At 37.0% G+C, this 72,089-nt stretch overlaps 3 protein-coding genes across 4 annotated transcripts; 1 reads left to right on the forward strand and 2 right to left on the reverse strand.

Annotated features, from left to right (window-relative positions):
* Positions 1–18,091: 18,091 nt before the first annotated feature.
* LOC104613342 (Thiamine pyrophosphate dependent pyruvate decarboxylase family protein) lies at positions 18,092–25,421 on the reverse strand. Of its 2 annotated transcripts, none has more exons than XM_010281122.3 (3): positions 23,782–25,421; positions 19,930–20,245; positions 18,092–18,372 (listed from the first exon to the last, which is right to left on the reverse strand). In XM_010281122.3, the coding sequence occupies exons 1-2, from the start codon at positions 25,219–25,221 to the stop codon at positions 19,931–19,933; spliced, it is 1,755 nt and encodes a 584-aa protein (XP_010279424.1). In that variant the 5' UTR covers positions 25,222–25,421; the 3' UTR covers positions 18,092–18,372; position 19,930. The 2 variants fall into 2 exon arrangements, with proteins under 2 accessions (XP_010279424.1, XP_019056022.1); XM_019200477.2 differs by having other exon boundaries at positions 18,092–18,375; positions 23,782–25,373.
* A 22,210-nt stretch (positions 25,422–47,631) lies between these two features.
* On the forward strand, positions 47,632–56,812 carry LOC104613343 (uncharacterized). The gene is made up of 6 exons (XM_010281123.3): positions 47,632–47,963; positions 48,621–48,677; positions 53,678–53,895; positions 56,084–56,212; positions 56,303–56,368; positions 56,475–56,812. Exons 1-6 carry the CDS (start codon positions 47,783–47,785, stop codon positions 56,556–56,558), a joined length of 735 nt encoding a protein of 244 aa, XP_010279425.1. The 5' UTR covers positions 47,632–47,782; the 3' UTR covers positions 56,559–56,812.
* Positions 56,813–60,806: 3,994 nt separating this feature from the next.
* Positions 60,807–67,545, reverse strand: LOC104613365 (histone chaperone ASF1B-like). The gene is made up of 3 exons (XM_088902823.1): positions 67,100–67,545; positions 61,595–61,710; positions 60,807–61,500 (listed from the first exon to the last, which is right to left on the reverse strand). The coding sequence occupies exons 1-3, from the start codon at positions 67,206–67,208 to the stop codon at positions 61,150–61,152; spliced, it is 576 nt and encodes a 191-aa protein (XP_088758949.1). The 5' UTR covers positions 67,209–67,545; the 3' UTR covers positions 60,807–61,149.
* Between the last annotated feature and the right edge of the window lie 4,544 nt (positions 67,546–72,089).

The raw sequence follows: 72,089 nt of genomic DNA on the forward strand, positions 1-72,089 counted from the left end.
CACTGTAGGTGTGGACTGGTCCAGTCCACACAATTTGTCCACAGTTCAGAATAGCTGTGGACTATGATGTGGTGTGGATTGGTCCCTACCACAGGGTGTGGTGTGGACCAGTCCACACCCACCAATTTTTCATCCACACTACAGAACACCCTCTCTCTCTCTCTCTCTCTCTCTCTCTCTCGTGTTCTCAATCACTTAGCCAACCCCCTCCTAAAATTTCTCCTAAATTATCTCTCCCAACTAAAATTCTTCCTAAAACACCTCTTAATCTATATTGCCATGTGGCAGCCATCTTTTCTTCACTAGAGTTCCACTCCAACGCTCTCTCTCTCTCATGTTACTAATTGGCTCAACTCCCTCCTAAAATTTCTCCTAAACAATCTCTCCAATCTAAAATTCCTCCTAAAACACCTCTTATCTATATTATAAACCATCTAAAAACAAAAAATGTGGGTAAATTAATTTGGGTTGTTAAATTAATCTATGAAATATTTTTTATATTTACAATAGTTACTGATATTATTGAATATTAGTTAGTAAATATCAACACCTAAACTATAATTTTCCGTAATTTTGGTAATATGAAAATTTTAATTACCAAGAATTACTCGCTGAAAATTACTGATTTTGGTCATTTAATTTCGGAATTTTTTTGAAAAATAATTATTGAAATCAATAATTACTAAAAATTAATAATTAATTAAAATATTAATAAATAAAAATTTAATAATTAAAAATTATCAGCAATTTTTAGCAATAAGTAGTTACTAATATTTTCAGTAATTTTGGTCAATTTTATTAATATTTAATGATATTATCAAACAATAATTAAAAATTTTCAGCAATTTTTTAGTGAAAATTTAATTTCAATAAATATAAATTTATTTTTTATATTTTCAGTAATTTTGATATTTACTATAATTTTTAGCAATAATTAGTAATTTTTTTAATTTATTAAACTTAAACTATAAAACTTCCCATTTCCAAATAAATAATTAGAAATTTTTAATAATTTCGTTAAGTATTGGATACTACATTTATAATTACCATAATTAATGGAACTATATTTATGGGTTTTGGGGTGTTATAGGTTTAGGGGATGACCCCTAGGGTAGGAATGGTAATGGGCAGGTTCGGGGTGGGGATCATACTCCCCATCCCAACCTCGAGTTTCAAATTAGTCCCTGTCAAAAATTTTAGCCTGCATCTCCGGTCCTCGTTAGAGAGGGCTTCCCTATCGGGACTTGAATCCCTAAATTTTTTAATTAAAAGTTTGTTTTTAGAAAGGTATTTATTTAAAATAAAGGAAAATTAAAATATAAATAATATTTTAAATATATTTTAATATATATAAATAATATTATAAATAACATAAATAATATTATATATTTAATATAATATATATACACATATATTTAATATATATAATCGAGGTTGGGGTGGGGTGTGGACTTCACTCTCCATCCCCAATCAGGTATTCCTGTTAATTCCATCCTCACCCTATCCCTACCAAGGCAATCTCCATCCCATCTCCATCTGATTAGGGAGGTTGGATACTTGGTGGGGATGGAGAAAATTGCCATCCCTACCCTCGGGTTGTGTAGCTCCATAGAAGAATAAGTTTTAAGCCCAATTCCATACATCATACAAGGGTCCACTAGTAAAAACATTAGACAATTATGTGAGGACCAAATCCGAACTTGCTCATGAGATTGTGTTACGAGATTTTCACAGCAAAGGGCATGTGGTAGGGCATGTGGCAGGATATCTGATGAACAATGCCGCATTCACTTTGATAATACACCCCAAAGGATCAGTCCATGTAAGGTTGTTACAAAACCGTTGAAGATCTGTCAGCACACCTATTCTCATCCTAGCAATCATTTACAATCATATCTTTTTTTTTTTTCTTGATTCCCATTGTAATGGTCCAGGGATGACCCTCTATATATTTTGAATCATCTATCTATATCTATAATATCTATAAAAGAGTGAATGTCCCTTCTTTCTGGAATTTTCATTGAATGTTTTCTATCCCCCTTATCTAAACATACAATGGGTATAAATAGGGCATATATGTCCTTTACTCTCATTTTAGAAATTATCTACTTATAACTGTTCAGAAACTGTCCATGAATTATAAATAATTTTATCTTAGAGATATTATCTAATAAGAATATCGATCAATTATTATATCTTTATCTTTACTCTATGTGCTTTCTGTGAATTGGTCTCGGATCAATTTTTAGCAAAGCTCCTTCACTGAGGTCGGAAGTCAGAACCCACTTTTGTTACAACCAATCAACCACTGTACGTCATACATAATAGATTCTTCAGTGATTGAGAAATAAATGAAGGACAGGATCCGTTTGGTTTGGAGAAACAGGGTTTGGAATCGAAATCAGAATCAAATTGTTTGAGTGAGTGGAATCAAAATCTGATTCCTATTTCTGGTGGAGTAATATTCCCTCCTTTGAGTGTATAGTCATTCTTTCCCTCTCCATTTCAACTAATTCTGATTCTGATTTTAATTTTCATTTGAACAAAATAGATGGATTGTGATTTCAACCGAATCCAATTCAAACCTAACATATCCTTAGTTATAATTAAAATAAATACCATGTAATCTGCTTTTTGGTTTTTTTGGTAAACAATCAGGCAGTTCCAAGATTTTGTTTGTACTGTTTCATATAGTCTCTCTCTCTCTTTCTCTCTCTATTAACGTGTCATTGCATGGACTCCACATGGACTTATTTGGCACATAGACAGAAAAAAGTTTTGAATGTGGACAGTTAAAGTTTTCCCCCCTTCTAAAATGGACACCACTTTCGGCACGTTAAAAGAGCACTTGACAAGTATTTAGACAACTGTCAAAAGTAGGTTTTGATGTTTTTCAAGAGTGAATGAGGGTATTTTAAGGGACAGGTGTAAAAAAAAAAAAAGATATTTAAAGTGCTCATTAGACTACTTACAACATTGTACCTACCTGATCCTATGCGTCACACAGGGAGAGCCTTGTAGACAACGAAACGAAGGCTTCAACTGTGGACAGCTAAAATTTTCTCCCCTTGTAAAATGGACACCTATAATTTTGGCAGATGATTTGGAACTAGTGAATTCCATATATGCACCTACAGAGCCCCGTAGACAGCAAAGGCTATAGCTAAAATTTTCTCCCCTTGTAAAATGGGCACCTGCTCTTTTGGCAGAGATGATTTGTAACTAGTGAATTCCAGGATATGCACCTGCTTTTGCAATGGTAGAGCAGAAAAATGTTGCTCTAGTCCATGTTTCAAAGGATTATCACCATTTCATAACGGCTGAAAATGTTGAGTTGAATGACTCATTGCTTTATCTTTTTTAAGAGTATAATAATCAATCCAACTTTAGCTTCAACCGACCTTTACAGCAATTCATTTATGTTATGCTTGGTTTGAAGGAAAAGATAGAGAAAGGAAGGAAAACGTAAGAAAATCTTTACAAGGTTTGTAACAATTTTTCCTGTCTTTTCCTTCCTTTCCCTGCATTTTCCTTTAAACCAAACATAACCTTACTAAAAGGCAATGCAACAAATCATTCAATTCAACCTTTTACTCGAAAAAAGGTCATTCAGTTCAACCACTTCTGCCGTTAACAAACAGCCCATGGTATGGTAGGTCTATTCTACCATCCACATGGCTTGTGAATATAGTTCCTTTGAGGCTCTATTTGTTTTGACATCAAAGGAACTAAAAATTATCTACCCTCATACTGAAACACATCTTAGGCTCAGTTCGGAAGGAGTATAAATACCATTTTGCATTCTACATATTTGTATTTATACTCCTTCCAAACTGAGCCTAGTACAAATGCAAATATGTAGAACGCAAAACCTTCTATTTTATATTATTTTGTATATATTTGCATTGTACATATTTGTATTTGTACTCCTTCTAAGTTGGACCTTAATTGCATATTTACTCCTTTTAGCTACAAATATTTCTAAGTGGATGGAAGGCTTTTACAGTGAAATATTTCAGCTATTATTTCCAGTCATTTCTTATTTGTAGTGAAAACTTTGCTCTCCACCCCTTTTGATTTGCTTTGCTAAAATGTTTCTCCATACCTTTCAATTTGTTTTGAGTAAATTGGTAAAAGGAGCAAAAATTAGTCCAAATATTTCAGCCTGATGAAAATTGTTCAGTCCATTTTATGTCGACAGAAACAGGCCTTTTGTTTGGTGAAATTTAGGATTGCAAATAAGTCATTAAGTCAAGCTATTGGAATGGGGTTTAGGGCCTGCTTGATATGGACCAGGCCCAGGTGTCCATCTCAGCCTATTTATATAAATAAGCCTGCTTATAATTGGATGGACTAGCAGGACATATCAGGGCATATTGGATTGAACCAATTCAGTCCAAAATATTTATTAAATTGGATTGGACCTGGTCCATTTATTATAAATTTATATTGAATTAAGTTGGATTAAGTCAATATTTAGTCCATTGATGGTCTATATATTGAATTGAATCAGTCCAAAATAACCCAAAATATTCATTGAATTGGATTGGAACTGATCCATTTATAATGGACTTGCATTGGATTGGATTGGATTGGACCAAATCCAGTTCAATTAACACCCTTACTGTCCGGTGGGCCAGCCCTTAACTATTAAAACTTCAAAAGTATTTGGTGCATGGATCTAATGTGAATCACAACCATGATGCCCTTCATGCCACCGGAGACTAAGGCATTAACCAACCGGTAATAAAGTCTTGCCCGAATAATAAAAGACGGGTTCGATTATGATGCCGGAAAGATATAATACAGAAAAGATTTATAACCAATCAACTAATAGTATCATAAAAGTGATAATCGATCAATTCGGTTTTAATTAAAATTCATAGGCGTTTTGATTAATCAAAGCCTTTCCGATATCATGTGTTTTTAGTATCATAGATTTTTTTTTATATACATTTTCATTCTTTATTTTTTATTTTGAATTCATTTTTTATAAAAACTAGTAATTTAGAAAAATGATCTTCCCAGTTGAGGGTAATCCAGTTTTGACGTGGCAATAATTTTGTGGATTCAAAGGAAGGATTCCCTCAACTCTAAAGGCAAATGATCTGAAGTACGGGAATGTGGGATTATGTTAGAAAAATAAAATAAAATTTGTTTTGACACACGTGAGATCTCTTTTGTATGTCTAAAAGGAGAACAAATCAGCCCCCAACAAGATTGTCCCCCACAGCACATCCCTGCTGTGTATTGAAAACATCTCCCGATGATAATCTCAAAAATGATGATGTCATCATCCGTAGATGCTCTCAATACATGGTAGAGATGTATTGTGGAACATTGTGGGAGACTGATTTGAACTCGCCTAGCCTAAAAGAAAGAAATTGTAATGTGACAGGTCGCAAGGTCTTGTTGGGAGCAGACCACATCTCCCTCAAGAAGATCTCCCCATCTAAGCATTATCTCAACAAATGGCTTATGTGAAACAACTATATCTTATTGATTGGTACACAAAGATCTCTTGTATGTAACTATAAATACTTCAATATATCGACGCAAATTATTTGTGTTAATCCTTTTTTTTTTCTTTTTTGAAAAGTAAATAAAACTGGCACTAACATAAAGAAGAAACACAATCGTTCTATACAAACAAGACTGCCCCATCATTCATCAAATGAATTAAGATTTGTTCCTCACAGAGTGCCGCCCCTCACACCAACCTTATAGTGCTTTCGAGTTTCAACCGTGTATTAAAAATATCTCTCAACTGGATTGTCATTCATGAGAAATGTTCCCAACAGAGGGCTGTGATGTAATGTGCGGTTGGTGTGAGATGCACTTTGTGAGGAGCAGATCCAATTTTCCACTACTCAAAAGATTTAGCCTTCTGAGCCAAAACATTGGGCAGTCCTATTGTCATCTCTAGGAATATAACTAAGAGACATAGAAACCAAACTACTTTTGACAGTATAGATTCTACCTATCCAGACTTATATTTCCAGGGAATTGAAAAACCATCTTGCAGTGCTTTAATCGCATTCTTAGAATCAAACATCACAAGGAAGAGATGGCAAGTGAAGAACAACAAGATCTTAAATCCTCTCATGTTAGTGTGTTGGATGAATTGTCCCAACGGTGGTGCAATTATGTTAGAAATCCTCTCCTAAGGGGTGTCAGGCAGTGATTATACCAAAAACAAAAAAAAAAAAAAATCATCCCATGTTCAAATCAATAAAGAAAACGGCATTGAATGTGGTTGAACTTGATAACTCCTCTGAGTCCCAGGGGAATCATGTAAACCGAAGTATTGGTGTTAAATAATCCACTCCCTTGGTAATTGAAAAACAAATATTTAATCAAAATTGTATTGGATTCACTATTTAAAGCATTAGATTATGAAAACTAAATATTGGAATACAAGTTTGATATTTATGTGTATATATCTTATAATACAAATTTGATGAGAGAAAGGCATTTCAAACTGATCACATAAAACTGTGCATTGAATAAAATTTGAATACATAATGCATAAAACATATTTGAGCCTACAACAAAAGACTATAAAAAAAATTATTCATCTGATTGTCAATCATCATTGATATTCTAACTTTGGATTAGGAAGAAAGTCAGATAGGAGAACCACCATCTCGAATGTCCAAATTTTCAAGTTGTTTCAGACAATGTCTTAAAAGGCATGGGAGGTGTACGTCAAAAACCTCATACAAAAAAAAGAGAAAAAGAAATAAAAATGAAAGGAAAGGAAGGGAAATAAAAAGGAAAAAAATGGAAGAGAAGGGAAAGAATGAAAAGGGAAAAGAAAGCTTTCAGCTATGTTGTACATCTTTATTCTTCTTAATAAAAGACGTCTTTTATAAAAAAATATACATAAAAACCAAAGATAATATCATCCTTCATCTTCTTCTTCCTCATCCCCTTCCTCTTAAGGAGGCTTAGACCTCCTTGTTGTACTCAAGAGACTTATGCCTCATATGATCTGAACTATGCCTCGTGTTTCCAGTTAGAGGGAAGTGTCACAACATTCCTCTATATTTTAAAACATTATTTCAAGTTTTAAAATATATGGGGCCATGCTGCCAAAACAATATACATCTGCCTGGGCTATACATAGGCCCACTACCTTGGCAAACAATTTTACATGTATGCCAAGCATATTATATTGTTTGGCACCATGTGCTTAACCACAAAAGGTATTCAACGAATTCGAATTAGCTAAACGCTTTAGCTGTGTAGTAGGCTGTGGGATAGATGGTAATGTCCCATACCAGTGATAAAATATATGGGACCCATATTGAAAGGTTGAATGGTTGTGGATCCGACTTATGTTTAGTGTTATGACAGCCTGCTGAACAACTATTGTGTTCAGCTAATCCTATCTTGTATCCAACAACCTTGGCAAATACCATCTCTTATTAGGTCTATGTATTATTATTGACAATTTATTTATTCAAGCTCTTGGACTAGTTCTTCAAAGGAGGCTCTATAAAATGTATTCAAATTTTTTAGGCTTCCAATTCCTTTAGTCACCAAGTCTGGTAATTTCAGTTCTTTCACTTCGAAGCTATTTTGTTAATTTTTTCCTATATTAAATTGTTGGCTAACCTGGAATAGCTTGGAAATCTAGACATTCAAAATAGGGGTCCTCCAATCTAGCCTTCTTCCCAATCCAAAGTTAGAAACATCAGTGATGACAACCAGGTGAACAATTTCTTTCTTTCTTTCTAGTCTTTTGCTCAATACTCAAATATGTTTAATGCCTTTTATGTTCAAATTTATTCAATGCATAGTTTTATGCAAGGTTTTTAAAACCGGACTGGACAGGGAATTGTTCTGGGTCTGGTTCTTAGGTCGAACAGTCCGAACGGACAGCCCGCTCTGACAAAAAATAAAAAAGTAAAAATTTAAAAAAACCCAAAAAAATGGCCAAAAACTGTATTCGGGTCGAAAAGTTCGATGGTCAACTGTCTGGGTCAACAGTCTGCTAACCAAATCAACAGTTTTTGGCCAAAGAGTGATTTTGGGGTAAAATAGAACCAATCTGGTGACTGGTTCCTGATTTTTCCAATCTGACCGTCCGGTTCAATCTGGTTTTGAAAACATTGGTTTTATGTAAGTTTACAATACCTTTCAATCATAAAATTTGTATTATAAGATATATATACACATAAGTATCAAACATGTATTTCAACATCTAATTTTCATAATCTAATGATTTAAATAGTGAATCCAATACAAGTTTGATTAAACATTTGTTTCTTAGGTTGTGTTTGGTTGCAATGCAAATAATTTGCACTGATGCAAAACCATCGCAGTGCAAATGATTTGAGTGTAAATTATGACTTATTTTTGTTTCAAATTTTAACTTATTTTGTTTGATTCCAGTATAAATGAATAAATTAAGACACGATACAGAATAAAGTAAAATCCAAAACAAAAGTAAACCGAATTTTACATTTTTTTACGTTTGTACTAATACAAATAAAATTGCACTGCAACAAATTTTGGTCTCAGTTTGTACTGTTACAGCAATAATGTAGTAGTAAGATATGTTTCATTTATAATGCTTCTAATAGCAGTATCCTATTTATTTGGTGGAATAAAGTCTATTCTTTCAGGTCAGTACAATTTTAAATTACTCCAGGATAAATTTTCCATTAATCAAAAGAAAATGTGTTCTCCAATTGGATGAGTACAAACTAGTTTTCCTTCTGGGTAAATAGTTTTATGTGGGCAACTGTTTCTCAAGTCAAACTTGTTCAGGTAAGTGAAGTTCCAGCGTTCTTGAGTGATGTAAGTTACCTAGATGAAAGAGAGAGGTGGGAGGGAAAGAATCAAAGAATGTTATCAGCATGTGGGCAAATTGATTATTCACCTTGCAAGAGGGTCTGGGTAATTGATACTCTCCGATATCTTCAGTTTCCATAGGACCCAATATAACGGCAAATGAACACGGGGTTCATGATCAACTTACCCCACTAAATACCAACAAATGGGGCCTTAAATTCAGCTAAATGGATTTCTTATATATTTTAGTAACTAAATTAAACAGCAAGTATCTCTATAACATTAGGCATAGCTAGAAGATGGGCAAAAGAACTGGCACTCTTGTCAATCTTGGAGCATATTATCTTGTGGAAATTCCTTCTGCTGTTTTATCAGCATTTGTCTTTCATCTTGGAGGAAAGGTGTACATTCATCCTTCTTACTCAAAATGGTTTCTGTTTTTGTAACACATGGCTTTGGGCTTTTTAGTTGTTAAAACCTAAAAGAAAATGATTTTGATGCTTGATATTGATATCAATATTGTCTATTGAAAATGAGACACAGGGATCCTGGGTGGGAATCATATTTGTTGTCTTTTTGCAAATGCTCTTTCTTGGAACCATAACCTCAAGGAATGACTGGGAGCAACAAAGCAAGACCTAATCTTTCATTTTTTTTATTTTTTGTTCTATAATCTAATTTTTCTTTTTTTTTTTAATTTTCCTCTCCTTGCACAGGTAAAGGAAGCGACAAAGTCAACAAATACACCGTTCCAGTTAATGTAACATTATGAAATTTGTTTGTTGCTTTTTTTTATGATAAATCATGGTAAGAGTCAGTCAAGTTCCATAGTAAAAGTATCAATCATCATATATTTGAGAAGCCTCTCCCTAAGATAGCCAGATGGTCCAGATCATTGTTATCTTATGCATAGCTTGCTATCCTATTACATTTGATCTTCTAATACACTATTTGTGAAAAAGGGAATCTGTCCAGTTTGTCCATATAAAAATGAACTGATTCTCAATATGTGGTAAGCCTGGCCAAGGTGTTGAAAACTAAAAAACTAATGAACTGGTTCTCAATATCTGGCACAAGGACCATGCTTGAGGATCAACCTTGAAGGGAATCAAGATTTAACTCTTAAAGTGGGCCCTAGAAATCTGACTTTATTTTTGTCCAACAGTTAGGAAACGACGTCTTATCTAATTGAATACATGGTTGAAATTGCAAATGGAATCTGATATCAAGCTGAACCACAGTGTTGTTTGCAAATGGAGACAGAATATAATACCTTGGTTCCTTGCAACAAAGCCAAGTAAAATAACCTTTAATTGATCGAAAGCTGAAAACCTTTAAAAGCCAACTACCATAAAGTCTTACGACCGGCTCTTATTAATTGGACACCATGGGGTATAACTTTTTTTTTATCAATAACAGTAAATTTTATTAAAAGATTGACAAAATTACAGATTGAGAGTAGTAAGGGAGCTAAACACTCTTAACTCCCAAATACAGCCAAGATACACCCAAAATATAAAGCAATTACAATAAAGCCCAAAAAATAGAGTTTCTGTTCACCCCTTGCCTAGCTAGACCATTTGCCAATGAATTTGTACTTCTCTTTACTCATGTACATTGAACTTCAAGGTCCTTAGTCAGCCACTTAAATTTCTTCTTTACATTATTGTAATTCCAAAGCTGAAGAATTGGGTCCTATTTCTGAGGAGCTCAGATTAAAAAGATCTCAAGCAAAGCTGAAGTTTGATAAATTGGCAGTGCCGAAAGAAATAAAATGGAGGCAAAGAGTTAAAGTGGCTTGACTGAAAGAGGGGGATAGGAATACTCACTTTTTTCACAAAATGGCAAATGCCAGAGCTAGAGCTTCTGTAATTACCAAGCTGGAGGGAGAGAGCAGGGTAAGTATCAATGAGACTAATATGAAGCTAGTGGCAACTAGCTTTCTATAAAAAGTTGTACAAGGAGTATTGGTCCTTCAGACCTTTTCCTAGATCCATTTCTTTTAATCAGTTGAGCGATGAGCAGTCAACTCTTATTGAGAGACCTTTCTCAGAGGAGGAAATAAAAGAAGCTATCAAGTTGTTGGCTGATGAGAAATCTCCAGGGCCTGATGGCCTTACAAATGTTTTCTATATTAAATTCTGGGATGTAGTGAGACAAGACATTCCGAATGTCTTCCAGGATTTCTTTGAGAGGGGTTCTTTGCAGAGAAGTCTGAGCACTACCTTCATAACCCTCATTCCAAAGATTGAAGGTGCAATGAATATTAAGGACTTCAGGCCGATTAGTCTTCTACATAGCTTCTACAAAATCCTTGCTGAAGTGCTTGTTGAGAGAATGAATGCAGTCCTTGGTAGTGTTATCTCAAATAACCAAAGTGCTTTTGTTCTGGGTAGGCAGATGTTGGACTCTATTCTCATTGCCAATGAGCTCATTCATTCCAGGAAAAAAGAAGGTTCCCCAGGATTGATTTGTAAACTTGATACTGAAAATGCCTATGATCATGTTAACTGGAAATGTGTTGATCTTGTGTTACATCAGATGAATTTTGGGCAATAATGGAGAAATTGGGTTAAAGTTTGTATCACCTCTCCAAAGTTCTCAGTCTTGGTTAATGGACAATCCACAGGTTTCTTTAATAGTTCCAGGGGTCTTAGACAGGGAGACTCCTTGTCTCCTCTTCTATTTATATGTGTAATGGAGATCCTCACTCTGTTCTGTAAGAAGGTTGTAGTTTCAGGTGAGTGGGAAGGTTTTGCAATCGTGCCGGGGGGAGAAAAGGTGAATATTCTTCAATTTGCAGGTGATACACTGTGCTTTGTGGATGCCTTTCCCTCTCAGGTGGAGTTAATCCTTGGGATCTTGTCTTGGTTTGAAGTGACAATAGGTCTTAAAGTTAATTGGAACAAGAACCAAATCATCCCAGTAGGTCATGTCTCCAACTTATTAGAGTGTGTTGATATTTTGGCTTGTCAAATTGAGTCCCTTCCAGTCAAATATTTGGGACTCCCTCTAGGGGTGAGTGGTGGTTCTTCTACAATTTGGGACCCGGTTATTGAGAGATTGGAAAGGAAACTGGCCTCTTGGAAGACAAAATACCTCTCATTTGGGGGTAGGGTGACTCTGATTAAGAGTACTCTCTCCAATTTACCTATCTACTTCCTGTCTCTATTCTCTATTCCTAACAAGGTTGCAAATCAGATTTAAAAACTTTAGAGGAGTTTTATTTGGAGAGGCTGGGAGGAGGAGAAAAAAGTGCACTTGGTGAGTTGGGAGCAAGTTTGCCTCCCCAAAGTTGAAGGGGGTTAGGTATCAGGAAGCCGAAATCTTTTAATTTTGCCGTCCTCGGTAAGTGATTTGAAGATTTGTACAGAAAATGATGCATGGTGGAAATCTCTCATTGCCAAAAAATATGGTGTGAATTGGGGCAATTGGAGAACTAGGGACCCTCCTCCCAACTGGGGTAACTCTTTATGGAAAGGGATAATGAAGAACTTTTTAGCTCTGGTTGCGGGGGTCTCAGTTAGGGTTGGTAATGGTAACAGGACCAAATTCTGGAAGGAGCCTTGGTGCTCAAATGAACCTCTTGCTAAGTCCTTCCCCCTCCTCTTCCAGTGTGCTTCAAAACAAAAGGCCTCAATTGCAAAGTGCTATAGTATTTCTGGTGGTTCAGTTCTTTGGACTCCCTCATTTCGAAGGAATTTTTTTGATTGGGATGTGGAAGAGGTTTTGAATCTGTTGATTTGTCTTCAAAACCAAGAGTTGGATTATAGTTCGGAGGATAAGTGGCATTGGAAATGGAACTCTAATGGGGTGTTCTCTGTTATATCTTTGGCTGCTAATCCCGATAGGAGGGGTGTTCCTAATTTCCCAGATTGGCAAGTATGGAATCCCAATAGCCCAACAAAAGCCAACTTCCTAGTTTAGATTATGGCTCTTAATAAATGTCTTTCTAAGGAGAACCTAGTGGGAGGGATGAAGGGATGAGAGGTCCATTGTATGGACGCCCAAATCTTGTAGAATAAAGGGGCGAATTTCACAAAAAAAAATTCTCTCTCTTTCAACTAGGAACCGCATTCCCTATTTAGAAAATCATATTTTCAAGGATCAATCTTGAACCATAAACTGAACCAGATCTGAACCAAAAGTAGTAGGAGAAGATTATACCTGATACGGAGAAGTAATATCTCTCAACGAAGGTGTTCACGCCCAAGGAAGGATCCAAAGACTGCTCCCACTGAAGATGGCGCAGTGCAGGATGGAGCAGAATCAGCAATATTCTTCTCCAAGAATTCTGTCCTTCGTAAGAAATAGCAGGATGGCACGTGAGCACAACTTCCTATCTATTCTTTCTCAAAGAATTAATGTCAAGATCGAATCTTGACTTCTCCCACAACTAGAGATCGAACTGGCAAACAGGGCGGCAAGAAAGAATTCTGCAGGGTTGCTTAATTCTTTCTTCTGTCTTTTTCAGCACTCAAGAGAATGTGAGTATTTCTATTCTTAAAGCCGCCGCCCCCTCCTTATTTGTTTTAACCCTAAAGGATCAGCTCCTAATCCAATTAGGAGTTGCTGATCCAAATCTTATTTGGATCAAAACATCTCTTTAGGTGATAAGGATTAACCCCTATCTTATCTGCAGATTAGATTAGCTTTCTCCTAATCTCATTAGGAGGTTTCTAGATCTGAATGTGATTCAGATCTGGACTCTCTGAGTGGATAGAGTCAAGACATTATCGTATCTGTTAATCCATCTCAGAATTCACCCCATATTTAACTAATTAAATAGCCCAGTTCGAAATGGGCTTTAGGCCCATTAAGCTTATATGCTCACTTAACCTTCCTAACTGCTGTCCAGTTGGGCTTCCTTGTATGGTGTGGGACCCAAGCATTGATCTACACATCAGCCACATGGGTTCAGCCCAGCCTTTGTTACAAGGCCTGGCCGAATACACTGTTATGGATAGTACACCCCCTGAAACCCATCAAATGGGCTCTATGGGCCCAACACTTACCCTAAGTGGTCCCTGGGCCAAGCCACCTTGTAACACCCAGGGACTGTGGGCAGATGCAAGATTAGCCCATCAGATATTATCCTCAATGGTCTCACACTTAACCTCTCAGCCCATAATGATCATACATTGCCAGACAAGAGAGGACCTCTCCCTCGGCTGCAAGGAATAGTGTTGCGCTCTCTACTTATATGGATCCCGGGAATTAAAACATTTTTGCAAACCTTTTAGAAACCATAATATATATACTTTTATATCTCATATAAAATATACTTTGCAAAACAAATCTCTAGGATTGAAATCGGTTGCCGACAGTCTTGGTTTCCATCAGTGAGAGTGCATCCCCGATCATTACCTTTGTCCGACAAAGGGGCTGATTCTGTCACTATGATCACCCACTCAGATGAATTCTCAGACTATCCTAACATACCCAGGTTTTGACCCCCGTTAAGGATCTCACTGATTGGTACATCAAAGACAGCCAAATCCGACAGCTAGTGTAGTATCATAATCGAGTCTAGGGGTCGGGTGTAACTTTCCAGTTTTGTCCATCAATCTCCAAGGTCCAGGGCAATACTGGAAATCTGGTCCATTTCAAAGATTCAATTAATCCTACATTGTATGCACCTAGGGTCTCACCCTGTTAGACAGTTTTGTATGCCCTTAGCTTCAATCAGAATGATGTACTTTATGAGTTTATTGTAAATGAATAAAGATACATATTTGATTCATGTTCCCTTTGTATGTTTCTGTGTAATACCCTTAAACTGGACACTTAATGAGACTCGTGCTAGTTTAGAATGTTCACAGCCAGTGGGTCGGTCTGGGGAGACCTATCCTGACAAGGCTGACACTGTGGTGCCACCAAGTCGGTTGGGGTGGCCTGTCTCAGCTGCCAGGGTGAGACCCTAGGCACATACAGTGTAGGATTAATTGAATCTTTGATCTGGACCAGATTTCCAGTATTGCCCTGGACCTTGGAGATTGATGGGCAAAACTGGAAAGTTACACCCGACCCCTAGACTCGATTATGATACTACACTAGGTGTCGGATTGGGCTGTCTTTGATGTACCAATCAGTGAGATCCTTAGCGGGGGTCAAAACCTGGGTATGTTGGGACAGTCCGAGAATTCATCTAAGTGGGTGATCATAGTGACAGGATCAGCCCCTTTGTCGGACAAAGGTAATGATCGGGAATGCACTCTCACTGATGGAAACCAAGACTGCCGGCAGCCGATTTCAACCGTTGAGATTTGTTTTGCAAAATATATTTTATATAAGATATAAAAGTATATATGTATGGTTTCTAAATTGTTTGCAAGAAGGTTTTAATTCCCGGGATCCATATAAGTGGAGAGTGCAACACTGTTCCTTACAGCCGAGGGAGATGTCCTCTCTTGTCGGGCAGTGTATGATCATTATGGGCTGAGAGGTTAAGTGTAAGACCATTGAGGATAATACCTGATGGGCTAATCTTGCATCTGCCCACAGTCCCTGGGTGTTACAAGGTGGCTTGGCCCAGGGACCACTTAGTGTAAGTGTTGGGCCCATAGAGCCCATTTGATGGGTTTCAAGGGGTGCACTGTCATTAACAGTGTATTCGGCCAGGCCTTGTAACAAAGGCTGGGCCGAACCCATGTGGCTGATGTGTAGATCAATGCTTGGGTCCCACGCCATACAAGGAAGCCCAACTTGGCAGCAATTTGGAAGCCTTTTGAGTACATAACCTTAAATGGGCCTTAAGCCCATTTCGAACTGGGCTGATTTGATCAGTCATTTAAAGGGGGTGAATTCTGAAGTGGGTCAGCTAAAAGGATTGGGCTTAGACCCTATCCACTCAGAGAGTCCAAGATCTAAATAAGATTTAGATCTGGAAACCTCCTAATTAGATTAGGAGAGAGCTGATCTGATTTGCAGATAAGATAAGGATTATCCCTTATCACTAAGGGACTTCTAACCCAAATATGATTTGGATTAGCAGCTCCTAATCTGATTAGGAGCTGATCCCTTTGAGATTATAAAAGGGGAAGGGGGCGGTAGCCTTTTACATCATCAACAGCATTCTTCTCTTAAAGAAAGAGAGATTGAGAGATTTCCTGCATACTGTGAATTCTCTCCTGCCGCCACCTTCCTGCTTTTGCCATTCCTTCAGTTCGATCTCCAGTTCTTGGGAGCAATCAAGATTGGATCTTGATTTCAATCTTTTAGGGAAAAGATTGGTTGGAGCTGTACTCAAGTCGTCCAGTTGATCCTTAAGAAGGGTCAAGTTCTTTTGGAAGAACGTTGCTGATTCTGCTCCACCCTGCACTGCGCCATCTTCAGTGGGAGCAGTCTTTGGATTCTTCCTTGGGCGTGAACACCTCCATTGGGAGATAGTATTTCTCCGTATCAGGTATAATCCTCTCCCACTCCTTTTGGTTCAGATCTGGTTCAGTTTATGGTTCAAGATTGATCCTTGAAAATATGATTTTCTAAATAGGGAATACGATTCCCAATTGAAGGGAGAGATAAAATTTTTGAAATTCGCCCCTTATTCCGCAATCTTTGGGCGTCCATAGGATGGATCTCTCATCCCTTCACCTGTCAGTTGAGACAGGCCACCCCAACCGACTTGGTGGCACAACAGTGTCAGCCTTATCAGGATAGGTCTCCCCAGACCGACCCACTGGCTGTGAACATTCTAAACTAACACAAGTCTCATTAAGTGTCCATTTTAAGGGTATTACACAGAAACATACCAAGGGAACCTGAATCAAATATGTATTTTTATTTATTTACAATAAACTCATAAAGTACATCATTCTGATTGAAACTAAGGGCATACAGAACTGTCTAACAAAGGGGAATTCAGGTTTCGGACTTGTCTTGCAGTCTATGTGGGAGCTGTGCTGAATCTACTAACCATTTGTGTATCCATTGTCTATATTCTGCTCAGATGTGGAACCATTTCCTCAGCTCCTTGAAGGTATGTTGGGTGATGCCGAGATCAGTAAAAGAGCTATTGTGTTGCTGACAACTTATGGGTTTGAGCAAGAAAAAGAAGACTGTCTAGAAGATGGTTCCAATTGTTGTAATTTGGTCCATATGGACCGAGAGGAATAGAAGGACTTTCAATAACAAGATTCCAAGTTCGGATGAATTAATCCAGAAATCAGTGGGCAAGCTGATTTCTTGGGTGTCTATAGCTGCGAATTTTAGAAGTTGTAATGTGCCAGATGTATTTCTTTCTAGCTCTTGATGAAAAGTGTATTTGTTGATTTGATGGGACTGATCTCAGCCTCCTGTGTAATTTCTTATCAATAAATATTACTTTACCTTTTTCAAAAAAAAAATTTGTTATAATTCCAAAGCCTAGTGTGGTCCTCTTTTAGACAGTTCACAACAATTTTAGAATCTCCTTCTATGATCAATTTATTAATATTCATGTCTTTAGCCCTTTGTACCCCTTCAAGAGCTGCTAGTATCTCAGCCCTCGAAGAATCTCCCACCCTAATTAGACCAGAATGCATGGTTAACAGATTCTCGTTTTCATCTCTTATAACTGAGGCTGATTCTGCAATTTCCTTCCACTTTCTTAGCAACTCATCTATAAGAAATCTGCAAACATGTCCAAAGTTTTCAACCAATGCATCACTTGTAAAATGGACACCTACACTTTTGGCAGGGGTGTTTTTGTAATTCTACAACAATAAGCACAACCACCACTAGTGAATTCCTGTCTCCTGATATGTGCATGCTTTTGCAATGATTGAGTAGAATATGTTACTCTAGTTAATGGTTCAGAAGATCAGGACCAATTTCATAACGGCTGAAGTGGTTGAATTGAATGGCTCATTGCTTTGTCATTTAATTAATTTAATTAAACAATAAAATATTCAAAGTATAACCCAACTTGTTTTTTTGGTAGTACAGAGGTATAACCCAAATTTGGCTTTAACTTTGAAGCCTTGAACAACCTCCTTAGTAATTCGTTTTCTAGAAAGCAAAGCACTCGGTTCAACCACTTCAGCCATAATCAAATAGCCCAGGTAGGTCTGCTATTCACATGGCTTGTCCATATAAGTCCCTTTGAAGCTCCGTTTGTTTTGACATAAAAGAAACTAAGAACTCTCAACTTTCAAACTGAAACACATCCTGGTTACAGGGGGAAAAACACAGAAACATAACACTTGAGAGATTTCATTGATCATAGTTAGATATAAGGGTTTTGTCTAATTAATGCAGTTTGATTATAAAAGAAAATGATTAATGATCTAATAACTACCCAAAGGGCATATGAGCACAAAAGTAAACCTGCTTCTCAAATTGATATAAAGGTAACATGCATGATACATCCAAGTCATGCAACACAACTAATACCATCAGTTCCAGCATTTAATGCTACTTGTACAATTTCCTGCATTATTAAACATGTGACACAACCGTAGGTGCCCAGCATCCACAAGCTGCATGCTTAGTATGGTAAATGTTGTTGTAGAGTTGTAATCATGGTCGGTCCTTGCTGAGGGCCTACTTGTAGAATTTGATCATGATCTTGGTTGATGGAGTTTGAGGCTACTGCTACACCAGTTGAAAAGAAGTATTTAGCAACTACAAAATGCCACTGCTTACAATATCCTTTGTATTTGATGTTAATATGTTATCCAGTTGGTGCTGGTACAACTTCCATTCAGTAAATAGGGTCAAGGAACAAAATTCACATTAATCATGACAAGAGTAATATATTTTCCAATTGGACGTGCCAAAACTAATTTCCCTTTTTTAGCTTTTACTGAACATTTCTGTGGACAATTACCATAATGGTAAATGCCGGATGAAAGTTGTTGAGATAATAAATAGTAATTCTAGGACTTGGAATAGCGATGTTATTGATGAAAACTTTATTCCTTGTGCAGCTCAAAAGATTAAAAATATCAGTTTGGCTCAATTTAATTGGGAAGAAAAATGATTTGGGACACAGATATGAAAGGAAATTTCTCTGTAAAATCTGCTTATTATGTGGCTTATAATATGGGAAAGGGAAAAAGGTTGGGAGAGTTGGAAATGAGAATAATGTAAATATTTGGAAAAAAAAATGGCATGCTAATCTAGATCCTAAAATAAAGATGTTTCATGGAGAGGCTGTAATGAAGCCCTAGATGCAAATGCAATTTTTGCAAGAGATGCATAAAGCAAAATGCTCAATGTCAGATTTGTGGGGTGGGAAAAGATGACAAACTTCATACTCTCATAAAGTGCAACTTTGTGAGGGCAGTGTGATTTGGTTGAGAAATTCGAAGTGATTAGTTGAGTAGCTCAGACTACTTCTATGAATGGTTAAATGACTCTTCAAGCATGCTGATAAAAAAAAAAAAAAAAGACTCTTCAAGCATATTTGGAAATTTCTATCATGATATATATTGACTCTTGCTTCCCTTCTTTGGAATGTATGGAAAGCCAGGAATGAAATTTGTTCCTATGAGATTAGTGTGCTTGTGAAGAATGATTTATTTCTTATTGACATGTTAGTAAAAGCTCAGAGGTTGATTTGGTAACAGAATTGGCAAGAATTAGGTATGGGAATCTCAGCTCCTATGCAAAAGTCAAAGATCATGAGGGGTGACTCCCAAGCCCATTAGGAGAAACCTTAGAAAGGCTGGCTTAAGATAAATGTGGATGGAGGATTCAAAGTATCAGGTGGTGCATCTTTTGGTGTCACAGATGTTACTGGAAGGGCCATTTTATCTTTAGCAAGTTTGAGTCAAGATGTGCTTTGTCTCCATTTTCATGCAAAAGTTATAGCTCTTTTTGAAGGTTTCAGTTATTAAAGACTTAGGTTTGAACAAGTGAACTATGGAAAGCGATAGCACAGGGATTCTAAACTTGGTTAGCATGTAGCCTTACTAGTTAAGCGGCGAAGGCCGACCACTATTAATAGAACTTTGATGTTCTTGAATAAAATCGATGGGCTAAGGCTTCAACCATCAATACACCATAAAGATGTTACCAGTAACTTTGCAGTTGGCATGTAGCCTTTTAAAGCTTTTGCTAACAAAGTGGTAATATACCAATTTCACTAATAGGAAATAATAAACAAATTCAAACACAAAGCAGTAAAGCCTCCTACAGTCCTACCTCAGTTCTTATGCTGCAGTCTCCCGCTTTCTGCACCAGCATAGGGATCAATCCTGACATTTATTACAGTTGGCTTCTTTGCAGAAAATGATTCAGCAAGTGCAGCCTTGAGTTCTTCAGGTGTTCCAACAAGGTAACCTTTTCCACCAAAAGCCTCAATTAGGATATGATATGCTGCATCAGGGACAAAAGATGTGGGTGCTGGGTCATCTTTGTAAGGCCCTTGAATTTCTTCAGGGTTTCTCCTATCGCCACCATATACACCACCATTGTTAAAAACAACCACAACCACAGGTAACTGGTACCGCACCACTGTCTGCAGTTCAAGAAAGAAAGTATTTCAAAATGAAAATTATTTTAAGCAAACTACCACGCATGAGTACATTAACATATATAACTAACAAAATTTACTAAACGAAAACACATGTAGCATTTAATTTCTTGAGATCTAGTAAATATTTTTTGGATAAATAACACTCATCAAGTAAAAACATTTGTTTGGATATATAATGCTCACCAAATAAATACATAATAAATTTGTTTTAACTTGAGAAAATGGATAGAATTACATTAATAAGGTAAGGGAAAATTTCTTTGCTATCTGGTTTTCAGGACAGTTTTTAGATTAAGTCCAAGATCAACCAAAAATGTAGCTGATATGTTTGCAAAACAACGGGTCATGATCAAATGTTTTTGTGGTATAATCCTCCAGGGTGGGAATTTTTGTTTACAACAAATAATATTGGTGAGAGCAGCTAGCCAAGGCAGCTACTCCAGAGTGGTGTTTGACACAAAACTGTACATTTCTTGTTATGGATAAAGAAATCTTTTCTATCTGGGAGATGATAGCAGGGTACAATGAGGACATAAGTATCATAGATTCTCCTGAGTTCTCATAATAAGATTCTTACAACTCTTCACCCAGTCGCAGACTATCCCTACACCAAAAATCAGGTTGGTAGCCAAAACTCTTGCTTCTCTACCCAAAATCTTAGCACCAAAGGTATGTCTTCCCCCAAAACCATTTAAATAACCACCAGTTGGCAGTCCCTTTCCACTTGTACTTCTGTCCAGATAGCTGTTGAAGCATATTTAATCCTTGAAGTAATACTAACAATTTTACCCTCGAAGAGTTTCCAAAACCAACCAATCCTCAGAAACTAATTGAAATATTTCCCTTGTCATCTCGAATTGCTCCTCCAATACCAGAAGCATCTTGGTTGCCTACGTTGCACCCATCAATGAAGTTACAAAAGTCAAACAGATCACCCAAGCATTCATGCAGGATGCATTACCACTTTGACTTGCTAGGCTTAAAACAGATGGATCTTGATTATAGATCCTAAAATGAATCATATCTCTTTATGGAGGCACCAATGTTATCTAAACCAACCACAGGCATTTGAAACACTTATGACATGCTCAACCAAGAATGACTGAGCTCTAACCATCCACCTTCAAATCTAATCATCTCTTTATGATATGCTTTTGTATGAAAGGTATCAAAGTAGAAAATGATTTCCATGATTTTCTTCATGGCATGCACAAGTGAATTGCATGCATTTTGACCTAAGAATGCTATAACACATGCTGCAATCCAGTACCTATGGCACCTAGTGCCGGTGGTTGATACTTGGTACCAACCAGCAATGTCATGCATCAAACCACTTACATTCATGGTTCAAAGTATCAATACCCTGGATAGGCAAAAACCACATACCCAGAGTTTTCAATAATTGATTTTTAATTTTTTTCAGTTTGATAATTCACAGATAGAGATATATTAGGATGTGTATTAATGTTTAAAGTTCAAACCTATTAAAAGGCCCTAACTCTCAGTATTTAGCATTTCGGTGACCCTGAAAACCAATGTGTTGTATGAATTATGATACGGTACAATATGCATCAATACTTTGAACAATGCTTCATTATTAAAATATGACATTGCCTATTTGCCTGAAACTACAATGAATAGAATATGGAACAGTATGGCATGGCATCTGCAGGCATGTCAAGAGGCACCTCAGCTGAAAGCAAAGAAAGAAGGGAAAGAAAGCCTGGAAACAGGGATCGCTCAATTGATGACAGCTCTAGTAGTCCTACATATAAAGCTCTCCAGTTACATTCAATGATACAAGCATGGATGGACCTTAGTTGGCCATGACCAGCCATTCAGAATTTCAGATAGTGGACTTTCTCAACCAGCTATGCAGCACCAATAGAGCAAATATTGATGTCCTTTATTCTTTACTTGATGCTTAATTAGTTAAAGAATTCATCATTTAATTATTAGGCCGGAAAGCTTGTTTAGTTAGTATCTCAATAATAAATACTGAGTTTAGGCTAGTTCCAAGGAATTTAATCAAGGTGACAATTAAATTAGGAATCTCTCCTCTAGTTTTAAATTTGTTTGAAAAGGAGCAACAGAAGTATCAGCATAAGGTGCCACTAGGCCCATTTAGACCCATGTAAGCCATATTTCAGATACCTGGGACCAATATTGGGTGATAGCCGATTTTTAAACCTATGTTTCAGATCTGACAAAATCAAGATTTTAATAGCTAGTGTTTCAGATGAAACTGATAATATGGCAGGACATGGTGACCTATGACATGCTGATGGCTTCCCTATTATCAGTTTCACCTGTGGGACCAAACTGAAATGAATTCCCATACATTGAGTTTGAAGGTTGGATTTTTGGTATCACAATAAAAAGTACAAATTTAGAGATTTGAGCAATAAAGCATGGCTTAACATTTCTATCTTAAAGTAATCCAGTTCCCTTTAAATGGGGAAGGGAAGGGGCCATTACTTGGTTTTATGGTAAAACCTCAGGCTGGCAAGTGTGAGAACACTGGACCAACAGTGGGCAATAGGGAGGGAATTCTCTTCTTTTTGCCACTTATGACTTTTTTTTATAAGTTTCTGCGACTTATGGCTTGTGAAATCAAATTATGATGGAAGGCTATAATAGATATCCTGAAATTCAAAGTTTCAAACTGATCGCAGGAAAAAACTAAAAAGGTGTAGCTCATATTTGCAGAATTACAATGATATAACCCAGCTAAAATAGATGAAAGTTTCAATTTAACTCTTTGGACTCATTCAATCCACGTGGACAGAAAAGTGTCAAAGGAAGGCAATGGAGTCAATGAATGACTAAATCCTGAGTGTTGAACAGCAGATAGATCAGATTAAACCCCAGACAGAACCATCTTCCATACCATATAAAGAAGAGTCCATTCAAGAAGAAAAACAAGGTAATGTTTTATCAGGAGATTCAATAAGGAAGCTGGAAGAAAAATTCTAAGGTAAGATCAGATACATGTAGAAACATAGGAAGGAGTCTGGATATGTTTCAGGTAAATACAGTAATGAATCAAAAGACTTACTGATATAAAATCCGTGGTTTACAACAGGTGAAAAAGAATCGGTTAGCATTAGGCTTGTGAGAATCCAATAGTTAGTTTTCTTTTATCAGTAGAATCCAATTGTTAGTTTTGTTGCTTTCATTCAATCAGACGTATGGAACACTATCTGTTGTGGGGATCTGATAAATGAAACCGAGGAGGATTCAAGATACTTTTTCTATTGTTCATATGGTTTAATCTCAGTTTCTCCAGTTTATTTCTTCAGGCTTATCCGGATGAATTATTTTGTTAGTAGAATCCACCTGAAACCCCCTCCCAGCTTCTCAGATTGCCTAGTTGCTGGTTGAGTGGTCATTGGTTAAACAAGAATTTCCGCCCTCCGCTCCGTTGATTAGCAGTCTAATTTCTAGCCAACAGTAGTGTATTGTGTGTTTCTCTGTGCATATAATAAACGGATATATGTATAAGAAAAGGGTCAAACCTCGACTTCCATGGCACTAAACCCAAATCCAGAATCCCCTTCAACAGCAACTACGAGGCGACCAGGTGATGCCACAGCAGCAGCAATGCAGTAACCCAGACCAACTCCCATTGTTCCCCAAGTCCCTGCATCCAACCTAGTCCTTGGCTCCGTCTGAACCAGTACAGACCGACCAACATCCATCGTGTTTGCACCTTCCGAGACCAAAATCGGAGCAGGGCTCCCCTCTGCAAGAATTGCATCCCTTATAATCCTCATCGGTGTAAGGAAGTTAAACGGCACGATATCCTTTGCCAACTGCAATTCCATCCTTGACACGTTCTCCTTTGCCTTCTTCGAAATTGCTTCAACCCAAGGATGAGACTTCCCTAAACAGAATGGATCATCCTTAATCTCTCTATTTATCAAGCCCACAATAAGACGAGCATCACCAACCAAACCCAGGTATGGTTTCCGAAGCTCAATTTCTTCCTCAGAGATATCAACCAGAATAAATTTCACGTCCTTAGACCATCTAGGAGGCTCGCCAAAGTGCAATAACCAGTTAAGCCGCGCACCCACAACGAGTGCAACATCACAGCGACCAATTGCAAGTGACCTTGCGGCCGTCGCAGCTAGTTCGTGTGTGTCAGGTAATAATCCCTTCCCCATGGGTGTGGGCAAGAAGGGGATTCCCGTTGATTCAACCAACTTTTTCAGTTCATTCTCGGCTCGAGCAAAAGCTGAACCTTTCCCAAACACAATTAGAGGCCGGTCGGCGTGTCGGAGCAAAGACACTGCGTTCTCAATTTCTAGGCTTCCAATAGTCTTTCCAATTGTTTGTCCAGTCCTGGAATTCTCGGCCGCAGCCAAGAGCTTAGCAGCTTCAGACTCCGAAACCGTTTGGTGGAGAACATCGGATGGGAGATCCAAGTAGCAACCACCAGGCCTCCCCGAGATTGCGTGAGTGATGACATCGAAAACGTGAGTAGGGATTTCTGAAATATCAGTCACCTTCGCGGCGAATTTCACAAAGGGTTTCACGGCAGCAATCTGATCAAGCTCCTGAAAATCTCCCCTACCGAAATCCTTCTGATCACAGGAGCCAGAGATCATGACCATCGGCCATGTATTAACTGCAGCGTTGGAGAGCCCAGCAAGCCCGTGTACGCAGCCAGGACCCGAAACGGTAAGGAGAACTCCAGGTCGACCGGTGAGGTAGCCGTACGCAGAGGCAGCATATCCGGCGGATTGCTCATTGTGGAAGGCGATGAATCGTATGCCGAGAGAAACGGCACGGTTTGCAAGAGAGGTTACTGGAATCCCAACAACTCCGAACATGTAATCAACCCCAGCACGGGCAAGAGCTCGAGCAACTAGGAGATTTCCATCTACTAACGTTTCTGACTTGTTTGATTCTAAGGTTAGGATTTCCATGTTCTTTTGCTCCGTCTCCGCCATAAGAGCTGAGCTCAAGGTGAACTCTAAGCGAGGATTAGGAGTTCCAGCCTTCCAGGTAGCGAAGTGTATCAGCAATCAGAGAGTCAAATTGTACAAGGTAGAAACGTGAAAAACTCTTTCGACAGGAACTCAGTGGCTACCTTTGACCAATCAAAACCTTCCATCACATCGGATGGTCAAATATCGCCCACCAAAAATCAATGCACGATTCTGAAGCCTTGGCATTTTTCAGAAAAGCGGACCGAGCCCATTATTCAGGGTCAGGGGTGCAACTCAGTGCAAGAATTTACGTGGCTACCTCACGCGAGCCGGGTCCATTCTTAGCTGTCGAATTATCAATGAATCGGATCTGGTTAGGGGCAGGGTGTATCGGGGCCCGTTCCGATAATTAATATCGGCATTCTAAGTGCGGTCGACGGGGGTTGCGAATGCCGTACCTGGGTATCCATGAAAAACCGAAAAATCGAAAAATTAAACTGCGGTTAACCGAATCGATTGGTTCGGTTTTTGGTTAACCTACAAAAAAAATCAGCAGTTAATCATACCGACTGGTATATATATTTATATTTATATTTATATTTTATATATTTTTAATATGTCATATATTTTTTATACATTATATAAATATATATTCATTATATATAAATATATACTTATATAATATTTATAACAATCTATTTATAAATATATTATATATTTTTTAAATATTTATAATATATTATATATCATTTATTATTATACATATATTTATATAATATATATTATAAATATAAAAAACTGAAAAACTAAAGAACCGATGGTACTGATTTGGTTTCAGTTTGGAGAAATAGAAAAACCGGTACTATCAGTTCAGTTTGAAAAATATGCCATGGTTCGGTTAACTGAACTCTGAACACCCCTAATACTAGGTTATTTGAGTTTTCTTTTTTCTGAGACAGAGTTGTCCATAAAAACCCCTATTATTTATTAACGGGGACAATCAGATCATACCCAATTATACTCCACATCTACATCCATAGTTAACTTCATTTTTATATCATAAATCTTTAATATCTTAAATATATATATATATATATATGAGACTGTCTACATTGTCATGCCTCTCCTTGCTCCATTATCCTCACCCTACATTTTCCTTGACTCTCTCTCTCTTCACTATTCCTCAATTCCTTAATTAATTCAATATATTATCTATAGTAGGGTTGTTCATAAGAAGGCCCAACCCGACCAAATTGACCAACCCGGGCTGACTCAACCTGAGTCGGCCGGGTTTTCATCAGCACGGGTCGGTTTCGGGTTGGGCAAATTCCTAAACCGATGATTCGGCTCGGTTTCGGTGTTCACACCGACTTAGTTCCTAGTTCAAACATGAAGTTCCAAAGCCCATTAGGCCACCTAGTTTTTTAATGGTTGCAAGAAATTTTGGATTAGTGAATAGTGATTAATGAACAACTTTTGTGATTAACTTTTCATTTAAATTTTATCATAGGAGATGGCTGAAATGATGTTCAATTTATTACTGTTTTTAAAATTAGCAAGATTTTATCACAGGGATGAACTTAGAACCGAAACCAACCCAAACTGACCCAACCTGACTCAAACCGACTACATCGATTTTGCTTAACACAGGGTCGGTTTCAATTTCTATGTCAGGTAACCCGACCATGTCAAGGTCAATTGAAAAAACCACAATAAATCGACCCAACCCGACCCATAAACAGCCCTAATCTATACTATCTCCCCACAACTATTCACCCCTTTCAATCTCTTTACCCACATAACTAATCTCGTTAATTAGCTCCTCTCTCTCTCTCTCCATGTAATTATTCTCCTCCTCTCATGATGCCATGTCACCACCCTTCTAATGTTGGTAATCAATTAATGTCCATTACATTTAATTTCCATATTATGATACTTTATCTCATTAGTGAGATAAAATACATCCCATAAAGTAGAACCAGTTAGGATTCCTTACAAAATTGGATAAATTATTTTGGGAAGATTTTGAACAATCTTCCATTTCCATATATTCACCTTCCATTGCCAAAGAACAATATGAGTTACATTAAAATCCTGAGTCAAAACCTTGTAAACCCCATTCTTGGGTTATATAACACCAATGATTTACATAATTAATACTGATTAATTTAATTAGCTTTATTTACATAATTAACAATAAAATGGTTAATTATAAGTTTCCATAATAATTAGTTAATTTATACTAATTAATTTACTGAATTTTTAACACTCTAACCCTTTACTTTATTAGGTTGCTTAATAAAACTTAGTTAGATTGTTTAATTAACAAAATTATTTAGGAATGGCAATTTCCCCAGCCTCGTTGGATACTCGACCTCCTCGACCCAATGGGGATTAATAGGGCGGGGATGGGGATTAATAGGAATCCCTAATTATGGATGGGGACGGGGATGGAAAGTGAAGTCCCTACCCTACCCAGACTTCAGTTATATATATTAAATACTATTTACATTATATATACACCAAAATATATTAAAAATATTATTTAATTTTAAAAATTCCTCTATTTTAAGTGAATCTATTTTCCAAAAATACTTTTTGTTAAAAATTTTAATTAACTTTAATTATATAATTAACAGTAAATTGGTTAATTTCATTATCTTAATTAAGGAATTAAGAGAAAGGGTGTTGAATTGGTGAAATGGGAGTGGTGGGAAGGGGAAAGGAGAGAGAGTTTAGGAAGAAGGGGTTTGGAGAAAGGAGAGGGTAACTGACATGGATTGTTTTTATGTATATGTATATATAGATAGATAGATAGATAGATAGATTATTTACATTATATATATATATATCAAAATATATTTAAGATATTATTTAAATTTGAAACTATTCTTTATTTTAAGTAAATTTATTTTCCAAAAAATACCTTTAATTAAAAAAGTGGTGATTTGGGTCCCCACAGGAAACTGTCTTTGTCAGGGATCAGGGATGAAGGGTAACTTTTATCCTTGATAGTGGTTGGGGTTGGGGATGGAGACTTGTTTCAAAATCAGGGTTGGGATGGGGAATATGGTCTCTGTCTCGAACTCGTTCCGTCGTTATTCAATTACTTATCATAAACAACAATAATTTAAATTTAATTATAAATCAATAATAATTTATTAACAATAATTATGGTTTAATTAACCTTAAATTAATAGTAATGATGCATTTATTATTTTACTATGAATTACTTTCCTTCAATCTTATTATTTAATTTTCAAATTTTACCATACATCACACAGGACCTCGCTAGTACGACTATATAACATGAATCAAGAACACATCACATGTCTATTCATCTTTTCGTTGCTTTATTTCGATATTAAATATTTGTATTTCATTAGTTTTTTTCTCTATAGGACTTTAAGACGGGGGTAGTAGGATACTTCATAGTATAGTTTTGTATTATAGCATTTGATATAACTTTAATAAAAATGACAATAAAATAATTGTTTAAATATCGATTAAATACTAATTTTTAGTCATAATTATATTATTTTATATCTTATTTATAAAATTTACTCTTTTAATTTCAATCCTGACCTAATTATTAATCGAAACAAAACCACAAAACCAAAATCGATATAATATAAGAGGATGGACTCGCATATCCACATAGTAACAGAAAAGAACATCTTGAACTGTGAGCGTACACAAACATGCTCATCTCTAATACTCTAAAACAGCCCAATTATCTACTACGGCATTTTCAATAAAAAACAAACTATTAGTCACCACCGCAAAGAAGCTTGTGTAGACCTGTCACCTGTGGATAGAAAATAAAGCATTGTACAGAACCGATACCACCGTCACCACCGCCTTTCAATTAGTTCGGTTGATTCGATTCTTTTGGATAGACCTGACCTAAAGAGACCTTGTCGATTGAGCCAGTTTGAAACTTTCGATAGCCCAAGTTGTTAACCAATATTTTACCGCCCAAAGGGATTTTTCTTCCCATATCGATCTATTAGATGAGACGGATTATGTCGTATCATTGGGACTAGACTGAGACAAGCCAACCATCACAACATACATTAATATTCCTTTTTCTCCACTCTATATTAGACAATGCCTAGAGCTTAATTTGAAACAACTACATATCAATCAGAATAAGAATTAATGTAATCAATGTTCAATACAAATCATTGTTTTCAAAATCGGACCGGACCGGAAAAATCGGGAAGCAGTCATAATCAGTTCTGTTTTTCTTCAAAACTGTTTTTTTCCTCAAAATCGTTGATTTTGATCAATAAATCGCTGAACCGGCTGATTAATCATTTGAACTGTTAGAACGGTTTTGACGCTTTTCAATTTTTAATTTTTTTTTATTTTTTTGTCAAAACGGATCGACCGTTCGAACCGGTAACCGGACCCCTAACCGGTTCAATCACCGGTTTGTTTTTAAAAATCATGATACAAATACAAATATATACTACTGTTTTCAAAACCAAACCAAACCGGACGGTCGGACCGGAAAAACTGGGAACCGGTTGTTTGATCGGTTTCGTTTTCCTCCAAAACCGCTTTTCCCCCAAAACCATTGATTTTAGTCAGCAAACCGCTGAACCGGCTGATTAACCATTTGAACCGGTAACCGGACCCCTGACCGGTTCGGTCACCGGTTCGTTTTCAAAAACCATGATATATACAATGCAAAACCTTGTATATTGCATTTCTAAACCTTATATTTAAGGGGATGTTTGGAATCATGACCGTTTTTCAAAAAATGGTGCCACGTTGGATCCACATAGGCGTTTCAACAAACGCCCATGTATCTCATTGTTTGGTTCAGCCAATTATTAAAAAATCAAGCATGCCTCGAAAATCGGAACCTCACCGATGCACATTGACATTTCATGCATCGATGAACCGTTTCCCCTAATGGTTGACTGATGTGTATCCTATGTGGTGCTTACCTGTCAGCACATACATGAAAAATGGTGATAAAAATCACCTTACCAAACAGCACAGTGTTGCTCACTGCCTATATGGCAGAAGCATTTTTTTGTGAAGAACGGGTCTTGGAAGCATGAGTGCTTTTTTTTGAAAATCAGTCCCAAAAAACGCCCACGCTTCCAAACACCATACATTCTTTCCAAACTTAGCCAAATTTGAAATTATGGGCCTCTTGTGTTTTTATCATTATTTTTTTTACATAGATCCAAAAGTTGATTAGTTGATGTTCAGATTTGAATTGAACCATATCCACTAGGTTTAGATTTAAATTTAATGCAATTAATAAATTAAATTAAAATGTTCAAAAAATGTATAATATTATTGAAATGGATTAAAAATGACTTTTATATTATATGTCATCAATAAAATAATAGTATGATGAATAAAATGACTTGAAAATAACTTCTATCAACCTTGAATCTTTGACTCTATAGTAATTATACAACTTCCTATAAGCTCAAAACTTATTTGCCACGTGAGATTCCTCGGGAAATTATGGAAATGGATTTGCTAATCAACTCAAATTGCTCATATTAATCCAGTTAGTGCTATTCAAGTTTTCTTATACATACATACATATATACACACACATACACGTATATATCTATAGCCATTCCTTGTTATGAAAAATTTATGCATTGGTGATTGTGATTTGATGAACATTCATGATCCATTTTCCTAAAAATTTATTTCTTATATCAAAAGGTATCTGATGAGGGCGGATTTGGTCTTCCACTGAAATTGTGACATCTAGCACCTCATACAAACTAAGTGCAGCCTCTTGACAACTAGGCAGCTCAGGAAGCTCGGGTAGCTCAGTAGAGCTTGCCACAACTTGCCACTTACAAACAGCTCGGCATGGCTCGCCACAGGCAGTTTGGTAGAGCTCGCCACAAGCAGCTCGGCATAGCTCGGGGAGCTCGGTATATCTAGGGGCAGCTCGGCATAGGCAGCTGGCCACTCCACAGGCAGCCTGGCGTCTTACGAAGAGCTCGCCACTTAGGGGCAGCTCGGCATAGGCAGCTCACCACAGGCAGCTGGCCACTCCGCAGGCAGCCTGGCGTCTTACAAAGAGCTCGCCACTTAGGGGCAGCTCAACACTTACAAGTAGATCGACATAGGCAGCTGGCCACTCCGCAGGCAACCTGGCGTCTTACGAAGAGCTCACCACTTAGGGGCAGCTCGGCACTTACAGGTAGCTTGGCATAGGTAGCTCGGCACTTGGGGGCAGCTCGGTGTATCGCAGGAAGATCTCCTGCCTAACAACCGTACCTGACAGATCCGGAGACCTGCGTCCACGTCTCTCGCTAGGCGGCGCCGTGCCTGCCAGTCATGAGAGCTGTCCCTTGACTGGCAGAGCCATACTCTGCAGCAGCCGCCTGCACCCGCCACCTTAGCTCTGGTAGTAACGGCTACGGTAGAGAAACAAAGGCGGTTACGCCTAACTTGACAGAGGCTGTTACGCCTGATTTGACAGGACACCACTATAAAAGGACTCTGACCCCCAAAGACAAGGGGGAGAGAATGAAAAAATGGATGTAATCCCTGCTCTCTAGCTCTCTCATTTCTCTCCAAACTCCCTACAATCAGAATGCTAACTTAGGCACCGGAGAGTCCCCGCCGGGAAAATACCTCCAGGTCCTCTGATTCAGTTCCCGCAAGTTCCTCAACTTCGGTCGCCTACAAAGAGGAGGAAAAGATGGAGTTCTCGCATGTCCCTCAGCTCCCGCCGCCTACAAAGGAGAGGAGATCACCTCATGCAGAGGGCAGTCGGGTTGTGCTACACCAAGGAGCTCCACCATCCCCTAAGTTACAGGCCACCTAGGAGCAGGTCAAATGATGAGTCCACCTAGGTAGCTCACCGCCAGGGAGCTCATCAGTAGGTAGCTCACCGCCAGGGAGCTCATCACTAGGTAGCTCACCACCAGGGAACTCGTCACCAGGTAGCTCACAACCAGGGAGCTCGTCACCAAGTAGCTCACCACCATGGAGCTCATCACCAAGTAGCTCATCACCAGGGAGCTCGTCACCAAGTAGCTCACCACAAGTCACTTGGAAGCAGGTCAAATGACGAAGTACTTAGCCAAAAATTGATACATCACAAAAAATTGGTACATGACTAGAAACGGTTACATCAATTGGCGTCGTCTGTGGGAACACGCTACAAAAAGCTAAGTTTTCATCCTACAAAAGCTAAGTCCTTTTCTCCTAGAAAGTTAAGTCCTCACTTTTTAGAAATTGAAGCTCTCGCTTTATAGTTTACATTTTTTATGAACTCAAAGACTACGCAGGGAGCTAATAGACTAAGTTTACTTTCAATTCAGTTAAAGCCTCATCAGTCCTCTTCTTAAGGTCCCCCCTACAAAGATGAGCTCTTCGTGGCTTCCGCAGGAGTTGGTTGCCAACAAACTACATAGGCGCCCTTACTGGTCGAGCCTTCCAAGGCTCCCGTGTGAGTTGACGACCTAAAGTTAGTAGTGCTGCCCCCGAAGGTCGAGCTCCTAGTAGCTTCTTGTAGGAGTGGGTGACCGGCATTACGAAGCTGATGCAGCACAATCATAGCTCTAAGGCACCCACCTGATCGGCTCGGCACGTTACAGGTAGCTCGGCACCTGGTCAGCTCGACACCTTGCAGGTAGCTCGGCACCTCACTGGTAGCTCTGCACCTGGTCAGCTCGGCACCTCGCAGGCAGCTCAGCACCTGGTCAGTTCGGCACCTCACAGGTAGCTCGACACCTGGTCAGCCCGACACCTCACAAGTAGCTCGACACCTGGTCAGTTCGGCACCTCACAGGCAAAGCCTATGGGCCACATTACAGCTTAAGACCCGATTGCCTCTTCGGCACGAGCAAAGTCCAAAAAGAGTGGACTACGAGTCACTTCCAAAAGCCTACGGGCCACATTACTACTTAAGACCCAATCGCCTCTTCGGCACGGGCAAAGTCAAAGAAGAGTGGACTACGAGTCGCTCCCAAAGCCTACGAGCCACATTATTGCTTAAGACCTAGCCGCCTCTTCGGCATGGGCAAATTCAAGAAGAGTGGACTACGAGTCGCTCCCAAAGCCTATGGGCCACACTATTGCTAAATACCCAGTCGCTTCCTCAGCATGAGGAAAATCTGCAAAAGTGAACTATAAGTTGCCCCCAGAGCCTAAGGGCTACACTAATGAACTGGCGGAGACCTCCTCACCTTACAGGAAACTCGCCATTGGCAGGCAGCTCGCCACATACAGGCAACTCCCAAAGCCTAAGGAATTGGATCAACACTTACTAGCTCGTCGACTTACGGGCCAAAAGAAGAAATCTACTACCTTCGCTGAGTTACTCTCAGCTCGGGAGTGGGGGGCAAATGATGAGGGCGGATTTGGCCCTCCAGTGAAATTGTGACACCTGGCACCTCATACAAACCAAGTGCAGCCTCTTGGCAACTGGGCAGCTCGACAGAGCTTGCCGCAGCTTGCCACTTACAGAAAGCTCAGCATGGCTCGTCACAGGCAGCTCGGTAGAGCTCGCCACAAGCAACTTGACATAGCTCGGGGAGCTTGGTATAGCTAGGGGCAGCTCGGCATAGGCAGCTCGCCACAAGCAGCTGGCCACTCCGCAGGCAGCCTGGCGTCTTACGAAGAGCTCGCCACTTAGGGGCAGCTCGGCACTTACAGGTAGCTCGGTATAGGCAACTCGCCACAAGCAGCTGGCCACTCCGCAGGCAGCCTGGCGTCTTACGAAGAGCTCGCCACTTAGGGGCAGCTCGACACTTACAGGTAGCTCGGCATAGGTAGCTCGGCACTTAGGGGCAGCTCGGCGTATCGCAGGAAGATCTCCTGTCTGACAACCGTACCTGACAGATCCGGAGACCTGTGCCCACGTCTCTCGCTAGGCAGTGGCGTGCCTGCCAGTCCTGAGAGCTGTCCCTTGACTGGCAGAGTCGTACTCTACAGCAGCCGCCTGCACCCGCCACCTTAGCTTTGGCAATAACAGCTGCGGCAGAGAGACAGAGGCGGTTACGCCTGACTTGACAAAGGTTGTTACACCTGATTTGACAGGACACCATTATATAAGGACTCCGACCCCCAAAGACAAGGCGGAGAGAATGAAAAAATTGAGGTAATCCTTGCTCTCTAGCTCTCTCATTTCTCTCCAATCTCCCTACAATCAGAATGCTAACTTAGGCATCGGAGAGTCCCCGCCGGGAAAATACCTCTGAGTCCTCTGATTCAATTCTCGCAGGTTCCTCAGCTCCCGCCGCCTACAAAAGAGAGGAGATCACCTCATGCAGAGGGCAGTCGGGTTGCGCTACACCATCCCCTGAGTTACAAGCCGCCTAGGAGCAGGTCAAATGATGAGTCCACCCAGGTAGCTCACCACCAGGGAGCTCGTCACTAGGTAGCTCACCACCAGGGAGCTTGTCACCAGGTAGCTCACAACCAGGGAGCTCGTCACCAAGTAGCTCACCACCAGGGAGCTCGTCACCAGGTAGCTCACCACCAGGGAGCTCGTGGTGGAGCTCGTCACCAGGTAGCTCACCACCAAGGAGCTCGTCACCAGGTAGCTCGCCACCAGGGAGCTTGTCACCAGGTAGCTCACAACCAGGGAGCTCGTCACCAAGTAGTTCACCACCAGGGAGCTCGTCACCAGATAGATCACCACCAGGGAGCTCGTGGTGGAGCTCGTCACCAGGTAGCTCACCACCAAGGAGCTTGTCACCAGGTAGCTCGCCACCAGGGAACTCGTCACCAGGTAGCTCGTCACCAGGGAGCTCACCGCCAGGAAGCTCGTCACCAAGTAGCTCACCACAGGTCACCTAGAAGCTGGTCAAATGATGAAGTACTTTGCCAAAAAATTGATACATCACAAAAAATTGATACGTGACCAAAAACAGTTACATCGGTATCTAATTTCTATTTTTAATAAAGTGGGCATAAACCTAGTGGAAAGAGAAAGAAAAAACAATTATGATAAAAATTGAAGCATGCATGGGGACATTTTTGTTTTTTAATGTATTTAATTCCCCAAAAATGTCTAGTAATAAAAAGGAAAGCAAAAGAGGTTTGTAGTTTGTACACTATGGGCCTCATATAAGAAGAAAACAAAAAAAAATGTGAAATTCATGTGAATTTGGAAAAGATGAGGATGGGAGCACTTTAGACTACATATTCTTACAACACATTACACCAAACATTGTTGACTTGTAAAAAGTATTTCAACAAGAATCCAGATTTCCTTTACACCTACCTTACAGCACTTGTAGGCATGGATTGGAAACACTTTCACATGAATAAAGATATGCAAGTACACTTCCACATGTTGATGGAGATTTTTTTTATGGTTATTTCTATGCAATACCTTCACATACAATCATTCACTTCTTTTTCTTAAATTATTATTTATTTATTTATAAAAATAAAATTTATTTGATTATTTACTTGAAAATGTTTTATTCATAGAAATACCAGTACTCTTTTTTTTTCTTTGGATCCGGGTTCCAGCTCTTATTGGGTTAATGGGTATCCATTTGACCCTATTTAGATTGGATGACCAAATAGTTAGATCCTTGGTTAATATGTAACACTTGTCTCAATCTGAAGAGGCGTCACGACAACAAAGGGAACGTTGGGCTGAGACCTATATATATTGCTATCTCATAATGATAGTATGTGTCTAAAAAATCGTGAATCTTGGAAGGTCAAGTAATTTCTAATTTTGGGCTCCATCCAGAGTTCTCTCTTGTTTCTTGTTTGAGGGATTGGTGTCTTGGATCCATAGTTTTTAAAACCGATCTGGTGATCAAACTGGTCAGGGGTCTGGTTATCGATTCGAACAGTCGGCTCATTCTGACAAAAAAAACAAAAAATAAAATAAAAAAATTGAAAAACGATCAAATTCAAACGGTTTGAACGATTAACTGGTCGATTCAACGATTTGCTGACCAAAATCAACAGTTTTAGAGAAAAACAGAACCGATTAAATGACCAGTTCCTAGTTTTTCTGGTCCGACCGTCCAATCCAATCCAGTTTTGAAAACCATGCTTGAATCTATTATGTGTGGTTACTGCTCTTTCTTCTCTTTGTATGCAGATTTGGAGCGCACAAAGGACCATCCGTCCATCTTCAGGTGTCAACGGTTAATGTATACAAAGTGAAAATTAAATTAAAGAAGAAGGCGTCTTGGTTTTTGGTTGAAGATCAATTCTAGTTGATGGCTTCAAACTTCAGTCAAGAGTCAATTTTGTTGGGCCCAAATCCTTCTGAGCTCATTGTAAAGGATAAAGTGATAAAGGACTGTCCCCACCCAAGAGGGCAAATAATCAGGCCCGGACACTCTTTTTGCGGTTGACGTTTGCACATGGTTATGGTCCTGATGGCGGCCTGCTTCCTTCATGAAAGGGGAGAAATTGACCTCTCTGACGGCCCGTGGGAGGTGGGGAAAGCCAAAATGGTCACGTAAGTCACATGCCCTTCATGTTTTTCACCAGACATTCATATGAAATCAGCACTAAACTAAAAAAATGCAATAATTGAATCTGCAAAATCTGAAATTTGAAAAATTAAAAAGATATTAAAAATGTTTAAAATCTGAAGCGAGACATAATTATAAGGTTTTTAATAATAAAAAAGGTTGATTGTCTTAGATCAAATCTTTATCGCTGCTCCGGATGACGGTGCAATGGTGAGAAGAAAAAGCCGACAGAAGAGAAGGCGAAGAAGACCTTGCAAGCTTCCCAAATCGATAGAGAGAGGTTGGAAATCTCCGAGTTTCAGAACTTTCGACCAGATGAGATTTCCGTTGCAACCCCTCAGCCTCTCTCTCTCTCTCTCCTTCTTTCTCTTCTTCTTCCTCTCTTCCCCCGTCTCACTGTCTGCGTCGTTCTCAGACCGCCTATTCTCAGGACTAAATGTTAGAAACCCAAGAACAATGTCGCCCCTTTTAGCACCATCCGTTGGGTAGCTCAAGTGTGGAGCATACTTTTAGCACAGGCACCAGCATCCGTCTGGAAGCTGTCGATGCAGAACTATTGCGAGGCTCACCCGTCGGCACCAACATACTTTTAGTGCAAGAACCACTACGATGCAGAACTACTGCACAAGAATACTTTTAGTGCAGACACCTGCCCGTCGGCATCCACCTCTGCTCTCTGTTCTTCCTCTCATTTATTTTCTTCTCAGACAGAACTACTACGAGGCTCAGCCAAATTCTAAAAAAATGAAGGCCGTTATAATCGAAAAGAATATAGAGAGAAGTTCTCATGTGGCAAGGCGTCAAGAAGCGACTTTGCTGCATTTTTTTCGTATGACATGGGGTTTTTTCCGTGGGGTTCTGGAAGAGGAAGTGAGCGGCGGTGATCTTCTTCCTCTGCCCCCTTCCCCTCTCAGTTATCCCTCTCCACCTCTATAGATCAGTTGAAACCCTATTTTCGTTTGAAGAAATCCTTTTTTTTTTGTTGACGAGAATTGTAGGGGATGTAGCAGTGGTTGAAGAGAGGGATAAAAACGGGTGCTCACACGCGCCCAAACCCCCTGGTCAGATGACTTCTCCTCTCGTCCCCTGAAATGGCACCACCAATTACTCCCCCAAATCTATGCCACCAGCTTCGGCATCAAGATCACTAGCTTTAGAGTTCAACAATGGTGTGACTGCCTTTGGGGTCCAAAGAGTGTGTCTTCACCTGAGCATAGCCTCAAGTAAACCTGAAAACCAACACCCCCTACGTTTCAGACAACCAGCACCAGCGTCGGGGGTGAAGACAATGGTATTATTGTCATTTTATCAAAATATAACACTCACACGATGTGGCATGTGAGCAGATTACGACGGATTAGGACAAAACTCTAATGATAGGGGAGTAATTAGTCAATTATCAGAAGCAATAAAGGTAGTGCAAGATAATAGTGGGGTTAGTATAAGAAATTTACTCTAAAAGTAATTTATTAAATTCAAAATAATATTAAAAATATGAATATATTATAAAAATAAAAAATAATTTATTAAAATAATAAAAAGTTGAAATGCATATAAATTTATAAATTATTAAAAGTTAAAATAATAATGGAAATAGTAATAAAGTCCATAAGCAATGAAAAAATATTTAATAATTAGAAAAATAATATCTTAAACTATTAAAATATTTAATATTAATAAAAATTAAAATAATTAATATAAATAAAATATGTTCAATGGAGAAAAAAGATGAATACGGTGAACAACATAACTGCAACAACGATGAAGAGGGATTCTCAGTAGTCGTCAATACTCCCCCAAACTATTGCTGTTAAAGTTGAATGCGACGATTCCAGTTTTGCCTGCCCACGATTCCATGTCGTCTTCGCCGTTGAGAGTTGCAGCGGTGGGAGATTGTCGTTGTTGAGAGTTACAACGATGATCGAAAATGAAAAACAGAGGACGAAATCTGTGGGACCATAGAGGAAGAAGAAGAAGAAGAAGAAGAAGAAGAAGAAGAAGAAGAAGAAGAAGAAGAAGAAGAAGAAGAAGAAGAAGAATGAGGAGGAGAGAGAGAGAGAGAGAGAGAGAGAGGATGTCGAAGGAATCACTCGTCTCCGTTGGTTCACCGAAGGAGTCATTTGCTGCCACTAGTTTATTAGAGACACGCAAGCATGGCTTTAATTAAAGGGTATTTTTGACTTTTGGCCAAGTCTTAAACACATCTAAACATGTTTAGCGCCTAGCTTGGGTCTTATTATTTCAAATCTAAAAATAATTTTCAAATACACTTCCAAACACCTCTAGCATCTGAAAAACAACATTTTCAAACTTCAAAGGTCTGAAAAGTGTTATCAAACGCCACCTAACTTGTTAAAAAAAGAAAAATTTGCTATTGCTTTCAAGTTTTCTGTCATGGATCAATTACTAGAAAGTTTTTTTATTGGGGGTTTATTGTTTAGCTCACCTCATAAATCTTTATTGTTTGTAGTGAAACAGTGACAGGTGGGGGAATCCATCAAAATTCAAGGGGGATAATGAATCATAGGTGGAGTATTAGAATTATTGGTAAATAAAACATAAAAAACCAATAAATATTTATGAGGTGGAGTAAACCATAAATTTCTCTTTTTTTATTTTTTGAAAAAGGGGAAATTCCGAGTTAGTATCTTGTACTTTGGGCTTAGTTCCACTTTGGTCCCCAAACTTTAAAACGCAACAATTCAATACCCGAACTTTCAAAATGTGCCAATCCAGTACCTGTTGTTAACCAACCGTTAATCAGCCATTAAGTGGCATTTAAAAAGACACAAACGCCCTTCGAGTGTCACCTAATTCTCTTTATCAACCATCCAAACGTTGACAAAAAATGAACAGTCTGAAATCCTTGCCTCTTCTATTCAACAAAGTTGGGGTCACATCTTAGTGGGCATTCTAATGACCCCAACTTTCTTGAATAGAAGAGGCAAGGATTTCAGACTATTCATATTTTATCAATGCTTAGATGGTTGATAAAGAAAATTAGATGACACTCAAAGGGCATTTGTGTCTTTTAAAATACCACTTAACAGCTGGTTAACAACTTGATAAATAGTATGTACTTAATCAGCACATTTTCAAAGTTTGGGTACTGAATTGTTGCATTTTAAAGCTCAAGTACCAAAGTGGCACTTGACCCAAAGTACATGGTATTAATTGAGAATTTTTTCCCTTTGAAAAATTGACATTTTTCCAACATTTTAAATGCATTCTTTCTTTTGGAGCAAGAAAGCTGAGAATTTTATTAATAAAATGAAGAAAACATAGAGCAGAAGTTGGGTCCCTTTTTTTACTATTTTTTTTATTTTATAATCATTAGAGGGTCCCAACCTAATATTTTAAAGTTTAAATGTCTATAAATGTTTTTGTATCAGTGTATCCATGCATAATATAGATCTGAAACATAGCATATCATATCAATATTTTAATCCTTACTCAAAATCGAGATTTCACTAGAAAAACTTGTAGCCTGCATAACACTTCATTTAGACCCAAAAATTTGGGCAATAAGTCAGCAACTATTTCAAATTCATATTTTCTTAGCACTACTCTTAACTCTCCATCTTCATTCTAAGCCAATAAAATACTTCTTTACTATTGACCCAATTGTTTAGATGGTCATTCAGTGTTCTACTAATTAAGGGGGCATAGGTTCAAACCTGCGTGATGAACCAGAAGCCTAGATGGCCACTTAGTGTCCCTGTAATTAAAGGAGCATAGTATCAAACCTCCGTATCTATAGGCTCTTCATGGTAATGTGAAATGGACCTCATATGCACCCTATTCTTCCTCCACCCCTTAATCTCATGTCATGAGTAATATGTAATGCCCAAATAAAGATACTTGTTATGAATAATATTATTAAGCCATACAAGCACATTAAGGCTAATTACAATTTTTTTGAGTATATAATTTTTTCACATGTTGAAGCAGCTAAGCGTTTTTTTTTTTCCATTTTGATGTATTAAGGTTTTCATGAAAATATCAGTTATTGCCACTTAATGTTTCACAAAAAACCTACATCATGTTCTATCTTGAAGTCCATTTTAATTTTTCATTTTTTTTCCTTAAGGTTGTGTTTGATTTGAAAGAAAAAGGTAGAGAAAGGATATGAAGGTTAAGCAACAATAAGAAAACCATGTAAAATTAACAAAAATTCTATCTCATGCCAAAGAGGCATTTATCCAATTTGTAAATATGTCTATAGGATCTCCAATAGCCTGGAAAGTAGTTGCAAGTTCAGCTATTTACCCAACTCTCTCAAACCACATTTTGTCTCGAGGAGCTAAGAAGCATATGTGGTTTACAATAAGGGTGAGCAAATGGGTAGGTTCTACCCAAAACCGAATGGAACCGGTCTTGAACCACCCTACCCAATCTATCATAGGGTAGGGTAGGGTTTGGTTCCAAAAATTTGGAACCAACCCCCACCCAAGCTAGTTCCAGGGTCTAAGGGTTTACCCTACACAAACTGACGCGACGAACCAGCTTTGGTTGGCCTTGGTGGAACTTGCCTTGAAATAAACCCCAAAATACTTTTGAGGATGTGAAGATTTGAACCCAAGCACTCATTAATACGAATTAGGCCATGGTTTCACTTGACCATTGACTTACTTAAGTGATTTGTTCATTTGTTTTCATTTTAATATTTGAATGTGACATTAAGTAGTGTAAAAGGTAATATTTATAAAATTTAAATTTAAATTATAAGTTTTGAACCATATACTGATAATCTACATACTAAGTTATCCAATTTAATCAATAAAGATAAGTTTAAGTTTTAAACTATATATTATATTTATTAAAAATCAAGTTTTAAAGAAAATGCCATTTTTTAAGGGGGAGAGTAAAGAAAGCACAGGTTCCATGGGTAGACTCTAGAACCAACCCCAAAAATTACCAAGGCTAGAATTAACCCTATAACTGACCTTTACAGGGTAGATTCCGGTTCCAAAAACCTGGCCGACCCCTACAATGTAGGTTCGAGGTTTTGCCATGGAATTGAACTAAACCGGCACATGCTCATCCCTAGTAACCAACTAAGAGATGGCTCAATTGGTATATAAGCTTATTCGCTTTAGCATAAACGTGAATCTGAGTCCCACAACCACTAACTTTGGGAGGAGATTATTTTGTAATGTGTATCACCAAATACAAAAAAAAAAGGTACTATCGGTTTTTGTAATCCTTGAACCAAAACCAAACCAATTCCACCGGTTAATTAGTTATCACTTTTGGTTTTTAACCATTTAGTTCTTCAATTTCTTTTTATTTTTTGTATTTATAACATATATTACAAATATATATAATATTATGTTATATATGTATAGTAGTACATTATAAATACTATAAATATTATAATATATTATAAATAATATATATTCATATATATACCGATCATTTTGGTTAGCCACTAGTCTTTTCTAGGTTAACCAAAAACCGAATTGGTCCTTTGTTTTTTCAAAAATACCAAACTGATCAGTTTGATTGGCCACATTTTTTGGTTCAGTTTGTTTTTTTCTAGGTTAACAAAAAATCACTTGGTCCTTTGGTTTTTCAAAAATATCAAACCAATTGATTTGGTTAACTACATTTTTTGGTTCAATTTTTTCAGTTCAATTCAGTTTTTCAATTTTTATGAGCACCCCTAATTGATACCAACATAAAAGACTTTGATTGCATAGAAAACAAAAGAAATATAACTACCAAAATGTTGAAGTGATCAATACCATCAACATTGGTTGACCTACATTCTCACATTTGTTAGCCAAAGATTTTACCATTATACCAAGTAATATCCCTAAGGGGGCATTATTTTTCTGGATTTTGAGGGGGGGGGGGGGGGGGGAGTTGGTCAATGGGATTTTGATTCCCATTGACCAAGAAACCCATGTTCTTTTTTTCTGATTTATGTGGGGATCAGGGAAAGTTTATTTTCCTGGGTATCCAGGTAAGTGATATCCATCCCCTTTTAATATTGGATTTTTTATGGCTAAAATGGTCATTGCTTTATTTTACATGGGAAATAAAAGAACATGGGTAAATGCATTTACCCAGGTAAGTAACTTACCGAAAAACGAACGGAGCCTAAGTGATAAATATTATATGGTATAAAAAGGTCCTAACCATGACATAAAGTTCATAACCATCTTTTTTTTTTCTTTTGATTGATATCCCATTATCTAACATTGCTCCTGTCTATCTAGGATTTCTTTTTTGGTATTCGATGTTATGCACCATTAATAACTTCCCCCTAACCCCTTTTCCCCCAAAGTATTGGTTAAGGGATTTGATTCCACATCAACACTGGAACAAACCAGTTAACACACCAACGAGTCAACCCTTGATAGATTGGATTAAGATCAATTATAATCCAACCCAAGTTATTAAACCCCTAATCCTAACCTTGACCCAACTTCTTACTAAAATCTTTTCATGAACTCAAGCTTAACATATTAAGGTTAATCCATTGGAAATATTATATGTGTAAGGACATAGTTGTGATGATTTAGGAGTATTATATTAATGGTAAAAAACTTTGCCTTTGAACTCAATTGTTAATACATACATACATACATACATACACATTAATCTTATCCTAACTTGGCAACCCATACATACAAATACATTCTTACATTATAAGCATAAATGCATATTTATATGATATTTATACATATAAATATGAAAACATGTCAGGTTGAGATTGGGTAGAGTTGCCCAATACTTTAATCTAGTGGTGGCCACAAGTCGAGCTTTTTATGAGCTACTTGAGCCCAGGTCATAAAAAGCTCATTTTGGCTCGGTCTAAACTGAGCTTTGAGCCAAACTCAAGCATGATATGTAGGCTCATTTGCTAATTGAGCTTTTACATACATACATACATACATATAAAAAATAATATATATAAATAAAAAATATTATATATAATATTTTTATTTTTTATATATAATAATAACTAGCTTTTTATAATTCTTAATTTTTCATATATCAAATAAAAATATTTTTTATATGTATAATTTTTTATTTTTATAAAACATTTGGCTCACAGTCAAGATCGAATTTACAAGCTTTTGACTCGAGCCTAATTCAAGCTCAAGTCTCTAACTCGAATCGATCTCAAGCTCAACCTAGCCTCATAGTTTATTGGCAAGCCCAACTCAAATAACTAGATATTCGGCTCAAATTGGCTCAAATCTATCCTTACTTCAATCTTATTTATATTTGTCAACCCTACCCAACCCAACTTTTTCAAGTTGGATTCAAGCTAACTAAACCCTAATTACAAATTTACTTGGGAGAGGTATGCAACTTTAGTATAAAGTGGCCACTCTGAGACTTTTTTTTTTTTGGTACTGACCACTCTGAGACTAAAACCTACTTTTTCATGCTCATTTGTCCAAGAATTTACTACTATACCAAGCAATGGACTTGATTCTTAACCACTAACATTGGGTAGAAAATGCAAGTTAAACTTCATGTCTTCAACTAAACAAATCACTTCTATAATTGCCTGGATACATGAATACATGAATCTTGTCTCATCTTTCCACTCTACTAAGGGGCTATATCTAATTATAAAAATGCTAAGCACGAAAGTTTCATTCTTATACCCCTTACAAATCCATCGTATGCTTGCTAGTTGCATTAACCAAGAGATTGTTTTTGATATTCCACTCGTTGAATTTGGACCCAACAAATCGTCCAAAACTTCTCTTTCTACAAACTTTCAATGGATAGAAATTGTTGGGTGATAAATGGATTACCAAATCAAGAACACATGCTCCATAAATTAAAAATAGGTATATTTTTGGCATGATTAGGGTTGGAAAGGTCCAACTTGAGCATGACCCAATCCAATTTTATCTTTTTGTATGGGTAGAGCCTGAGTTTTTCAGGGCTTAAGGCTGAGCATGTGCCAAAAAACTCACACCTGAACTAAATGTGGGTTGGGCTTGGGTTGAGGCCTAGGTAGCTAATTCAAATAAATGCATACATGCTATGCATTTTATTTATACACCTATATAGGTATGTATATGTATATGTGCATTAGTTAATGATATTTGTGCATAGAGGTGCAACTTGGACGGGTTCAAGTTAATGTTTTGTCAAATTTTGAAGGGCCCTACTACTAAGTTGGGCCATAGAGGTGCACCCCTATTTATACATATTCTCAATCCATTCTACTCCTAAGTTGGGCCATAAGGCCCAATAAAAATGACTATGTCAATTACAAATTACCACCCTCGACCTTGGCAATAGTAACACAGCCCCCTATACTTCTATTTTTGACAAAGACCCCCTAAAATTTCAAATTCCCATACTCCCCCCCCCTAACTGGATTGAGAGAAGAAGTTAATTTATTAAAATACCCTTTTAGGATTCACATGAGTGAAAGGACAATATTTGAAAATAACAAAATGGCTAAGGCAAAGTAGGGTATCATTTGACGAATCTTTTTAGGAATATCTTGTGGAGGCCTATATGACCAAAAGATGTACAGAGCTTTTTTGGGGTTGGCCTTGTCTTTAAAGATCAAGACCATTTTTGTAAGTGGTTGGGTTTATCAAGCTTTTACAAAAGGCTATTTATTGTATGGAGTGACCCAAAAGATTCATTTGAAGTTCTTGAGTGTAGGCAATTTTGATCTTTTGGGGTCTTCGTAGGCATGTGTCTTTTGGTCTTCTCGGCTTTTTGTTACCAAATGGACAAGCATATCAAATGTTGTCTATATAATCTCTTTCTTTCCAACTTTGGGTGAGAAAGGAGAAGAAATAAACATAAGTAAAAGCTTCATACAAAACATGTATGCCCCATTCTTTCTTACTTAATTGGCTAAGTAGGTTTGCCTAGATAAGTGTTTTTCAATTAAAACTTGCTCGGGTAAGTGAGGCTCCATCGTTTTTGTGTGATAAGTTACCCAGGTAAAGAGAGAGGTGGGAGGGAGGGAGCATTATTGATGCACAAGTAAGTTGCTTACCCACCTTGTTGAGTAACTGATACCCTATGATATCTTCAATTATCGTGAAACTCAATATAGCAGCAAATGAATGCAGGGATCATGATCAATTTATCGATTAACCAATTTACCCCCACTAAATACCGACAAACAAACAAAGCCATAAAGGAAAGGAAAAAATGGTCCCACAAATTAAGAAAATGGTATTTTGGGGTTTAGAAATGTTTAATAAAGCTTTTGACAGTCACATAAGAATCTTTTATCAAAGTTAATTGACATTGAGAGTATATTAAAGAGGGCAAAGTACAAGATAGTATAATGTAGTTCACCTAAAAAATGTATTCAAGATCCAATCAACATGAGACCAAACCCAACTTGAGTTGTATCCAATGTCTAGTAAACTAGACTAGGCCAGCCGATTGAACCCCAATAATTGTATTTGCTAAAAATGCAATGAAAACTGGTGGATCAATCCCCATTTCATGGAACCACCCCATACCATTAAATAATTGAAATTTTAAAGCATGTTTGATAAGACTTAAACCCATGATATTTTATTTTCATATATTGCTTAATTACCACTAATCCATTTCTTTACTTGTGTTATTTAATATCTCTTTATATATATATATATATAACATATATTTTAAAGAAAATGTAAATTAAGAGACTTAAACATTTGTTTTAAAAATTAAGAAATTTGTCATCATCTACCATATTTAATTATATAAATATTATATAATATAATATCTACCATATAATATTTATATGATTCATAATATATATACATATATGTCATATCATCACAATTCAACCCCAGTTGAACATCTGACCATGAACCTTTCCCTTCTCTAATTTTATGCCCAGTCCAATTCTCTAAATATTGATTGTATTTGGTCAACCTCAAATTGAGTTTAAATTGATAAACTCAGGCTTGACCTCGAATTCGGCCAGGCCTGAGCTGAGGTTTGCATCTTAGGGTTGGACTTGGATACACTCCCAACCCGATCCAACATGCCCAAGTTGCAACTATAATGTTCTTTCATAGTACTAAGTTACGATCTGCAACGTGGCCATCCCTTTAGCCATGTTGAAACACAAGCTATTCATCCTTTGGCCATATGAATTTTTCACCACGTGCATCACGTGCATTTATAGACATATTTGGGTTAAGCCGAGACAGGGTAGATCCCGGTCCAAAACATACTTTATTTTGTCGAATGGTCCAAAACGCACATACACAAAAACTAAAGAAACTATCTATTAATCTATTATTAAGTAGAGGTGTAAAGTGGACTGGCTGGCCGGCACGGCCCACGGCCCAAATATGTGCAGGCCCGTGCTGTGCCTTGCCGTGCCGCGAGCCAGACTGGCCCGTGGGTCAAACCTTAGTTTAAGTCGGGTCATGGATTGGACCAAAGTTATTTTTATCTATTTATTTAAAATAATTGAAAATTTTTTAAATTTTAATTTTATATGAATTTTGATGTATACAATTGTTTTATATATACAATAATTAAATAAATTAATATAATAAAATTGAAAATAATTGTTTATTTTATTAATATATTATTATGTAATTATAATTTATATAATATATTATATTATATATAACATATATAATATATATAGTATATATGGGCCATGCCAACACACAGGCCGCGGGCGGCATAGCCCACAAACCTAAAACCCTAGGCCTAGCATGGCACGAACCATTATGCCGGGCTTGACATGACCCGCATGCCATCGTATTGGCCAGTCCAAAGTCAAGCCGGGCAGTGCCGAAACGCAGACGGCACGACACGATTTACACATTTAGGCTAATTCTCTTGTTTTCTTGTTAAAACATCTTAAATCGGTCCGGAAGGGGTAAAATAATTCCAAACTGGGCGTCACTGAGCAATATTGCTAATTGGTTCGGGTCGATCGGATTGAAGCAGACCCAGACCATTAACAACCCTAGTTTACATAGGAGGAGTGGATGACCCATCTCGACCGGATCCGATCGGTGACAAGAGCATCGCAAGTTTGCGACAGAAGCTCTCGGTCTTTGAAAAGGATATGCGAAGAACCAATTTTTGTGCTGTCTAGTCTGTATCTCCCTCTTTACTTCTATTCTCTCTCTCTCTCAAAGCTCAGCCAAAGCATCAGAATGATAAAGCGGCAATTCTACAAGCAAGAACACGCTGATAGGGATGTTTCTGATTCCTCGTCGTCTTCTTCAGACTCAGATTCAGACGTCAGAGCTCGGGAAGAAGAAGATGAAACAGAAGAAGAAATCGAAGCAGTTGCAGAAGAAAAAGAAGATGAGGATACTTATTCTCCATCTCCTGGTTCGTTTTCATACCTGTTCCTTTTCTGTTTCTACTTACATTTGAAATATGCTTTCTGTCATCTGATGCTCACATTAGTTGGGTTTCATTGTTTTTTGATATAATCATACATTTTCTTTGTTTTTCTTTTCATTTATATGGGACGGGTTTTGGTTAGTTTGGAGATTTTGGGGCTTCTGGTTTCCTTGTTGTTTGATATTGTATTCTAACTTGGTCAATCTGATGGTTCTTGGTGTTTTTCGGGATATTATTATTTACCATCTTGAAGTTTCTATTTTTCTGTCTGGTTGAGGTTTGTGTTCAAATAACCAATGTTCATTATGAAGTGAAAATGCTGTTAATCTATTTCGGTACTATTCTTATATGGGTTTATGATTTTTGTGTTGTTAAGGTTTATACAACTTCCATTGCCATTTGTTGTTATACTAAAATTTCCATTCTCTTTCTCTGTTTTAGTGGGTAACTTGGGATTATAATTTTAGTTAATTTTGTAGTTTCCTTTCTTATTTTCTGTATGTATTTCATGCTGTTTTCTTTCTTCAGTGTGTTCTTCAACATCAACATTTTTTTTGTAATGTAGGTTATCCAGAATACCCTCTTTTCACATTATAATTGTTTATTTATTCATATGTCTTCTTTCCTCTTTATCCTTAATAGGTTCTGGATACGTGAGTGAGGATAGCTCAGGGAATGATGTTAATGTTGACTCATCAGGTAGGCATTGGGTATCATAGTTGTATTGTTTCTGTTTCATGTACCTATGAGAATCGTATAACTGTTTTAAAGTGGAGATTTTTTATATAACTAGAGCCTAGCCACATGCCTCTGAAATTGTATCATGTCCATGCTTGAAATTTGAATGCAACAGAATTTTGATTGAAGATAGAAAACCTGATTATCATTCACTTATTTTTTGGGTGCTTTACAAGTGAATGTTGGAGCTTGCTACTGCATGGACTGTGTCACCAATCTAAGTTACCGGCTTTATCCATCTTATCTTTCATTGTACCAACAATGGTGCTGATTGCTACAGATGGTTACCATTGAAATGTGAAACATAAGGATATGATCTTTTTCTTTATTCTTGTTTCGCTTTTCTCCGTTATGAATATTCTATTCACACATATGGTACTGAAATAAATGAAATATATTCAGTTTCAGAGTGATTGACTGAGAATGCAAATAACAAATTGGCAATCACAAATCTAAAAGTATGGTTAATGCCTTTTGGTCTTGAAAGATATTATCAACTAAAGGTTTATCACTAGAAAACCCTTGATTAGTATGAGCCTAAATTTCCTTTTCTGGCAATAAGATGATCTGTCTTCTCTTTGGTGGCAAAATTCTGATGTGGGCAAAGGCATCTTCTTTTCTTGCTGTATAAAAGTGGTTAAGTGGCATATTTAAGACAAACATTATCAATCAATATAATTGCACATTATGAAAGCTACATCCTTTATATGGTTAGATTGCATTTACACAAGTCCTGTACAATGATTTAAAAGGCGTGCCTAGGCGCACAGGCGAGGCACATTTTAGGGTAGGTGCCTCACCCAGGTCATAGGTGCAGTACTTTTAAAAGGTGCACGCCTAGTGCGCCTAGGTGTGCACCTTGCGCCTTGGCCCAGGCATCTGAGAACCCCCTATTTGCTAATGTTGTTCATTCATTCATCTTAATAAAACATCTTCTTAAAAGGCAATTAAAATTATAAAATCATTATTTTTTGTGTGAGAATTAAGAATTTAAGACCCGAACATGGACTTGTTTGGGCTTGCCTTGAGGGGCGTGGCACAAAGGCGACTTTTAGAATCAGAAATGTAATATGTTTTACATCACATTAGCAACTTGAAGTAATGCAATTGAGGAAAAAGAGATTGTGGGCTTTACATGCTTGAAAATGTTTTATATGTTTCATTTTATTTTTAAATTTTCATTTGAATATGCTTTACATGTTATGTTTATGTATTTTAATTTTAGATAATAGGTTTTTTAAACCATTAATTTTAAAACTTATGTTTATATTTCCTATTAATATTATGTTTAATACTTTTATTTTTTGAATTTTTTTGGCATTTTTTAGCAATTTTTTGTATTTTTGCGCCTTGCTTTAAAAGGTGTGCTCCTCGCCTTGCGCCTCTCACCTCAGGTGCAAATTGGCCCTTGTGCCTTACGCTTTTAAAACACTGATCCTATATAAAAAAAAATTAAAAGAACAAAGAAGCCTAGGATTTTATAATGCTGCTTTTGAATCACAAAAGAAATGAAAATGGTGAAGAAATCCAGGACCAAATTGTTCAAGTTTCTGAATTTCACCTTTGACTCTGCAAAATCTTTTGATAGGCTTTGGGTCTGCCGTCTGCAAAGGTATCTGCAGAATCTGAAAATTCATGGGACTCACATTGTGTTTTTCACTTTTTTGCCGGGGTTGTAAATTTGCCATTTGGATACCCAATGAACAGTTAAGGCCTGAATTTCAACTTCATTAGTCTGGTCATCAAGCTTGAACATCTTCAAGATTAACAAATGCTCAGCCCAGGCACAGCCATTTACACTTTCTATTTTCTGTGTTTTTGGTTGGTTTCAAAATCTTGAAGAGGTACCATTTTGCTTCAGCTGTTTTTAGGGGAGATCCAAATTAGTTTCCATCCCCTTAATCCAAGTACATATTTCATGCTGAACATATATCGTATTGTTAAAATAAGGATATTAATTCATAAGAAAGCACAATAAGCATAAAGGTATATTCTGATAACAAGGACTAATTGGATTAATAAGAAGAAAAAAAATTGCTCCAAATCTTAGAACCAGTGAAATAATTTAACAAAGGCAATCGTGGGATAACAAGGTTATTAGCCCCAATATGGAGCAGCCCAGTTACAGCATTGCCACTTAGCTGAAGGGGAATGGCTAACAATGCTAGGAATACTATTTCTTTTCTCTCCTCCACTCTCAAAAGAACAAACGCCTGGGAAAAAATGCTCCTTCCCTTTCTTCCTAACACCCTAACAGAGCCAACCCAAAATCATTGTATCTCCTTCAAAGAGGTTATGGAGGAAGTGACGACAGAGCTTGTTGTGGCACTACTAACAGCATCGTAGGATAATAGAGAGGATGGTTGGCAATTAGAATGTTCATGTACCAAGTATTGTACAGGTGAGTGTAATATTCTGAGAGCTGTTTAATGGGAAGACTAACAAGCCAATGCCATGCAAAATAACTGAATGAGGCTGCTTATTTTTTTTTTTTTTATCAAATGACGGAGGATTAAAAGGTAAAATGGTAGAGGCAAGGGAACTAATAGAGAACAATTGACCCAAAGAGGAGGCTAGGGTGCATTGCAGGTAGGATGATTATAAAATAATGACCATGGACAGTGAGAAGTGAGATCTCTGAAAGAGCTCACAGGATTGAGAAGAAGACATCTAATCCAGATTTCCTCTTTCCTTTTGTGGCACTTTCTTTTAATAATTTGACCTTTATAAAAAGTGACTTGGATCTGCGGAAACTGGTTACAGAGGTATGCCATGTGGCACCAGGGCATTGAGTTGTCCAGGGAGAGGAGCAAACAGCCCTGTCACCCTATCATTACACTTTAACAAGTGCTGAACTTATGGATGGGTTGTTCAAATCGCCTAGTAAACCAACTAGAAACTTAGGTGCCATGCCTTGCTTGATTGGCCTAGGAACTTCGTTCTGAAGTTTAGTTGTCCAATAGGAACAATTGTTACCATTTACCAATCATAAAAAAAGAAATCAGGCGGGCGGAATCATGTGAGATATAGAGATAGAGGACCGCGAAGTTCGGATAACTCATTAGGTTAGTAACTGTTCATGCTACTACAAGGCTCAAATTGGCCCACATGTTGTATCGAGTAGGATTGAATATTGAAAGTGATCAGATGGTTTTCCTTAGAGTCAGAAGGAACATGGGATTCAACTGAATTGGCCCGTGCAAAGTGCAGTCTGTGCCGTGTTGGCCCGTGGGCCAAGCTAGGCCTTACTTCCCTCCCCTGGGATACTCTGGGGGGTCGGTCCAGCACGGTCCACTGCCCGAGTCCATGCGGGGGTTGGGCTGGTCCGCGGGCCAAGTCTTGGGCTGGGCCGGGCCAAGCCATGTTTTTTTAACAATTCTGAAAAAAAGTAATGAAAAAATTAATATAAATTAAAAAATAGACAAAAAATAAAACAGATCTTAAAATTTTGTTTTATATGAATTTTTATGTATACAATTGTTTATATATTCAATAATATGATAAAATTGAAAATAAAATTATATATTAATAAAATATTATATTATTATTATATATAATATATATAAATATATATGGGCCATGCCAGGCCTGCATGTGGGCCGTGGGCAGCATGGCCCACAGTTTGTCGTGCCGGGCCAGGCTGGGCCGGTTCAAAATCGCATCGGGCCGTGCCGGGCCGCAGGTGGCATGGCCCAATTTACACCTCTAATGATAACGAAACCTACTAGCTAGGATCTTGGCAAATTGGTTGAATTTCTTATTCAATTGGGTGCTCAAATTGGCTACCAGCATAGCAGAATTACTAGCAAGAGTCAGGGTCAACAGCATAGCAGAATCACTAGCAATTGACTTCCATCTTTCTGCAATAAAGTTTTTCTCCTCTTAATATAATATCTTATCATACTATGATAAAAAAAATGCTAGTGCTATGGCAAGCTTTAGCTGCTATGAATTCCATAGACAATAGAAATGGCAATAAAATGAACAAAACATTAGAAACGCACAGTGCTCCCATGGATCGTGCTTGAGCCATTCATAACAGCTACACTGGGAAGTTTACTGTAGAGCTAGAGTTCCTCTTTGGTTTTATGAAGGCTGTTGGAGACTTGTTTATTCTTGCACTAGATCTGGTATTATAGTAGGGCTTTAAAGTTCTTTCATGCAGTAGAAACAGTAATAAGTTAAATTGTGCAAATAGACCATATTCTTTTGATGGGTGCATATAGATCATATTTTGACAATAATAGTTAGCATATGTCTCTTGCATAGAGCTAATGAATTTACATGATATTCAACACTTTTGACATGAATCATCATTTTCCTATCCAATTTTTGTTCAAACTATTAATAATACAATATGATCGCATAAAGTGCATTTACTAATCAGCTGTACTATTTTGAACCTTGAAGTTTAGTTATTCTTATTTGAATTTCTGCTGCATTTTGCCACAGAGATAGAACTGTAGGGGTAGATAATTAGTCTCTGGCTGGACTTTTCATTATCTGAAAAACTGGTTTAGGTATAAGAGCAGCCACTCTTTGCAGAAAATGCGAAAGGTAAGGTCATATTCATTATTCAATCCACCCCTCTGGCCCTCCCAAGGCCCTGGATAGCCAGGACCAACGTTGGGTAATGGCCATTTTATAGGTAAGGTGTGCTGAATTTTTTTTCAGTACATTGCACACCCATGTGGAATTGTGGAGGTCAAATTCTCCTAGTGCTTGTCAACTTTTACATCCATGCATTTCATTTCTAATTCATTGAATTTGGCCTGGCAGTATGGCACTGTTGTCCCTATATGAATATATGTCATTCTCTTTCTGCTGTCAATCTTAATGGCCTTGTTGGGATACCCTTGACCACTTTCAGGGTGACAACCTTACGTATCTGATCCCTTTTTTTTTTTTTTGACACAGGTATTTACCTCTTTAGATGTCTAACTATGTTATGCAATGACCAGGTATTCTAATAAATGATGATGATGACAGTAGGGAATATGAGACACAAAATCTTGATGAGAGTAGATTATCTGGTAGAGGCAATGCAGAGAAAAAAGGTTCTACTCAAGCCAACTTTCCAGACTTTATCTTGAAATGCAAATCAGTCTTCAAGTGTAGGCTCTGCCCCAGAATTGTCTGTTTGAGTGAGGAAACTTTGAAGGCACACTTCAAATCAAAGGTAATATATCACTTTTGTGGGCATTTCTTTTCTATTAAAAATGAATAATTTAACAAGACACTTTATTTTTAAAATTTTTGTTCATGAAAATAGCATGAAATTAGACTTATTCATGGGCCGGGCTTGGGCTTGGCTTTTGCCAAAATTTCAATTGGCCCAGCCCGAAGCCCAACCCCGACACAGTGTAAAGTCAGGCCTGAAGCCCAGCCCATGAACAGGTCTACATGAAATACATTTGTATATCGATTTCTTATTGTTGCATGACACAAACATTGGAATCAGAATCTGACACATGTCCAAGAGTCTGACTCAGCAAGATGAGAAAACATGGCCAACTTCCCAGACACATCTATGGAAAAGTATATACTATTACAATAGTTCAGATTTTTAATTCTAACATTATATACAGGCAAAAAGGGGCCTAACATGTTGCCTTTGTTACCAAGTAACACTTGATATGAAAAATGGCATTCATCTTGTGCATTAGTTGTTCATTTATGTCAAACAGGCAAGTGGATAAAAAGGAACTGCCACATGGAAGCATCCTCAAGAATCTGTGGGGTGTCAGACTCTGACATGACCAACACATACATGTGATCCATTTAGAAAAGTCCTTGCAACACTAATTTCAGTATGTTGTCCAAATAAATTCCTATATGGTTTAGAGAAGAAGACTGCATGGAAAAGCAGTTATAATCCTCTGTTGGCATTTAGATTCTTAATGTTTCTTTTGTCACATTGTGATATTTCAAACCGTTGAATGGACCTATACCTATTCAAGAACAATTGGATGATGACAAAATTATCAAAGATTGGCATTCCTTATTTCTATTCAACAACGTAATGTTGCCCTCAGCTGGTGCATACTGGATGAATGAAAGATTGTTTCTTCCATTTTTCTTAGAAGAAATTGAAACCATCTTTCTTGTTTTGGTGACAAATGCACATATGCCAAGTAATGCATTTAACAAGGCACTAATCTGCCCTCCTACATGCCTATTACCTTTTTGATGAATACATGCCTATTACCTTGGATTATACCACTCATTTTTAAGGTTTCTGGTTTACATCCAAGTAAATATTCAATCTAGCATGTCTCATTCAGTAACAACTAAGTTTGTCTTGGATCACAACAGCTCTTTTTACTGCAAGCTATAGCTATTGCTCAATTCTAACCACTAGTTTTGGATGGACTTTATCCTTGCTTGAAACTAGTATATTTCCTTTATTTGCAATCAGCCAATCCTGCAACACCTTGATCTTTTGGCATTCTGCATGTGTATTTTACAAGAACTTTCCCTCAACTTTCCGTTTCTTTTATTTTCTATCAAACCAAATACAACGTAAGTATCCAAGTTTCAGCAGGTTAAGGAAACCCTTTTTTTGTGTATGGCTGTACAGGTAGATAAGGTTACCCTTCTGGATATTGGTCACTGTTAGGCTCAAGTTTTAACTAGCCCCAATTGGAGGTTTTGTTGGATCATGCATGAAGTGATTCACTTTCTTCCTCTGCAAGGGATCTGTTAGGATGAACTTGACCTTAAATTAAGTCACTAGTCCTTTTTGAATTTGGAATGCCAGAAGATGGAGCAAGGGTCTTTCAAATTTCAGTGCTCAGTGCTGTATTCCATTAAAAAAATCTGAAACTGGTGTAGTCCATTCTTTTGAAGAGTTTTGAAGGCTTTTTTTTTTTGAATTTAAGTAGCTAATCTCCTCGCAACTTCAATGCAAGGGAAAAAATGGTTCATGTGAGTAAGGAGGAATGATATTTTACACAGCAACATCACAGCTAGGGGATTACCCCTGAAGATGTGATGTCTGATAAAAGTGATGTAAAGTCCATTGTTTGGTTCACTGAGGAACGATACTATCCCTGCGTAGTTCCTATGGCCAAGCTTTTCACCCTTTGACTTGAAGTGCAGGCTATTTGTGAATAAAAAAAAAAAAAGTAAAAGTAAAAAAGGTGCATTGTCAATCATAAAGCTGGAGTTATACTGGAAATTTCTACAATGCTATTCATTTAGAGCAAAAGAATTATGTTTATGCATTAAATACATGCCATCTATCACACATGGATAGAATTTGTTTATCTAGATGGGTTGCATCCTCTTCTTCCAGATGTTTGTTTGGCTACAACCATTGCTCATGTTACTTTTATTTTTTGCATATTTCATTGGATTTGCTTTAGAGGCATGCACGCTCTGAGAAGTTACTAAGTGAAGGGAGGTTGAAGCTTATGCTCAACAGTGATGGCGAAATTGAGGAAGAACAAGAGACCCATGCAGAGAGACATGCCAGAATTGTTGCTGTTGCAGAGGTTGGCATGATCTTAAATTAGCAGCATCACATTCATAAAATAAAAGGTGGTTACATGTGAATAAGCTCTTGTTTTGCTCATTTCTTTCAGGAGTTGTCTAATGCAAAGAAGAAAAACAGGGGGCGGCAGCGACAGAGGCAGAGGTTAAAAAGGAAGGTAATATAACACCCTTATTTGGAGATCACGTCTCTTTTAGACATTAGGTAGATTGATTTTATTTTAATCAATAATAGGCAGATTGATCCTTTTACACAAATTGCAGAAAACTGGGGATGGCTCTGATGAGGGGAAAAGAAAGCAATCAATAGAGAACCCAACTAATAAAAGGCACAAGGACAAAGATTGAAGGATATTATATTGTGCCCGGGAATGCAATGGTAATGCTATTTAATGGAGAATCAGTTTGTTGTTTCAATTGATCCAGATTGATCTGTGTCAGTTTTCTTCTTGTTTGCCAATGGTATGCACGGATGAAGTGATCAGTAAGAACGCAGTTTTTGTCTTTGTATGGCAAAGCGGGAATTGTACACTGCACATGTTTAGAAGTAATATCGTGAGGCTTTCTTATTTCATAATTTATTACCAAAAGATTTTCTTTCATTCTTTTGTTTTTGGTGCAGTTTTTTTTTTTTCCTGGTTCAAACGCCAAAGAAATGTATGCTGTCCACCTTAATTGCCGTCCAAACCGTTTGATGTCAATACAGAAATGCGAGTCTGAATGGATGGTTCAGTTTGGATGAGTAAAAATACAAATATGGACAGTGCATTATAAGGTTTAGAAATACAATATACAAGGTTTTGCACTTACATTCTTCTCAAACTGAGCCGAATCAGTTTGGAAGGAGCACAATTATAAATATATAGAGTGAAACATTGTATTTTGTATATATTTGTACTGTACATATTTGTATTTGTACTTGAAGAAGCAACATAACTTACAGTAACACCATGGACCTGTTCATTTTTTGGATTTTGAGAGGGAGAAATTGGTCAATGGGATTTTGTTCTCATTGACCAAGATATCCATGGTTTTTTTTTTCAGATTTATGGAAGATTCACGGAAAAATTATTTTTCTTGGTACCCATCTCCTAAGTGAGTAAGCAATTTTTTCATCTGGGAGAAAGTTGCCAATATTTGGATAGGACAAAATTGCTCCTTTCAATAATGGATTTTTATGGTTAAAACGGTTATTGTCTTATCTACTTGGAAAATAAAAGACCATAGGTAAGTATAAGTATTTCTCAGATAAGTGAATTTTTTTTATCGCTTCATGGGGTTACACAACAGGGGTAGCCCATCCCCTTTCCTTAATCACATATTTTTCTCTTTTTCTTCTGACACCAATATGAAGAATTACATGATGTAGTGACACCAGAATGCTGTTCTGTTACAGAATCAGATGAATTTGGTGGTAAGTTGCTTATATTTTTGGCTCAGATTAATCAGTAATGGACCAAACGCGCACGCAAATTTTAATGTTATTAGGATAATCAGGATAATTGGGTCTGATTGTACTGAAAACTATATTTATGTATCTAAATAATAATTAAAACTTGATAAACTAATCTTAATAAAAATGAAAGTAAAATTTTAAACTAGTTTATATTTTAATAAATCAAATATTTTTAACTAATATTATTTTATATATTATTTATTAAATTTACCATTTTAAATATAAAGTATGATAAAAATATAGGAAAATTAAGAAAACCTTATATGATAAATTAATCAGTTTGGTCTGAATAGGTTTGAGACAAGCAGGAATTGAAACTGATCCAATTATTAATTGAGATAAAATCATAGAACCAGATCAACATAATCAGTTCAGTTTGGGCAGTCGGGCAGAACAAATCCATTGGCAATCCTAAAAGAAGTATTCCTGTGCCAACCAAATATTAATTCAAGTTGGATTAATCCAATCCAAACTTGTATCGCACTTGTGATTATATATACTTGTATACTATGTACGCTGCAAGAGTGTTTATGTGAGGGGAGGAAAGAGGATGGTGATAAAAGGTAGCCCATTGTGAAATAATATAATGTTTGTAAGATTTTTATATATAATATGTTGTTTGAAGGGCTAGGGGTAGACAAAAAAGGATATTGGTAGTAGGGTTCATTTAGCCAATCGCATATAATTGCGATCAGATGTGTTTGATTGTAATATGATAGTATGTTTTGCTTATATGCTTAAAATGCATATTATATCTATTAATAAATCAATTCGGTTAAGGGTGACCCAAATTGGATCCATAGACTGAACATGGATCCACCCGTATCTGATTTATGGTCTATTAGTTAGTAATGTTGGTTTGAATGTCGTATTTTACTTTAGAGTCATATATTCAAGTTTCATTCAAAGTGATTTTCAATTTATTGTGTTCATGACATACAATATATCAGTCTTTTTTTAGTTCATTCTATTGGCAATATATAATATGTTGATCATTTAAGCTTAATTTATTAATGCTAATTTCCATCTAAATTCAATATAAATCCGATAAATAAGGTGTGATTCAAATCCTAATGTTAACGAATAAAATCTGGATCTGAGTATATCCAATCCAATGACCCAATTCAACCCATTGCCCAAATACCACAAATTGATGTCCAATTACCCACAAGGCCTTACCTACTCAGTTAACAGTGTAAGTACTCAAGCATGGACTCTGAGAAGAATTAGAGTAAGTTATTTTAATCATTCTTTCCATGAAAATATTTTTTTTGGGGAAAAAAAAAGCATTTGGTTGTAGTAACCTTTTCTCATTCTGCCCATTTACATCCAATTTTTTTCCATTCTAAAATTTTATTATTGAAAAGAATGAACAAAAATGAAAATTGAATAAAAAATGACCTTAATATTTCACTAAATTACATCATTAAAATTATGATTGCTAACATGATTTTAAAAACCGGACCGGCCCGGATGGTCAGACCAGTTGGCCTAGGAACCCGTCACGGCTCCGGGTCCAGTTTTGGACTTCAAAACCATCTGGGTGGGGTTTGGAATGGATGATCGGATCATTTGACCCAGGAACTAGAGGTCAAAGCGATTTCATTTCCGGGCCAGTTTATAAAACCATGATTGCTAACTCTACTAATCCACTGCACCATCCGGAATTCGGTAATGATCAGAGAAGTTCTGGTGGCTCTTCTATAGTATGCCAAGTTGCACCTCCGAAATTTGGTAACAGAATCAGAGCACCAGAATATTGGGCCGTTTTTTGAACAGAAGCAATTTGTTCCTGTTCCTCTAGGGCCGATCTGGGTCCAAAGCCTAAAGTGGGTCCAGTTCTTCTTTTCCCCAGTCCTCTCTATTTTGCAAATCTCTATCCAATAAACTAATCCATGCCAATAACAATCCACCTTCGATTCATAATTTCTTATTTATGAAGTCCAGTTCTTTAAGGGGTTCGCATGTTGATGTGGCATGGATGTAAGTTTAGAATATCTATGCAAATCCACTTTGATTCATATTAAGTCGATCTGTAATCTAACACTAGCTTTAGTTTCTATTTGTCGTGACACAAGTCCCTTTCTCATGAATTATGAATTCTCACGTCTATTCGACATGGATTAGGCGTTAATGAAACATTTTACAGTAATCTTTCATAGTAAAAAATTCAACTTTTGACAAATCCAATAACCATTTGGCACGTGGCATTTCAAACATTGGTAATCAACTGTTGGTCGTCCAGTATGCATTATTGCATTTATCATTTGTTTTTGTTATTTGGATTGCAACATTTAAATCCGCACCACCACGGTTAAGCGAATATCTTCCAAACTAATCTGTTTCAGAACTCAATTTCAACATTTCTCTTTGAATAATATAAAACCTACATTCCAGACCTTCAGTCGAGGCATCACCAAGTTGGCATCAAGGTTTTAAAAATTGAATTGGACAACGAACCGGTCAGAGGTCCAGTTATCAGATAGAACGGTCATATCATTTAAATATGCATATAATTATGTATATTATATATTTATTTACATTATTTAAAATTTATTATAAAAATAAAAAAACCAAAAAATGACAAACTGAACCAATAAATAACCAAACCAGTCAACCGGTTAACCAATTGGCTTTGATTTGGTTTCAATTACCAGTTTTCCAAAGTTCTCCAAAAACTGATAGTACCGGTTCAGTTCCAAAAAAATGCCCCACGGTTCGATTAACCGAACCGTGAGCACCCCTAGTATAAATGAAGGCAAGAGTGCAAGACCTTCATTCTCATTGCCTAACCAATGTGAAGACTTGGAAAAGCACTTATATTAGTGCTAAGCCCAGCCCATGATCACCCCTAGTTGGCATTCAAAACTCCAAATCTCAAGCTTTCTTTATTTAAACTTAGAAAAATATTATATCAATAAATCTAGTAGCAAACTGAGATTCGGTTTTCAAAGAAACTATGATTGTATGAAATTAGAGATTTAGAATTTAGGAAATCAAGAGATGGAAATTTAAAAAAAAAATGCATGTTAAAATGGCACTTTCATAAACCAATCACAGCTTATCATTTGGAAATACTATTGTTGCTAACACTCCTCAGTCCCCTCTTTTGGAAAATGTCAAGACAACATATATGAACATGCGTAAGGGGACAAGGGATCCATGTTGGTAAACTTCTACCAGGAGATTAAATAGTAAACTGTTTTATCAATGAATTACATTCAAAGAGAACCCATCGAAACACAAAAGTTTCACAAGATTGTCATCTGCATGAACAGTCGTAGCTAAATAAGGATTACCAGAAATAGCTTGAATCCAGTGAACCAAAATTCTGGGTAATTAACATGGTTGCCTTCTGAATATGATTCAGAATCCCAGCAAGCTGATTTTCACCTGCAATGATCATCACAATTGCCACCTTCCAAGAAAAAATTGAAGGCCTGAGATTGGCAAATGGCAAATTTGATTGGAAAACTAAGATTCTCACTTGTCAGATGAATGTTCTGGTGAAGGTGGTGGTTGTTCTCCATTCACATTTGTTTCAGAAGGATGATCAGGTGAATGAGCTGCCTGTCCTCCATTTTCATTAGTCTCTGGATGGAAATTGATGGGGAATTTTGTCACTCTGGGCTTGTCAGCCAAAATATTTCTCTGCACCCTATCTATCAGAACCTTCGGTGGAGGTTCCTCTCTTAGCTGCTCATCATCATAATCATTGTTAACATAGTAGCCCACTCTGACAAACTCTTGTCCTAGATAAGAGCATGTCAACAGAAGCACTGTTACTCCAATAATATCTTCCTCACGGATCTTTGATGGATCTGGAGGGTCCGCCTGGAAAAGAACCCATATTTGTTTCAATACATATGCAAAAGAAAAATATAAACTCAAATTTACGGATTTCTTTCAAGGAGTTATTGGAGATTGCCTGGAAAACAAAACGGTAGTTGCCAACATTGACAGGTCCAACAAGAACACTCTCTAAAAGTTGGTCATAAGTCTCATCCTCAGCAGATCCTACGTAAACAAGTTTCCATTCCAAGTCTGCACACAGATAAAACAGACAATAAATTGTTATATATAGCCGTGATATTAAACAGCATAATGCTAATAAGACCAACCAGAAAGCTGACTTAGAATTGGGTAATTATTATAGAGCAAACAGAATGCAATAGACAAATTTCCCAGAATATACAATTTTATTACAACTTAAAACTAAGTCATTAGCAAAAGAACAATTCATTAAAATTTAAAAACCATATGCTCCATAAAGAGTTTTCCCCAATGTTTGATTATGTACACTTTAAGATTAAATATATTTCAAAATTGTGGTCCTTAATAAAGTAGTAAACCCCATCTCTTAGGTTGCTGGCTTTGTGGTATCAAATTGCACATGGCATTAGAGGATTTCTAAAATGCAAACTAAAATTGCATACCAAAGCAAGTTCTTGGCCAATTAAAATTACACTAGAAAACCTCAATTACCAGCCATAAGTGTGACAGGTAATGGATCAGAACATCAACCAAAGGATGGCCCTAACACTTGAATTTGGACCCCTTTTGCAGGTAATGACTTTTTATGACCAAATTTAGTCATAAAAAGCCATTAATCTCCCTGGTTTGATAAGGGCAGCACAGTGCACAAGGCTCCTGCCAATGCAGGGTCTGGAGAGGAACAGATCTCCCTGATTTGATCAAACAATATAATAAATCCAGTCTCCAACTTTAAGTTGCAACATTTTCAAAATCAATAAAATCCCAAATAATATTGCAATTTTGCAACATAACATCCCTGTTATAAAATTGAGAAAGCAGAAGGGATTATGGTTTATACTATATATATGACTCAATCTTATCCAGTTAATGGTCCTTGGTGCCCATAAGTTCCTTTCTAGTTTCTACCAAAATCAAACAGAATTGCCTTGTATTAAATTATTTCCAATTATCACAAGGGCAGAAAACCCTAAAGCATATAAATACATGTCCAACTCTTAATCCTTGAGCAGTGACTTAATTCTACAAATTCATATAAGATATTGCATAGAGTACCTATAACATAATATATTATGAGCATAGTTTTCAAGGCGCCAAGGTGAAGCTAGGCAATAGGGGGCACCTTGTCACCCAGTCACCTTGGCAATTATATTTTTTTACATGAACCCTAGGTAATACCCTAGGTTTCATGACAACAAGCAACCAGCAACCATCTTCCATTGCAAATTATCTATAAACTTCATAAAAAAAGTATTGCACCTCTAAAAGTTAAATTCTTTTCTTGGGTGGCCACAAGGGAGAAGTGCCTTACAAAAGAAAGTGCTGCTAAGGGCTTTATTGTACCAGACTTGCTGTACCCGCTATGTGGCTTTGACACCAAATCCTCATATCACCTTTTCATTCACTGCAGGTTTTCAGCAATAGTATGGAATCACTTTATAAACTCAGTCCAATTAAACCGGTGCTTTCCACTTCCAAGGGCAGTGAAAGAACTCTTACAAGGATGCAGGTTTCTCAGGCATGTCCAAAAAATGGAAGATTTTTAGGCAGCTATGCAAATGCAGTATGGCTATTTGGATTCAAAGAAGTAGCAGGGTTTTAAAGCAGAAAGAAAAATCAGAGGCAGGGGTGATTAATTTTGTAGCAAAAGGAACTAAAGGGCTGGATGACTATATCTGATGTATTTTAAAATGATTTTTTTCTGCTACTTTTTTGAGAATGATATTTTGGGGGCTCTTAAATGTAATTATATCTGCACAGCATCTCATTGTACAGGATCATTGACCTTTTGATTTGATGCTAATACAATATACTTAACCTTTTCTCACAAAAAAAAATCATAAAAAAGTATAAGATTCATATTAAAACATAGAAAAGCAACATATCTATGAGAAGAAAAAGAACTAAGCAGTTTGACTATTTCAAGTCATATCCTTTTTAGTAAAAAAAAGTTCCTGATACCAAGGGCAAGAACTAAGCAGGACATCTTATGCCTCATGATCTTACCAGCATATCTAAATACCTTAGACAAAAAATAGCATCAGGCTATTAGTTATGTCATGATCGTTCAATGAAAGTTTTGCCCATAAATTTACTAGTTTTAATGTAAATTGTATTAATATCAAAAGATGTGTACAGCTACCAGAGTTGCTTCGTTTCAACATTTTTGCCCTTCAAGCAACTATTACATTAAATATCATTTTATTAATCATTTCTTCTCCTTAAAAATTGGTTTTGTAATTTTGTCTTCAAAGTGAGATATTAGATGCTATTATCTATATGCATTCGCAATTTATCAGCTTTTCAAATACGGGAAACTCCACCCTTTTTTTTGATAAGTTGGGAAACTCCATCCTTTTGCTTTATCTTTTATGGCAGATAACTATGACTCGGTGTAGAAATATTTTTTAATCTATAACTACAATCAAGGAAGATCTTATCAATGCTTTAGATGGGAGGAAATAAAAACTTCTGCTAAACATTAATAACAGGAATAGAATGAGATACAACCAGAATTTAACTGACAAAATGTAAAACCAAATGAGTTTTGTTGCAAAGAGCATTTATACAAATAGTCATTTGTAAAATGTCTCCGTATGGTGGATTATGGGTGCAAATGAAAGATCTTAGAGACAATGAGACAGTGAATGAGATAATGAAACTGATTACCAAAGCCTTAACCTCTCTAACAAGAAATTTAATGCACCATTTAAAGAATGAGATCGAAAGTAATAATCAAATTACATTTTATGCCATCACGTCAGAGAGGGATCAAATTCAAAAACAAGAGTATTTTAGTCAAGAAAAATGTTTTTCATGGTTGTATGCTTCAAAGGAAAAGACCAAATCAGTGCTTGTCCCCTAACTGGTGTGTCCTGTGTAAATTGAATGGTGAGACTGTTTTCAACCTTCTTATATCTTGCCCTTTTGTCAGTTTTATTTGGAATTGGTTTACTTCCCTTTTTGGGTGCAGGTGGTCCTCTCCTGACAGGGTGGAAGGCTTATTGAATCCTAATGGTATCAGTGGTAAGACAAGGAGGGGAAGGATTCTTTGGAGGTATACTAGAGCAGCAATACTTTGGACCGTCTGGGAGGAAAGAAACAATAGGATATTTGAAAGTAAAAAAAAAAATGCAAGGAAGCTTTAGTTGAAACAATAACATCGAGGGTGGCTCATTGGGTAAAAAGTTTGAAGCTGTTTTCAGCCTTTAAGGTTGAAGATTTCTTCAGGGTTTGGAAACTTATTGCTGCTTCATCATCTATGAGACGACAGTTTGTTGAGACTTGGTCCCCTCCAATAGACGATTGGAAGAAGCTAAACTTTGATGGGAGTTGTGTGGGTAACCCAGGCCCTTCAGTATTGGGGGGCCATTAGAAACGAAAATGGTTCCATCATTGCCCTGTACTCCGGTCCTGTGGAGGTAGGTGATGTGACAAGGGCAGAGTTTCTAGCTGCAGTATATGGGGTTGAGAAGGCTAAAGAGTTGGGGATCAATAGATTGATCATCGAGGGAGATTCAAAAACTATAATAAAATGGTTGCAGAAAGGGGAAGGGGTGACATGGCAGTTGAAGAATGATTTCAGAAGATTTAAATGGATGTAGGAACATGTCAATTCAGGTGGGATGGGTAAGGAGATCTGCCAACAGTTTGGCAGATAGCTTAGCAAAGCAAGGGGTTCAAAGAACATATATGTTTTGGGCACATTTGTAATTCTGTACTGGGTCATGTAACTTATTGTTGTATCCTAAAGTATTTTAATCAATAAAAGTTTCAAAGTTATTGATAAAAAAAATAATGTATATACAAATAAAAATGAAACTATATTACTAACCATTGCTTCTAAACACTTCCAATAACCTTTATGACATTTTAGAAGTAGAGATAAGTGCTTTGATATATTATGCATCCATTTGAATGAGTTACAAAACCCTAAGGAAGACCTTGCTATGTTTGGTCATTACCATCTTCATGTTAGATTGAATAATCAGAGAAAGCTACATTCTGTTCCTCATCAAAATAATAATGTATCATTTATAGTTAATGGGGTAAAAAAGTATAGCGAGCACTGTGTATGATACTGAAAGTTATTCTCAAATGATCTCTTTGATAGGGAAAAGGGTAAAATATATATTAACTACGATGTATGCATGGCATAGATGTTGTTCGAAAATGATTGTTATATATCAAATTTTACATTTTCACTCCCAGCACAAGATATTAGTTTACATTTTCCTTGCAGTCTCATGCCAAGCCCTTCATTCATGGCATGAAGGCAGTTCCATTGCCTATCCAAATAAAACAAAACATGGATGAGGGATATTGAGACTTCTCATTGATTCAACTAGAACAACTTACTACTTTTGAACGGTTTTCTTCTATTAATCAACACCTTATATCTATACAACTACCTGAAATATGAAGGAGCTTGTGGAATTTTTTGACTAAAATACCCCTATTTTTTAATTTAATCCCTTTCTAATTATAAGGGCAAAAAATGTATTTCGAGCTACTACTTGTCACTTCATTCAATTCCTTCTTATTAAGTCTTATATTTAACTATTCCCTCACATTAAATCCTAAATTTAAGGTTTTTACATCATCAAAAATTCTATTAATCAGATCTATATCCAATACTTAAACAATATAAGACCTTTTTTAAACTGACTTAAAAATGAAACTGTTCTTATGTCCAAGTGGCTGGTAAGCAATTCATCCAAGATGATCAAATGAGCAAAACTATGATATCATAATTAGATAATGAAAATTAAAAAAGGATGATAAAAACACAAAAAAAAATTATGAAAAATACCTAAATTTTGTAGAAACATTCGGGTACATTTAATATTTCATACACATCTAAATATAAACAATAATCATTTTTAATACATGTAAACGTAAAAAAAAAATGCTGCAGAAAAATTTGACACATATTATTAATATTATGATCATCTAAAATTGCCTAGCATAAAGCATTTGCACATCACTAGTGCTTAAAATGGAAATATGCCCCTGATATATGCCGGGTATTCCATTTTCACTTAGTTTCTGTTAGCTATGTGACTTGTGAATACTAATATTACATCAAAAGAAAAATAAATTCAAATGAAAATGTGAGGTGAAGCATAATCTTCATAGTTTATCGATGCAACGGACTTGTTTCGAACAGAATCCACTGCAATTAAATTAAACCCTCGATGACAATATTATATCCCCCATCTGGATGGGCATTTCCATCATTTCCCTGAGCACCCTTTCCGGTTCAACACGATAGACCTATGCCAGTTGACCCTAACAATCAGAATATGACCATCTTAAGAACTCTAGATTACCCTCCACGAACCCAGAAACAATATGCTTATATACCACATCAAAAAGCCGAGAGGTCGAGACAAGCTCAAATTAACAATAAATGAATAACAAATATATAAAACTCTACCATCTTTGAGAGGGATCAGGCACTCGTAAGTGATCTCGAACTGAAAAGGGTTGAGAAACGGCGCCGGATTGTCCAAGACCGTAACGTTTGTGATGTTCACAGCACTCATTGTCTTGAATTGGAAGTAAACTCAGGAACTGATTCCGTCGATAGATTAATCAAAACCCTAGATTCTAGAACATTCATTTAACCTAGGAGCCCTAGCCAATTTATTTTAGGAAAAAAAAAACGAAGAATGAGAAAATAAAAAAGGCAAGAACCGAGGGGAAGAAGATGAAGTAGAAATATGAGATGCAACCGGAGAAATGTAGATTTGCAGCCTAGTTAAAATTTCCAAACAATGCTTTGCTTTATATATACATGAGCTGAGGTTCACCGGCAGTAGACGGTTGACGAAGGAGTGAAGGGTCGCCCTCACTCCAATTTGGCGGGAGATTTTAAACATTTGTTACAAGGAGGCGGGGATTGCAAATATAAGCGCAGCGATGAACTATAGCGATTGAGATGGGGAGTTCAATTGAATAAATGAAGCTGTGCAGACGGAAAAAATAGCACATGAACACGGATTCCAATCCAATGGTATATTGAATCGTTGCACATAGATATTTCATGCGACCAGATCCATAAGATATCTTTTAAAAATAGGGTTACTATGATACGGGAAAAACTTGGAGGAGAAATCAGTCTGTGCCAAAACCGTAAAATCACAGCCTTTGATGCATTGCTGTGGTTATATTATACAGCTTCTTATCCAATTCAGGGTTGGGGTGCAACTTAGATGGGGCTGGGTTGACATTTTTGTAAAATTTTAAGGGGCTTAGCCACAAATGTCGGGAACCAATGCAGTGTAAAATCTTCAAATCAGATTATCTAAATTGCATCCAGAGCCACTTAATACAGTATGGTCAGTTATTTACGGTTTTATCCCAGCGTTACTCCATTCGGAGTAGCTGATTTTATTTTTGTGTTTTTTTAGCAAATTGCTTAAGGCTGCAATAGAATGTGATGTAAATCAAGAACCTGTAAAATTTCTATCATTTCGGTTTTATAAGCGTTTGGAATGAGAGTGTAATTATGATTAACATAAAATTCTACTACGGTTCAGATTTGTTGACATTTGGATAGAGTGGAATCAATGTAAAACTCTCGTCAAGTGTAAAATTTTATATTGATAATTGATATAAATACTACATTGATTTTATTGATGTAAAATTTTACACTTTTTATCACGGTTTTCAAAATATAATAGTCACCTATTTATATGATTTGGTGTATAACATCATTAGTGTATGACGGTTTACACCAAATCCAAATGAAGCCTAAATATCTTTAAAGTTTATGAAATAAGCTATTATATCCTTATTTTTTACATATTATCTTAAAATATCCCTAAGTTTTCTAACAATTGTTATATTCCTTAAATCATAACGGAAATGATGAAATATCAATTTTACTCTTCTCACCAACTATGCATAATAAAGAAGATAGAAATGTCGGTCAGCGATTCCAATGCTCAATAGAAATAGTAATGCATGGACTCATGTTGGTGTTAAACTAAACAAGTGTCAATTTGGGCTTCGGACGACTAACACATTGTAGTTGGTTTAAACAATTTCAAAGTCCAACTGTGGGACTCTCTATCGAATAAACAGGTTAGTGATTGTTATGAAATTTTGGATTTATGGATGTGTATATACACAATGAGTGAGCATGTAATAGCTGTGTGACACATGTCTTAGCTAATGCATTTTTCATCCAAACTTTTTAAAAATTATCCATTATTTTATTACTTTTATCAAAATAATAAAAAAGGAAAAACGTAAATGAATCCCAACTCCTAATACGTTTAGGTTTTCCTTTTTCATTGTTTTTATTTTTTATTATTTTGACAAATATAATAAAATAATAAATAATTTCTGTCTAACAGAACAAAAACGTTTGGATGAAGGGTGCATTAGGTGGGACATGTGTCACACAACTATTACGTGCTCACTCATTATGCTTACCTAATGTGCCTACTACATCCAAACACTAGGTGGATATGTTTTCACAGCCGAGAACTTTGATAGGCGGGCATTGATCTGGGTGGATTCCCTCAATTGAAACAACCATATTCTAACTATAGAGGACACCATCAAGAGGTCTATGGCCTGAAGTGGGCAGCAATTAGCAAGCGGAGGAAAAGATAACCTTCTCCACATATGGGACCGTTCAATCGCCTCGCTCACCGACCCTTCAAGACCAACTTCTTAGCTTTGATTTCGATCTATATATAGGTCCAGAACTCCGATCTCTTGTTAGTCATGGAAGGAAAGCTTCGGCTTACAGACTGCTCTAATGGCGGGGTTCTTGTCACTCATCAAACGCCTTTACTTTACTGCTTACAACTGGGTTGCTTGTTTTGACTAACAAGCTTAATTCTTATGAGTCCTCCAACTTTTTCACTTTTTCAGAAGCTGGATATTTTTGTTCAAATGTGTTTTGTTCTTGTTAACTGTTGAAGTGCTATCTGATTGGTCCATTTGTTTCAATTTGTATGGTTTTAGGTGTCAAGTTCTGTAATTTGCTTTGAAGACTTTGAGGGGTACGGCTATAAACATGTTTGTGATGCTGTTGAAAGACCACTTCAGCTCGCTCAAACGGATACCATTTTGGAGGTATTGTAAATTTTCTTCTAAACTTCTTGACATGAAAGTGTTTGTTTAATTGTCTTTGTGATTAATCTTTTATTTTTTGTTTCTTTTAATTTTGGCACAGATTATTCATGGGCTCCTAGGTGAGAAGCATAGAGCATTTGCAGCCGCTATGGTTTTGAGATGTCTCGGGCTCGTGAAGAGCCCAACTTACACTTGTTAGAGGACCATTCTCGTAGTTCATATGTAGACCCATAAGAGCATCCCACAAAAACACCATGTTACCAAGGCAATGGCTAGAACGTTGTTGTTACTCCAATCAAATAGATTCAAGTAATAATCGTCTACAAGTTTTGGGAGCATCTCGTGTCCTCTCCGAAGACTATAACCCATCAAACAAAACCATAAACTCTAGAATATTGAATACGCCATGGAAAGCAGAACCATCATCAAGAAAGAAAGAAAACCCACTCGAGGAATGTGCCTTCACTCGGCTGTGTGGGCTTCGCTTGGTGAACGGAAGTGCCATATTCTAGGAAGTTTGCGGGGGGCTTGTTCTTGAAAGCGAGAATCCGAGTTCTGTTCATGTTCAGTCTTAGCAAGCTACTTCTTGTAAGGCTCTTTTGATGGAGAGATCGTTGTCTGGTTCTCTTTCTCTACTCTCCCTTCCATTAACTTGGTGGTTCCGTTTCGGCTTTTATGTGACATCATTCCTTACAACATAAACCTAACTTCGATTGTTCCTCCGATACATAAGCTATTTCTTTTCTTGTATTATCTTCACTTAGACAATTTGAGTAAACTCTAAAGAGATGAGAATCCATTTCAGATTTCACATTTCACATTCACAATGCAATCCGAGTGTGTTTTCATTTGTTTGGGATCTATGTACGTCTACCTTATATAACTCAACTTATCAACTGATCACCATCTTTCAATTCTTTTGTTTATAAATACTAGTAGAATGGCCCGTGCGATGCACGGGGTACTTAAAATTAATGGTAACATTCGATTACTTTCATATCTTGGACACATATGAGAGTTTACATTCAATTCAAGCCTTAAAACAATTATGCAATACCAAAAAAAAATAGACTTTTCTCACAAAATGCTAAGATCTGATCTTCATAACGTCCATATAACCATGGTCGCACATACATTGGATTAAATGCAACAAATCAGAGATAAAACTACATTCGATAGTGTTACATACAATGGTGAGTTATCCCAACAAAACACAAACTTCATGCAGAATTGGAGAATCGATGAAGATGTTCCTCTTAACCAATCTCCTTTTTTTTTCAAATTATCTGAAATTTATAAAAACAATTACTACTAATGGTTAGAAGAGATGTCAATTAAGTATCTTGTGTTAATTTACCGAAGCCACCGTTAAATGAGAGAAGTCATTATCTAACAATAAAGAATATTATAAGATTGAAAACCGTGGAGAGTTAATTGTGTGTGCTACCAAGGAATATCCGTGACCATGATGTTGATAATATACAAGCATCCATTCCAATGCTCTTCTTTAGGTCCATGCTTTTCTGTTTATTGAAGGAACCCACCCTTCAATCCTACACCTTTCCTTAATAACCTTTAGTTGCACAACATTTAAAGACACAGTGGCACACCTAATACGTTCCTCATAAATTCTTGATTAGGAAAGAACATACATTGACAATAAATGAAAGATAAAATCAATACATTATAAAATGATTAACCCAACATCATTACCTTATAAATATACTTAAATTGAAAACAAAACAAAAAACAACAAGAAATTAGGAAAAAAAAGATGCATACTATATTCTTATACTTTTGGTCATGTGTCTTGTTCTCATAGTTTCATCGCAAGGGGAGTACTATCTTGCATTTTGCTTTTATGCTTTCAATATATTTAAATTCTCATAGCTTCGTGGTAGGGGGAGTACTATCTTGTATTTTGATCTTTTACTTTCAATATATTTAAATTTGGTTAATTTATCAATAAGAAAATTAAACTAAAGATATAATGAAATAAACAAAATTCCACATATTGAGTTTCACAATTTGATGCTTGGACATTCCGAAGTTGCATCTTTCCTTGACTAATAATTGAACTATATAACTTTATTTATCAAATTAACGAAAAATAACATACTTTAAAAAGAAAGTTGGTAGAATTAAAATTTTCATGTCCAAATGCTTCTTCAAAATTGACAATGCAAGAGCAAACAGGCCCAAGATTTAGTCATACCAAACCTAGAAAACGAGTACATCCACGAAACCATTTGTTACTTGATCTCTATCAAGCACCACTAACAAAATCTTTGTGTCAAACTCAAACTTTGGTTTAAGCCCATGTTAAGGGAAGG

The sequence above is a fragment of the Nelumbo nucifera genome, chromosome 4, assembly GCF_055504915.1.
Source record: "Nelumbo nucifera cultivar China Antique chromosome 4, China Antique-T2T, whole genome shotgun sequence".
Classification (NCBI taxonomy): domain Eukaryota; kingdom Viridiplantae; phylum Streptophyta; class Magnoliopsida; order Proteales; family Nelumbonaceae; genus Nelumbo; species Nelumbo nucifera.

Bases quoted from the DNA above. Each gene is read 5' to 3' on its own strand.
- LOC104613342 (XM_010281122.3), bottom strand. From the start codon at position 25,221: ATGGCGGAGACGGAGCAAAAGAACATGGAAATCCTAACCTTAGAATCA. The intron at 20,246-23,781 runs GTTTGACCCTTT...CTTGAACTGCAG, and splicing joins TTAGTGCCATGGAAGTCGAG to ACAGTGGTGCGGTACCAGTT.
- LOC104613343 (XM_010281123.3), top strand. From the start codon at position 47,783: ATGATAAAGCGGCAATTCTACAAGCAAGAACACGCTGATAGGGATGTT. The intron at 47,964-48,620 runs GTTCGTTTTCAT...TATCCTTAATAG, and splicing joins TACTTATTCTCCATCTCCTG to GTTCTGGATACGTGAGTGAG. The intron at 56,213-56,302 runs GTTGGCATGATC...CATTTCTTTCAG, and splicing joins GAATTGTTGCTGTTGCAGAG to GAGTTGTCTAATGCAAAGAA.
- LOC104613365 (XM_088902823.1), bottom strand. From the start codon at position 67,208: ATGAGTGCTGTGAACATCACAAACGTTACGGTCTTGGACAATCCGGCG. The intron at 61,711-67,099 runs GTAGAGTTTTAT...ATCTGTGTGCAG, and splicing joins CCTGATCCCTCTCAAAGATG to ACTTGGAATGGAAACTTGTT. The intron at 61,501-61,594 runs GCAATCTCCAAT...GTTCTTTTCCAG, and splicing joins ACTACCGTTTTGTTTTCCAG to GCGGACCCTCCAGATCCATC.